Source organism: Salvia miltiorrhiza, chromosome 3 (assembly GCF_028751815.1).
Source record: "Salvia miltiorrhiza cultivar Shanhuang (shh) chromosome 3, IMPLAD_Smil_shh, whole genome shotgun sequence".
Classification (NCBI taxonomy): Eukaryota; Viridiplantae; Streptophyta; class Magnoliopsida; order Lamiales; family Lamiaceae; genus Salvia; species Salvia miltiorrhiza.
The window spans coordinates 44,372,909-44,442,983 of record NC_080389.1 but is presented as its reverse complement, the minus strand read 5'-3'; the positions used below and the strand labels follow the sequence as shown (position 1 = coordinate 44,442,983).

At 36.2% G+C, this 70,075-nt stretch overlaps 6 protein-coding genes and 4 long non-coding RNA genes across 15 annotated transcripts in view; 8 read left to right on the top strand and 2 right to left on the bottom strand.

Moving 5' to 3' along the window:
• The first annotated feature begins 7,807 nt into the window (after window positions 1–7,807).
• LOC131018857 (protein FAR1-RELATED SEQUENCE 5-like) lies at window positions 7,808–8,920 on the top strand. Its single transcript, XM_057947556.1, has 2 exons — window positions 7,808–7,853; window positions 8,139–8,920. The coding sequence occupies exons 1-2, from the start codon at window positions 7,808–7,810 to the stop codon at window positions 8,918–8,920; spliced, it is 828 nt and encodes a 275-aa protein (XP_057803539.1).
• Window positions 8,921–14,176: 5,256 nt separating this feature from the next.
• On the top strand, window positions 14,177–23,369 carry LOC131015963 (chaperone protein dnaJ GFA2, mitochondrial-like). 4 transcript variants are annotated; one of them, XR_009098804.1, is made up of 19 exons: window positions 14,177–14,381; window positions 14,503–14,564; window positions 14,657–14,734; window positions 14,856–14,938; window positions 15,022–15,105; window positions 15,201–15,239; window positions 15,770–15,865; window positions 17,469–17,513; window positions 17,590–17,677; window positions 18,022–18,086; window positions 18,836–18,910; window positions 19,463–19,535; window positions 20,894–20,985; window positions 21,096–21,167; window positions 21,683–21,739; window positions 21,998–22,046; window positions 22,213–22,279; window positions 22,875–23,054; window positions 23,193–23,369. XR_009098804.1 is itself a non-coding variant. In XM_057944480.1 (18 exons), coding segments are annotated over exons 1-18 (1,242 nt in total). In that variant the 5' UTR covers window positions 14,177–14,379; the 3' UTR covers window positions 22,990–23,369. The 4 variants fall into 4 exon arrangements, 2 of the variants coding, with proteins under 2 accessions (XP_057800463.1, XP_057800462.1); XR_009098803.1 differs by having other exon boundaries at window positions 14,183–14,381; window positions 14,471–14,564; XM_057944480.1 differs by having other exon boundaries at window positions 22,875–23,369.
• Window positions 23,370–25,845: 2,476 nt separating this feature from the next.
• On the top strand, window positions 25,846–29,475 carry LOC131015962 (FT-interacting protein 1). The gene has a single exon (XM_057944478.1). It carries the CDS (start codon window positions 26,242–26,244, stop codon window positions 29,287–29,289), a length of 3,048 nt encoding a protein of 1,015 aa, XP_057800461.1. The 5' UTR covers window positions 25,846–26,241; the 3' UTR covers window positions 29,290–29,475.
• Window positions 29,476–31,052: 1,577 nt separating this feature from the next.
• On the bottom strand, window positions 31,053–32,150 carry LOC131015961 (uncharacterized). Of its 2 annotated transcripts, none has more exons than XR_009098800.1 (2): window positions 31,680–32,150; window positions 31,053–31,584 (listed from the first exon to the last, which is right to left on the bottom strand). It is a non-coding gene; the product is annotated as an uncharacterized LOC131015961 (long non-coding RNA). The 2 variants fall into 2 exon arrangements; XR_009098801.1 differs by having other exon boundaries at window positions 31,053–31,560.
• Window positions 32,151–34,379: 2,229 nt separating this feature from the next.
• LOC131015960 (30S ribosomal protein 2, chloroplastic) lies at window positions 34,380–36,722 on the top strand. The gene is made up of 4 exons (XM_057944477.1): window positions 34,380–34,811; window positions 35,446–35,547; window positions 35,628–35,930; window positions 36,316–36,722. Exons 1-4 carry the CDS (start codon window positions 34,515–34,517, stop codon window positions 36,352–36,354), a joined length of 741 nt encoding a protein of 246 aa, XP_057800460.1. The 5' UTR covers window positions 34,380–34,514; the 3' UTR covers window positions 36,355–36,722.
• Window positions 36,723–39,016: 2,294 nt separating this feature from the next.
• On the top strand, window positions 39,017–40,664 carry LOC131015959 (uncharacterized). The gene is made up of 2 exons (XR_009098798.1): window positions 39,017–39,487; window positions 40,354–40,664. It is a non-coding gene; the product is annotated as an uncharacterized LOC131015959 (long non-coding RNA).
• Window positions 40,665–42,067: 1,403 nt separating this feature from the next.
• Window positions 42,068–43,994, bottom strand: LOC131015958 (uncharacterized). Its single transcript, XR_009098797.1, has 2 exons — window positions 42,552–43,994; window positions 42,068–42,385 (listed from the first exon to the last, which is right to left on the bottom strand). It is a non-coding gene; the product is annotated as an uncharacterized LOC131015958 (long non-coding RNA).
• A 617-nt stretch (window positions 43,995–44,611) lies between these two features.
• Window positions 44,612–49,421, top strand: LOC131015957 (sister chromatid cohesion 1 protein 3-like). Its single transcript, XM_057944476.1, has 13 exons — window positions 44,612–45,006; window positions 45,582–45,840; window positions 45,920–45,966; window positions 46,061–46,110; window positions 46,199–46,266; window positions 46,352–46,683; window positions 46,756–46,912; window positions 46,987–47,129; window positions 47,211–47,641; window positions 48,280–48,319; window positions 48,435–48,516; window positions 48,647–48,788; window positions 49,046–49,421. Exons 1-13 carry the CDS (start codon window positions 44,883–44,885, stop codon window positions 49,148–49,150), a joined length of 1,980 nt encoding a protein of 659 aa, XP_057800459.1. The 5' UTR covers window positions 44,612–44,882; the 3' UTR covers window positions 49,151–49,421.
• A 15,459-nt stretch (window positions 49,422–64,880) lies between these two features.
• LOC131015956 (S-adenosyl-L-methionine-dependent uroporphyrinogen III methyltransferase, chloroplastic) lies at window positions 64,881–68,407 on the top strand. 2 transcript variants are annotated; one of them, XM_057944475.1, is made up of 5 exons: window positions 64,881–65,695; window positions 66,370–66,447; window positions 66,561–66,630; window positions 67,600–67,877; window positions 68,010–68,407. In XM_057944475.1, the coding sequence occupies exons 1-5, from the start codon at window positions 65,168–65,170 to the stop codon at window positions 68,157–68,159; spliced, it is 1,104 nt and encodes a 367-aa protein (XP_057800458.1). In that variant the 5' UTR covers window positions 64,881–65,167; the 3' UTR covers window positions 68,160–68,407. The 2 variants fall into 2 exon arrangements, with proteins under 2 accessions (XP_057800458.1, XP_057800457.1); XM_057944474.1 differs by having other exon boundaries at window positions 64,924–65,695; window positions 66,367–66,447.
• A 711-nt stretch (window positions 68,408–69,118) lies between these two features.
• Window positions 69,119–70,075, top strand: part of LOC131015955 (uncharacterized) — a 3,476-nt gene continuing 2,519 nt past the window's right edge. Inside the window, exon 1 of the long non-coding RNA XR_009098795.1 lies at window positions 69,119–69,623. This is a non-coding gene — a long non-coding RNA (uncharacterized LOC131015955). The remainder of the gene's footprint in view (window positions 69,624–70,075) is intronic.

Sequence of the window (70,075 nt, the reverse complement as noted above, 5' to 3'; positions counted from 1 at the left end):
ATGAAATATAAATATGAACTGTGCTACCATTATTATGTTTTTGTGCTACCTTTCATGTTATAGTAATATATTAGAATGAAATATAAATATGAACGATAACTGTTTTTGTGCTACCATTATTATGTTTTTGTGCTATCTTTCATATTATAATATACTAGTATGTTTGTCCGTGCGATGCACGGCGAGTATCGAAATGAAACAACATGTTTAAATAAATAAATAAATATTAATATTAAAGAGAATAAAAAATAAGCAAATGCTAAATATATTTTAAAAATAAAATATAATAATCAACATCAATTACTCAATACAAACTCAAATTTGAAAAAATAAACACAAAAACTTGCGTACACCCGGGTCGTACCGGACCCGAATCCGACCCAACTGGACTATCCTACCCGAATGTCAAGTGTTAGTGTTATTTCGATATAGTGTTAGTGTCATTTATATGTAGTGTTAGTGTCATTTTACACCTAGTGTTAGTGTCATTTCAATATAGTGTTAGTGTTATTTTCGAAACAGTGTCATTTGTAAAAAAAATAGCGTTAGTGTTATTTTCGAAATAGTGTCATTTGTAAAACAAAATAGTGTTAGTGTCATTCCAAGATCGTGTTAGTGTTAGTGTCATTTCGTGTTAGTTTTAGTGTCATTTCAAGAAAAAATGGGTTAGGATAGTCCAACTGGGTCAGGGTTCGGGTCGGGTACAACCCGAGTGTACAGGAGACCACTTCAAAAATAAATTTTTAATTTTATATAAAGTGATGATAATTATAATTATTAAATAATTAAAAATTATTTGATAAATTTAGCATTACATATTATTATTATTATTATTATTATTATTATTATTATTATTATTATTATTATTATTATTATTATTATTATTATTATTATTATTATCAAATGAAAATAGATCATTTAAGAAAAATAAGTAAAATATAGAGATGAGAGAGAAATAAATAATTTAGTTTGAAACTTTAAATTTAAATATCTGTATTATCTTAAATCTATTTTTTTACCTATTATATATAAAATTAAAGCTAATTTCATGATCTTTAATTTGATATGCATATTGAATATTTTATCATTACTCAAATTATACAATTTTCGAAAAGAAAGAAAGAAAAATAATAAAAGATAATAAAAGAAAAAAAAAAGAAGTTTAATTTGGGAGAAAAAACTGCTCCTTCACCGCAAAGTTGGTAGAAGTGAGATACAAATTACTTTACTAACTGGAATTTTAATTTATGGTGGGAACCATAGTGATAGTGTAAATGAAAAAAAAAATTAAATACGACCCAATATCATACCCAATCGAAAAGCTTCTACACTTTGAACTCCTTACTTCAATGAATGAACATTTGTGAATTCCTCAAATTCTTAGCACTAAATATTTGTGAATTCCTCAAATTCTTAACACTAAATAACCATAATTTATGTTGGTTGGGGTGGCGTTTATATGTTCTTAAGTTCCAAGCAAGGCACTAGTGAATGGTTTGCAATGTACAGACTTTTGCTATCTTATCTTTACAATACTCTTATGTGTTGCCTTCACAATGTACAAACTTTTGCTATCTTATCTTCGCAATACTCTTATATGTTGCCTTCATCAAATAGAAGAATCATTAGTAGCAATTATATATTTTAACTTCTTATTTCATTCATAAATTTCCAATTGTTGTGTCTTTTGATCATACAAAGCATAGAGATTGAGAAATTGTATAACATGATATGAAATATGTTCTCCTTGCTATCTGTACAAATAAATGGTGAATATTGATATATAATTTCTCTTGTTGGAACTTAATGAAATATCATAATCCTTATTTTGATGATACCAAAATCAATAGACTTATTTGTAATAGACTAGAATTGTTCGAACTCGTCTGTTTGAGTTCTTTCTCTAGTGTAGATGTTGTTCTGAAGACTGAAGAACGAAGTACTGAAGACTGATGACTGAAGACATTGACTGCTGGAAAAGTCAAATACTGATATTTGACTTATCAGTCGAAGAATCAGTTTCGACTAATTACTTAATGCGCGCCACGTGGATTCAGCGGACTGATACTAAAGTCAAGTATCAGTTAAACATTCTTCCTCGGACTGAACCTCTAAAGTTTAAAGGAAGTCACGCACTCCAGAAGTACAACTGTATTAAATGCAGAGATCTCAGGATCGTCATTTCTCTGCAGAGACCCTTCCTTTTGGTGATTACTGTAAAGAAGAATGATAGAACATAGTTTGGAGAGAAAATGTAGTAGCATATTATTTAGTGTATCTTAAAATATAAGAACTCCTACATATATATAGAGAGATAACTAGGGTTAGGGCTACAAAACTAAAAAATGAAATATATCTACACAAACATTCTATAACACTCCCCCTCAAGCTAGAGCATATATATCAATCATATCCAACTTGGTGCAAAGCTCAGAGAAACGCTTCTCGCCCAATGGTTTAGTGAAGATATCAGCCACCTGGTTGGACGAAGAAGTAAATGGTGTAGCAATAGTCTTATTCAATACACACTCACGAATGAAATGACAATCAACTTCAATATGTTTAGTCGTTCATGAAACACTGGATTGTTTGCAATGTAGACAGTTGCTTGGTTATCACAATGCATAGGTAAAGGTTCATTGAAAATGAACCCCAATTCTCCAAGCAGATTCTTAACTCCAATCATCTCAGTAGCAGTGTGAGCCATAGCTCTGTACTCAGCCTCGACTGAAGATCGAGCAACAGTTTGCTGTTTATTACTCCTCCAGGTTACCAAGTTTCCACCCAAATAAGTGCAGTATCCAGAAGTAGACTTTCGGTCAGTCTTAGAACCAGCATAGTCAGCATCAGAATACCCTTCGATCTTCAAATGACCACTCTTCTTGAAAAACAATCCTTTCCCCGGAAATTTTTTGATATAGCGAAGAATTCGGATAGCAGCATCCCAATGAACTTGTTTAGGGTTGTCCAAGAAACGGCTAACCAGACCAACAACAAAGGAAATGTCATGCCGTGTTACTGTCAAGTATATAAGTTTTCCCACAAGTCGTCTGTACTAGCTTTGTCCTCCAAAAAGTTTTCACTTTCATCCCAGACATTCGGGTCAACATCCATAAGGGTATCAATTGGCTTTGTTCCAAGTAACCTAGTTTCTTTAAGTAGGTCTGTAGCATACTTCTGCTGAGATAGAGAAACCCCATACTTACTGTGAGCAATTTCAATTCCTAATAAATACTTAGGACGTCCCATATCCTTAATAACAAATTGTTCTTACAAGTATTTCTTTGTGTCATCGATCCTATGTATGTCACTGCCAGATATGAGGATGTCATCAACATATACAACAAGAATAACAATTCCAGACGATTGATGTCGGACAAAGACAGAGTGGTCAGACTTGCATTGCTTAAACCCAATATTGCCAAGAACATTGCTGAACTTGTCAAACCATGCCTTTGGACTTTGTTTAAGGCCATAAATGGCCTTCTTAAGACAACAAACCTTAGTAGTGTCCCCCCCTGAGCAACATACCCCGGAGGTTGCTCCATATAAACAGTCGGAGATAAATCACCATAGAGAAAGGCATTCTTCACATCAAGCTGATACATAGGCCAAGAAAGATTGACAGCCAAGGAAAACAAGATACGAATAGAATTCAAACGAGCAGTTGGAGTGAACGTCTAAAAGTAGTCAATACCATAAGTCTGTGTATACCCTTTTGCGACAAGACGTGCTTTGTACCGATCAATAGTACCATCAGCAAGAAACTTGATAGTGAACACTCAACGACAAGCGACAATAACCGCTAAAGAAGGGGCAAATATAAGAACCCTAGTGCCACGAGATAAAAGGGCACGCATCTCCTCATCCATAGCAGCCCGCCAAAGAGGATGTTTAAGTGCCTCTAAGTAAGAAGTGGGAATATCTGTAGACAAAAGGGAAAGAGCGAAGGCACGAAAAGGAAGACTCAAACGAGCGAAAGAAATAAAATTAGACATGGGGTGTTTAGTGGTGCAAGTACGTTTACCTTTGCGTAGGGCGATAGGTAAAGCATCAGTGTCGGTAGGTGGAGGATCTTCAGAAGCTACAGGAGAAGACGACGTCGGTGGTGGACATGGTGCTGGTTCGAGGACAGGTTCTGGGACGGTTGTAGGCCTGGGACGACGGGTATAGACCTGTATGGGTTTGGATTTGGTAGGACTGGAAGACACCGACGTCGGGACAGGCAAAAGAGTAGAGAGTAACATATTAGGAGACTGAGCACTAGGATGAGAGAAATAAGGTTGAGACTCAAAGAAAGTAACATCAGCACAAACATAATGACGCTTGGTAAGAGGGTCAAGATAGCGGTATCCCTTTTGTGTTCGAGAATAACCTAGAAAAACACACTTAATAGACCGTGGGGACAACTTATCCAACCCAGGAGTAAGATTATGAACAAAACAGACACACCCAAATATGCGAGGAGAAATAGGGTAAAGGGGTTTATCAGGATGAAGACACAAAAAATGAATATTCCCATGTAGCACAGTGGACGACATTCTATTAATAAGAAAACATGCAGTAAGAACGGCATCACCCCATAACCATTTAGGAACATGCATATGAGACATTAGGGTACGAGCAACATCTAAAATATGACGGTGTTTGCGTTCAGCAACTCCATTTTGTTGGGAAGTATGAGTGCATGAAGTTTGATTAATTATGCTATGAGAATTACAAAAAGATGTAATAGACTTTTGTGTAAACTCAAGAGCATTATCAGTGCGAAGAACACGCAAATCAATAGAATATTGTGTTTTTACTTCATGATAAAAAGAGTTTAGTACAGCAGGGACCTCTGTTCTCTGTTTGAGCAAATACAACCATGTCATGCGCGAATAATCGTCAACCAAGACTAGGAAATACCTGAAGCCCCCTCTAGACTCAACCCGACTCGGACCCCATACATCACAATGAACGAGTTCAAGCAAAAGAACTACGGTTATTGACTCGAGAAGGAAAGAATGTGCGATGGTGCTTGCCCAACTCACAAGACTCACATTGAAAATCAACAGACTCAAAAGAAACTAAACTCCGAAGACTAGCAGAAGACGGGTGACCAAGACGACAATGCCACTGATATGGAGACACAGTGGCTGAAAGAGCACGCGAAGATGCTGGAGTAACAGTAGCCAAGTAGTATACATCATCATGTTCATGTCCTCCACCAATCGTCCTCTTCGTCTGCAGGTCCTGAAAGATACAATAGGTAGGATAAAAAGTGGCAGAACAATTGTGAGATTTGGTTAGCTGACTAATAGATAATAAGCTAACAGGAAATTTAGAGGCGAACATGACATTTTCAAGAGTGAGTTGAGGAGTGGGTCGAGCAGCACCAGTTCCCGTTACCGGAGAATAGGTGCCATCGGCAACACGGACATGAGGTAAAGAAGAAGTAGAAAAAGATGTTAAAAGAGATTATGTACCGGTAATATGGACAGAGGCACCAGAATCTAACAACCAAGACTTACCATGAGACAATGCAAACGCACCTGCAATGGTAGAAGCAACCATAGGAGAGGCAACAGTAGTAGATTGTGCAACAGTAGTAGAGGTAGCAGTAGATGAAGAATTGATGGACTGGATCAGATTGTCATATTGAGCGCGTGGAACCGAAACCATGTCATCATAGGAGGAATAATTTGGCTCAGAAAAGACTGTATTAGCCCAATCAGGTTTGCCAAAAGTTTTCCAGCAGTTCTCAGAAGTATGGTTAGTTCTCAAAAGTATGGTTCGTACGATGGCAATGTTCACAACTGCGATCATTAGGCCTGCGACCTCATCCACGACCACTGCCACCCCGTCCACGTCCACGGCCACGTCCACCATTAAAAGTTTGACTAGGAGCAGCCGTGGCAGATGGGGGAAAATAACCAGCAAACTGAAAATTTTGACCGCGAGCAGCCATAGCAGAAGTATGAGAAGAACCATCATCAGCACGACCAGTTGCAACATGAAGCACACGAGATAAGGCATTAGATAACGTAGGAACATTATCACTAGACAACAAACTGTCACGAACGGGTCGAAGATCAGCTTCCAAACCAGATAGGAATTTGGCAACCATGAATTCTTCCCACTGAGTCGCCCGCTGCGTCGCACTACAAGAGAGTGGGTGATAAACAAGAATTTCATCAGCGAGTCCTTTGAGGGTGGAAAAGTACTCATTAATAGATTAGCCGGACTGAGTATGAGAGAAAAGCTTCTCATACAACTCGAACACACGAGAAACATTCTTTTCATTGGAATACATCTGTTTTAACGTATCTTACATGACCTTAGCAGTGTCAAGGAACATGATATTCTTACTGACGGAGTCGTCCAGACTATTCAACAACCATGTCATAACAGCACAATGCACTCCAAGCATCATACTTGGGATCCGTAGACGCAACAGGATCATTCAAAACATGTGTTTTTTTCTTCTGAGATCCGAGAAACAGCAAAAACGCACGAGACCAAAGCAAATTTAATGGTGGTTCCTAGGGCAGCAGATTTAGAGTTAGACATGTGGTAGAAAGGTTGTGAAAATCAAACCCTAGGTAGAAGTATCAATGGCTGGAGAACAACAGCAAGGAAGAAGCAGTGCAGCGGCGGCTCAGAAACTGGCAGTAGCAGTGGCGGCGCACAAATAAAAAATTAGGGTAATTTTTTTTTTTTTTAGGAAAATTGGTCCACCACATTTAGTCAATTAGTCGGGTAAACAATGACATTAATTAATAATTAAAACGAGAATATGGGAGAGTGAAAATCGGAACTTTCCAATTTACTATTTGTGTAAATTCCCCAAAAAAACCTTCCGCCTACTTAGTTGTTCAAACATTTTATTGGACGCGTTTTGTTTGTTTATTTGTTTTTTTTAAATATTTTTTTGAAATTTTATCTACCGTTAGATTAGGTAGATCTTAAGGATTATGATTATTCTCTATTCTTTATTTAGGGGTATTCTTTATGGATCACTCCCCTATATATATATATATATATATATATATATATATAGGGTTGGGCTAGGGTGAAAATACATCTTTTTGTAAAAACTAAAAACGGCTAAAATGTATGAATTCTATGTAGAACACGTATGAATTAGCTGTGTAACTGTATGAATTGCGAAATTCATACGTGTTCTACATAGAATTCAGTCGAACTCAGGACCTTTCGCAATTCATACAGTTACACAGCTAATTCATACGTGTTCTACATAGAATTCAGCCGTTTTTAGTTTTTACAAAAAGATGTGTTTTTATTATAGCCCCACTCTATATATATATATATATATATATATATATATATATATATATATATATATAGGCTATATATATATATATATATATATATATAGCCCCACTCTATATATATATATATAGCCCCACTCTATATATATATATATATATATATATATATATATATATATATAGCCCACTCTATATATATATATATATATATATATATATATATATAGGCAATGGTTCAATTGAGAAGGACATATATGGTGAGAAGTGAGAATCAATCATATATATCCATTGAATTATTATGATCTAACGGATAGAATCAATCTCCACATCTGCCGTTTTTTTTGTGAAGTAAGGTTAGATTAGTCTTTGCATATTTAATTATAACTAATTTCGTCCAGTAGTAATCTTTCTATATTTTAAAGATATTATTGAAGATTATATCTTGAATACAATTCAATGCAGACCTAAGGGATTCGTCATTATTCACGTCTGCCGTTTATGTTTTCCCATTTCTCAAGAAAAAACTAGTTATCATGACACAATCAAATTGTAACGAGCAGGAGTCGATGATTATCGAAGGTGCGTATAGATAATTAAAACATCCTCTTTCATTGTTTCGTACTTATTTTATATTGTATCATGATTTTGTTTGTTTGATGTTTGTAGTTGTTATTTACTCTTTTTTGTTAGGGAGTCGATAATGATACAGTAAATAACAGTTTCATATGTCAATATCAGTTTGTTTGGAAACAAATATTCTTTGCGTTTCATTGAACCTTTTTATTATTTTATTGAATATATCAAATTCTGTAATGAACCTCCATTACATGTATTATATCACGTTTTGTGAATCTATCATTTCAGATTTTTCAACGAACCCTCCTCCTGGTCTACACTTCCCTACATGCAACGCAACCTCACGACCATATGTTGGAAAAACTTTTGATACCGAATTAGATGGTATCGAGTTTAACAAGTTTTATGCTAAGGAGTGTGGGTTTGAAGTTCGATTGGGCACTACTTCGAAGTCCAAGGATGGCACTATCCGCATACGTTATGTGCTATGCAACAGACAAGGCATCTGGGAATATGCAGATGAACAACTATATGATCCTGCAACTGCAAAATCTAAAAAGAGAAAGACTACCTCTTGCCGAGCTGATTGCGATGCCAAAATGATTTTACAAATTACAACGGGTGGACGTTACTATATTCGTGTATTTATTGAAGGCCATACGCATTCAATGGTTCCTGGTCCATCTCGCCATTTGATGCCTAGCAACAGGAATGTTGGGGAATTTCCTCAAATGCTTATTGAATCTGGAATAAAGGCAAATATTGGACCGATGCGTACATTTCGCATGTATCGGGAAATTGTCGGTAACTACGATGAATTGGGATGTACTAGTGATGACTTCAAGAACTACGTTAGAGACTTGAAGGTGTACTCGAAAGATTCGGATGCACACATGTTGCTAGAGGCATTTTCCAACAAACAGGAGTTAGGAGGATTCAAATTTTTCATAGATCTAGACGAAGAAAAAAAGTTACAACGTCTGATCTGGACAGATGAACATGCAGTAAAGAACTACAAGCTATTTGGTGAGGCTGTTTCATTTGATGCTACTTACGGTATCAATAGGTAACTATTACATTCATGAAATTACTTACTTACGTTCAACACAGTATATAAGAAGTTCATAACATTGTTGCATAAATATTTTTGTTTGGCTGTTGTTCCCAATATACTTGCTACAATTATTTGAACGTCGATGACATTGTAATATAGACCTATGTTCCACCATTATCCATTGTCTTTGAATGGTGTAGATTTATTGAATGGTGTAGATTTGTTCTTACTTCTTAAGGTAAGGGGTTATTTTCTATTGAATTGAACCATATATATATATATATATATATATATATATATATATATATATATATATATCAACAATATGACTATACTATGATAATTTTGGAATCTTAATTGAATTAAAATATTTGAAATATAAAGCCCAAGTTCCCTCGAAAAAAGAAAAGAAATATAAAGCCCAAGTTATTACGTTAAAGAAATAATGAGCTCAAACTAAATTTAATTAAATCAATCTCTCATGTTTTAAAAATATCACTTAGTTTCAACAATCTAGGCAACATACAAAACTAATTAAAAAATATTAAAATGATGATAAAAAAGAATACAAAATGCAGTACAACTTTTTTGAAAGGCAAAATAGAGTACAACTTAAACAATCCTAATTTTAATTGTAAAGTAGTGGTGCTTCTCATCTTCTTTCTATATTTCTTTTTCAATTTCTTCATTCTCACTCTTGTAAAGCTGCGCCACTTCATCTTCTCTCTACTTCTTTTCAATGTTTTCATTCTCTGTGTCTCATTTCTCCATTAATACCTCCATCAACCCTAATTCACGTCACACACACACCACACCACAACACACTCACGCACACACACCTGTCAAATACACACAAACACTAACACACACTCTCGCACAAAACACACAGCACACTCACACTCACACTCACATATACTCTCACCATCTCGACTACTCTTGCGCCGCGTTGCGCCGACGCCGTTGCTGGAATCGGCGCCTCTCTCCCTCTCTGACCATCTCTCTCTCGTCACCTCGTCGGAATCCACCCTTCCTCGCCGTCTGTCTCTGTTCTCTAGATCCGGCGCCGCAGGCCGTCTTCCATCCATCTCCATCGCTCTCTTATCAGAACTAAGAAGAGAGAGAAAAATTATTCATTGTGAAAAAAATGTTGTCTGATCTAATCTGATATTTATAGGCATGAGATATCAACTAATTGGCTTCAGAAGTTGGATGTGCACACTGGATAAAGAAACGTGTGCACATTGGATAATAGTGAGATGGATATGCACATTGGATAAAGAAATGCTGCTGTTGGCGGGAAACCAACTTGTGCACAAATATATATTACACAGCAGACAGAAAATTTTCAAGATATCCACTGGTTTATAGAAAGATGCTGTTGGCGAAAATGCACAAACTGTGCATTAATATTCTTTAGATGTGTAAAGAAAAGGAAAATATTAAAATATTAAAAGCCAAAACTGCAGATTTTCTCTAAACCCAGCGGATAATCAAGCAATAACTTTTGGGCTAAAGGAAGCTGCAATTGTCGGAAAACACATTCCCCCACAAATCTTTGCTTTAATATTACTCCCTTCGTCCACAAAAAAGAGTCCTACTTACCCCCTTTTTTTTGTCCACCAAAAAGAGTCTCATTTCACTTTTTGTACAATTATACCCTTCATGGACTTCAATATTTATTTTATTTTGCCATTCATGCATCCTCCTCAATAACCCACTTAATTCCTTAATTAACTGCTAATTCTAATTTACTTAAATCTTCCCATTTTCAAGAAAATCTAACTCTCTCATTTTGGGTAAGAGGTGTCGCTGCTAGTTTTATTAAATCTTCCCATTTTTGAGAAACCCTAACTCTCTCTCATTTTGGGCAAGAGCTGCTACTGGAGAGACGACGCTGACGAGGACGACGCGTCGCTGAGAGAGGGCAAGTCCGGCGAGCAGAGCTCCAGCCTAACCACGCGACGGTGGAAACAGCTCCTCCTACATCTACAACAGTATAGATAGATGTATTTTACATACTTTTACACTGTTACACATTTTCCGTAAAAGTGTGTAATAATAGTTCAAAGGTGGCATTGGCGCTGGAAAATCAAGGTGAAGACGCGGCAGCGTAATGGTGTCGATGGTGAAGGAAAATATCGATGCAAAAATGAGAACGGTAGAAGCAAATAGGAGAGAGAAAGATAGTGGAGATTGAGGAAGCGATCGTAGCAGCGTTGGTTGTGGTGGAGGACAACAATGGCGCAAAATGAGGGGGGTGGTGACGACGCAGAAATGGGGAAAGGGAAGTGGAGGGGAATAATCGAGAGAGAGAAAGGGATCTTAAGCGACGACGACGTAGAGACGTGGCCGTGGATGCGACGACGATGACGATGCATAAATGAGATTTGGGGATGTTGGCAATTAGGGTACAGGTGGGAGGGGGGCGTTGGTTTGGGAGGATTTTTTCAGAACTTTTTTTTTATATTTATTTTTTGTTTTAACCATTAAGGATAAATGGTCTATCTATGTACATGAAGAAAGTCCATTATTTTCAATTTTTTATCTTCACAAATTACTTTCTTTTATTAACTTGAAAAGAATATATTAACCTCATGCGCTTGCTAGTTTAGCTATTACTTCTCATGATATGATTATTCAGAAATACTCCTTCCGTCCCACGAATCTTGACACATTTGGTTTTGGCACGAGAATTAATGAGTTATAGATTAGTGTTTTAAGTGTGTAGTTAATAAAGTATAAAAGTGATAAAGTAGGAGAGAGAAGGTAGTGAATGTAATAATTATTACTACCTTATTTGAAAATGTGTCAAGATTCGTAGGACGGCCCAAAAAGGAATACATGTCTGTTGGGAACTTAATGAAATATCATAATCCTAGTTTTGATGATACCAAAATCCTTAGGTTTTCCTTTGTAATAGACTAGAACTGTTCGAAAGACTGAAGACCGGAGGACTGAATATGTCGACTGATGTAACGAATTAAGGCAGAGTCAAATACTGATATTTGACTGATCAGTCCAAGAATCAGTTATGACTGATCACTTAATGCAGGCCACGTGGATTCAGGGGACTGATACTAAAGTCAAGTATCAGTTAACATTCTTCCTCGGACTGAACCTCCAAAGCTTAAAGGAAGCCACGCACTCCCAGAGTACAGCCAAATTAAATGTAGAGATTTCAAGGATCGGCATTTCTCTGCAGAGCCTTCCTTTTTGGTGATTACCTTTTTCAGAGACGCCGTATCCCCTGTACCAAGTAGTCGTTCTCACCAAACAAGGAACCTCGAAGATTGAAGCCTCAGCAAAGTTCAAATCTATCTCCAATGGATGAATTCTTGAAGACCTTCTCCCCCAACGGATCTATTCAAGATCTCTCCTATAAATGGAGCTCGAGGATCACTTCAATCTTCACTGATTCAAATACATAAGCTGAAATGCTGCCGAATTCGTTACTCAGCAATCCAAAGCCATCCAAAGTTTGAATCGAAGAAGAGAATCTCAAAGCCAAAAATCAGTCTCTACTGATTATATACATTCTCTTAGAACTTATGAAAATATTGTATATCCAAAGCCTAGGTATAACTGATTACAGAGAGCCTGCTCTTTGTAATCTAGTTGGCAAGTTTTCGAACATCATTTCAACTGACCGAAACGAGTGTTTGAGCCGATAGGAGTTCAGACCAGTGCTCTGACTCCGTGAGATCTTAGTCTTTGCGGAAAGACATAGTTTTGTCTCAGTGAAGCTAAGAGTGAGAAATCCGTGTGTTGGTACCGAAGATTGGATTTTGGTTGTTTAGGTTTGTTGTGCACCCGTAAGCACAAGCCCAGTGAAGTTTGTCAGTGTGATCAACTGACCGTGGATGTAGGAATTGGATTCCGAACCACGTAAAACTCCCTTTGTTGTTTATCGCTTTCAGTATTTATTTTCTTATCTGTGCACAAACCTTTCGTTAAGTGAAACTGATTAACTGCAAAGTGAAACATAAATCTTGACAACGTGATTAATCACTAAGGCTATTTCAAAGTAAAGTTTTCCGTTGCCAGTGTTATTAGTCTAACTGATAAATCTTCGGATAGTCAGTAAGATTCATAACACTCATCTGTTTTACAAACCTGACTGAAGCCTAACGCATATCAGTTAAAGTCTCGGACTTAACTGATAACTCCTTACTGAAGAGATATTCAGTATCAGTCAGCAATCGAAGTTTTTCTAAAACTCTTTTAACTGTTAAAGGTTGTGTTGGTTTGTTTTCAAGTGTTTTGAAATTAAAATAGCCTATAGGTGTATTCCCCTCCATACAGCTATTCGAGACCTTTCGGGACCCAACAATGTCAAGATTCGTGAGACAGAGGGAGTACAATTTTCCTTCATAACTTCGGGATATTATAGAATGTGACGTAAATTAATACTATATAACCTTTTTTTCCTAAAAAAAAACTCTTTTACTTTTATATTCAACCTTTTACGTAGTGTTTTCAACAACATTATATCGTAAGTCCAAGCACCAACACTATATGATAAGAACCCATCCAACATTATAACAAAATATTTCATAGTTATTCCACATAACATGAATACTAGTAATATTTATTTTATGGAATTTACTTTGCAATACATGATTTAACGTGATAGTATTATAGAATTTCAAATATTATAAAGAATATAATATACGTAAGTATATAATTTAAAAGTCTGAAATTACTAGAGCCTTCCCAAACCCCTCCTCCCTTTTTCCTAGGGGTGAGCATTCGGGCGGTTCGAGTTGAAACCAAACCGTACTAAAAAAACAAAAACCTAAACCGCCCTAAAAAATTCAAACCAAACCAAACTGTTTCACTTGCCATAACCGAATCAAACCGACAGTAAATTTTTGGTTCGATTCAGTTCGGTTTTGCTTAAACCGTTTCACTTTTTTATTTTTTAAACTAAGCTATTTTCCACAAAATGGAACAATTTTGCTCTAAATAAAAAGGGGGATTAACTTCAATAATATTAAATAAAAAGGGAGAAACAAAAACCCCAGCTCTAAAATGCTAAATATTGAATTTGAATCTAAAATAAAACTCTAATGTTTAATAATTTAATAATTAAATATTTTTAAAATATATAATATATTATAATAATTATTAATTCGGGTGGGTTCGATTTAAAAACCAAACCGTTTTTTTCAAATCGAACCCAAACCAAAAATTAGCAGTTTGAAATTTTTCAAACCGAATCACACCGTTTTATCTATAAAATCGAACCAAATCGGGCGATTTGATTTGATTTAGCGGTTCCGATTCGACTTTGCTCAGCCCTACTTCTCCCCTAAGATTAGTGACGATTAGGGTTTATCGAGGGTTTTTGTGAGTTTACCAAAGACCTCTCTTTTCGGTTTCTACATTTGCAGTATCAATCAATGGCGCGGTTCCAAGGCCTCCGCCTCGCCCGCCGCTCCCTCTCCTGCATTCTTCTCCGCTACTCGCCTTCATATGTACTCTCTCTATATACGTACATTTATGTTTACATAGCTGCTTTAGTGATATAGAGACTTCTTATCTGTTTTATTATAAATGGTTGCAGTTGTGTGATTCGCTATTGAATGACGCATGCAGGAGTTTCAGCACCTCGCTGTCCAGTCAATCCCGGGTTATTTCAAATGCCAAATTAGGAAATGGTACCTCAATTTTATGCGAGGAAATGCTTCTTTTGTTTTTTCTCCTCCTTAAATTAAGTAAATCAGATGCTCTTTGTTTCTATGAAATACAGTGGGCAGCGAGAATTATTGGCTGAAGCTACGATTTTCCAATAATAACTTGGGTGCAGCGAGGTCAATTCACAGCACTGGTAAGCGATATATGTTTTGTCTAGTTTTTTCTCGTTCTCCTTATCATTGTCGATTCTTTATACTGAGTTACATTCTTTTTTCCCTTCGCTTATTTTTGATCTATTGAACTTTTCTGGCCAGCTCAATTATCTAGAGATTATTACGATTTACTCGGTGTTAGTAAATGTGCAACTGCTCCAGAAATCAAGAAAGCTTATTATGGGGTATGCGATGGTTTTGTCACGTTTATCCTAAAAAATCGTCTGTCAAAATGTTCCCAACCTATATGATTTCTTTGATCATGCAGCTCGCAAAGAAGTTACATCCAGATACAAATAAGGATGATCCAGAAGCTGAAAAGAAATTTCAAGAAATTCAGAAAGCATATGAGGTATGTGACTAAGTCAAGTGTTTGTCACGATAAAATGTCCTGATAATATACTTTTGCCTGTTTTTAATTCTGTTATGCGATCCCACTCTTCATAGGTCTTGAAAGATGAAGTGAAGCGGCAGCAATATGACCAGGTGTACATCTCTGCTGAATATAGTTGCTTATACATTGAAATATAGTTCCAAGAGTGTGAATTTTGTATTTTCAGATCATGTATATGCATGCCATACCATGGTGTAAAAGGAATTTCAGTTGAAATTTGACAGTGTCGCACTTATAAAAGATACTTAGATACACAAGATTATCTTAACATCCAGTGATTCATCCTTCATGCTTATCGATGATCTCTGAAAAGGCAAGCAAAGTACTCATAAATAAGTAATTGCATTTTTTTTTTTCATTTAAAACATTTTACTTCACCTGTAGGTAATATATTCCTATAGCTTTCTAAACTTGGTGGAGAAATGCATAAACTGAAAGAAGTTCAATGTGCCTACTGCCTAGTGATATTGTTGGAGCCTGGAAGAAGAATAGTGTAGGCTTTGACTACTTATGCACATTTTAAGGAAGTTGATTTTGCTTGTTTTATTTTCTTTTGGTTCCATGAAGCATTATGATGTTAGTATTTTCTCAATCTAAATATTCTGTTGAAACTTGTCAACAGCTTGGGCATGAAGCTTTTGAACACGCTGGTAGTGGTGAAGGTCCTGGGTTTGATCCATTTGGAGATGCTTTCCAGGACATATTTAAAAATGCTGATGTAAGTCTGTTGAGCTTATATCTGTAGTCTCTGCAGGTGCTGCTATATACAACAACAGAATATTTAAAAGTTGTTCAGTAAATACCCTTCTAATTAATAACTAATGAAAAGGGGTGTGTGCGTTAAATCTGATATATTGCTGCCAGTAAAATTAAGGAAATGAAATTGTAAGAAATGGCTCAGTTTTTGCCGTTGATGTCATGTAAAAATGTTAAGGTAGCTTGTTTGGAAATGGTAGTAGCTATTCCAAGGTGCTATGGTGGGAAAGGAAGAGGCTTTCTAATTGGAGATGTATTGTCAGTGGAGCCTCTATACAATTTATTCTTCATTATCTTTATCATTTAGTTTGGCTATTACATGAAGTGTCTGATCATTAAGTTAAGAGCTTGTTTGCTACATTTGATTGGAGAGTGATGGATATGCATGCTTACATAGTATTTTGTTTGTATTTTTAGATATGCTTACTAACATACTCCCTCCGTCCACAAAAATTGTAGTCTTATTACTACTTCTGTCCGTCCACAGAAATTGTAGTCTTTCCTTTTTTGGAAATAACCTCTTATATTTTAAACCACATTCACACTCAATATTTACAAAACATCCAATCATTTAATACATCAATTTTGGTGGGTCTGATGGGACCTCTTCTACTCTTTATATACATCTCCCAACTATTTATTAAAACCCGGGCCCTCCAAACCACAATACAATTTTTGTGGACGGAGGGGGTAGTATTTATTTGCTTAAGAGATTAAAGTCAATGAAAGTGGAAGGGCTTGACATCCATTTCAAGCTTGATTCCGTGTCATGCCTCCAAGGTGATTTGTAAAAAACAAAAAACAAATACAAATGGTATGAGCTTATTGTTAGACTAAATTACTCTTCATCAATTTACATGCATGCACCTCAATTAACATGGTGGGTTAGCATAAATAATTTAAACTGAAAGAATAATTTAGAGAATAGGAATTTCATGAAGAGTACTAATGCGCTGAACCAAAAAACGTGGATTAAGTATCTCTATTGGTAAGGGTTTTTTTTAGCAAACCTAATATTAAAACCTTATCCAAGATGGTAGAAGACATTATAGGCAAACATATCAATTCCTGTCCCATCAAGCTTCATAAACAACCCCAGTTATGTACTTCAAATTATTTTTTGCATGTGTTTCTGCCTGTGTTCTAAGAGGAATTGTTATGAGAAAATTGAGAATGTCTGTATTATTATATGGAAAATATAGTGGAAACATTATGTTCGTTTGGTTAGATTTTGGGAGAACAAATTGAAAATGGGGTTGGAGAATAATATTGAACAATGCCCGAGTTTACACCAAATTTGGATTTAGTAGTATGGTGATGGCTAGCTATGGTGGGCATTGGGCTATATAAGCGTAATATCTAGATGTGTTTTAGAATTATGGGCACATATCGAACTGGTAAGTAGCTGTCTTAGCCTGTTGGCTCACTGAACTAACACATTATTGTTGGCTTAGGGCTGTGTATTATTGTCATCTGCTCAGTACTGTTTATCCCTTCTGGATATTTCAAGATATCTAATTTACTGCATGTTTAACTAATTGTGGCATTCCCTGTTTGGATATCAGATTTTCAACATCTTCAATAGGGACATGGGTGGCGAGGATGTGAAGGTTAGGAGTTGCAGTGATTGCTTACGTTTTAAATGGATTTCAATTAGTTCTCACAATTTCTGTACATTGACTACAGGCTTCTCTTGAACTTTCCTTTATGGAAGCCATCCAGGGTTGCACCAAAACAATGTCAATCGTGATGGATTTGGCTTGCAATACTTGTGGTATTGTGATACATGTTTCCTCAAATCAAAATTCAAAATCAATAAATTCTTACTGTGCGCATTAACTTATTGCTCCCTCCTTCCTACTTCAAATGACCCAATTTCTATTTTGGGCTGTCCCACTTTAAATGACCCAATTTTTTGGGTTGTCCCACCACCACTTTACACCCTTGTCACGCATTTCTTAATCTCCTTGCTCAATTTTTTGGGGTCATTTGAAGCGGGACAGTGGGAGTATCTTGTTTGGACTTTATATATGTTGGTTGGTTTAATCTTACACTCATGGAATGTGCAATTTACTCTGATATTTCTTCTGGTATTTTCTAATTGTTGTTCATTTTTAGGTGGAACTGGTGTTCCTCCAGGGACCAGGCCTCAAACTTGTAAACGTTGTAGAGGTTCCGGCATGGTGAGTAGCTTTATATCACCACTAGGAGTTTTCTGACCCGTTCCCTAACCTTCTGCACTTGTCTAGGTTGCGTGCAACTTTGTTTGAGGTCCTTGTGTGGCTGATAAATAGCATGATTCCTTGCTGTATTGATGGAAAAAGTCCCACAAGAAAACCTAGAAAAGAGGAAGAGTCACTAAGACAAGCCCATAAGCATGTTAAACATCGTAGACTATAGAGAAGTCCTCTTTTCTTAAGCCTCTAACGAAAGTAAAAAAACCTGTACATGCTGGAAAAGCTTGATAAGCATTTTGAAGTCCGGCCAATGATTAGTAAGGTACAAAGATATATTAGCATCATAGATATGCTATCTATTTGAGACCTGAGGTAAAACGCGAATAGAATTACAAAAGAACCAGTCTAAAATGAAAAATAATCTCATTATGACTTTTTGGATATCATGAAGGTATTCTCATTCTCATCCAACTGGTGAGAGCATAGAAGAAATGATAGGTTCTATAAAAGACATAAAAATTATAAAAACAGAAGCGGAGATATACGTTAGGAAGACCGATAAATGGGTTGTAGAGACATACAATTATTTTTATATGTTATGGTATAATTACTTAAAACGAAATATCCTATCTTATTCTTTTATTGACTCTGGGTTGAGAATTGCTAAAATAGAATTGGAACGTGATATAATAAATACTTTTGATGAAGAGTATACTTTTAATATAATAAACCTATATATTGGTTTTCCTTAACAGGTTGTATCCCAAGCTGCTCATATGACACTACAATCTACTTGTCCGAACTGTGGAGGAACTGGAAAAATTGTATCGGTATGCAGTTTATACATTCCAATATATGCTACTGTTTGCTAGAACATCTTTATGTGGACAGTGAATAGACAAACCAGTAGATGATTGTCAAGTTAGCTATCACAATCTGATTGCTAATTGAATGGGTAATGTGTCTGTTTAGAGTGATAGGGAGTAAGTGGTTGTTCAGCATGGAACCTCCTCCTAGGAATCAGACTCGTCTTTGTTGAAGAAAGCTGGTTATTATGTTACCAAAGCATATTGGGGTAAAAAAAAAAAACTTTGGGCTCGTAATCAAACTTTATTAGCCACATTATGTGCATCTTTTAGCATGCGAAAGTTTTGAACATGCATTTATTTCTGGAAACTGATGGTTGGATATTGGAAACTCATGCATTACATTAATTGTTGATGAAGCATCAAGCATGTTCTGGTAGCTTTGCTCAGAAGAGGAAATGCTTGAAAATAAATTAATTTCTTAAAGAAAGTCCTTGCATTAGTTTGTGGCTTGTAAATATGCATATGCAACTATAGTAGTTGCACTATAAAATGTGCTTTTTCTTGTTGGCACAGAACTTATGCAAGTCTTGCAAGGGTAGGCGGGTAGTCAGAGGCACAAAAGCTGTGAAGTTCAATGTCATGGCAGGTCAGTTGATAAAACATTTTCTCTTTTTGCATGTTCTCTTCGTTCGATTACATAGTTTGCATAAGGTTTCTTATAACAATTTCAGTAGTTCCCGGAAACATTGACATTAATTTGACGACCTCAATGTCGAAAGAATTTTTTTAAGAGAATGAAAATACGCTTTAGCTGCAGGCAAGTTATGTGTTACCTTCGTAACTAATTTCACTGTATCCACTTACTCTGCCCTTATCAATAATCTATGTTTGGTCTCTTGGAGGATCCCTTAACTAAACCATTTCCTTGAAATCGAGCAAGACTTGGATGCGTTGTTTCTTTGAGGTTATATATATATATATATATATATATATATATATATATATAGGGGTTGGTTATTGTAAGAATTGAATTTATCGTGAGAACATTGCAAGGGATGTATAGAATTACTGCATTCGCAGAAAAATTTACTACACTTGAAAAAAATGAAAATTTCGTTTCATCCAGGATTCGAATTCAGGTGCTGCATTCATCCATCAAGATGATGCAACCATCGTAGATCTTCATGATCAAAGCATTCATCCATCAAGATGATGCATCTATCATAGATCTTCATGATCAAAGAGCCGAGAATGTTCTCGTCCTCATTTGAACCTCCTATATATATATATATGTTATTATAAGAACTACATTTATCATGAGTCCGAGAGAACACTGCAATAGACCTATAAAGTTATTGCATTCGCAATGAAATTTATTGTATTTGAAAATAATAAAATTTTCGCTCCCTCCGAGATTAGAACCCAGATTGCATTAATCCATCAATATGGTGCATCCACCGTGAATTTTAATGATTAAAGGGCTGAAAATAGTTCTATCTTCTCACAATAATTTATGGTTCTTATTTGAACCCTTGCACACACACACACATATATATGTGTGTGTGTGAAAGGGTAGGGTTAGACTACAAACTTCAATTATAGTATAAATTACAAATTGTGAACACATGATGAATTCACTGTGAAAAGTGATGAATTCAAAACAATGAAATTTTTGCTCCCCATGGGATTCGATCCTAGGACCACAAATTCATTCAGCAAAGTGATAAATCCACTGTAGATCTTCACAATTTAAGGGCTGAATTTGGTTCCTTGTTTATATTTTAAAATGAGTTTATTTTATCCATTGCCTATATGTACGTGTGTGTATATTATGAATTGAACTCTCAGGGGTCCTGAGGAGGAACTGGTGGTGGATGCTGGAATAGTGTTTAAAGGAATGATATGAAATTGATTTCGGAATTTAATGGTTCTGAATATTTGAAATCTTTATCATTTTTGTGTAACATCTACTATGGAGTAAAGTATCTTGATCTGCATATGCAGGGGTGGACCATGATGAGACTATTAAGATACCGAGAAGCGGGGGAGTGGATCCCGACGGAAATAAGCCTGGTGATCTTTATGTTAAGATAAAGGTTGCGTAATTAGATTCATATATATCTCTATAATGGGCGTTTTTGTTTCGAGTGTAGCTTAAATTTTGACTGATAGTTACGCTCTCTTGTCATGCTGGATGTATTTACAGGTCAGAGAAGACCCCGTATTCCGTAGAGAAGGGGCTGATATCCATGTTGATGCAATATTGAGCTTCACTCAGGTATTACTCATGGAATTAGAGTCTGACATCACCTAATAAACAAGCTGATAATGAATTTTAGATTGGCCAATGAGGGGACACAAGAACAGTTCTTGTTTGTTGGTGTGAGAGACATGAGGTGGAGCATAAGTAGGTGCTAAAACAAAAATATAGGGTTTGTGATCATTACTTCTAGAAGATCTATTTTTTATTTTTAAGCAAAGCAATGGGCTGCAATCATTTCATTCTAAGTCAGGGAGCTAGTAAAAACAGAACTTACTTATTCTTATCACTACTTCCAGCAATCATTTCATGCTTGTTTCCCCTTCCTATCTGACGAGCATGTTGACTCCTTTAAGGTCACATGCCCTAACCGGATAAATAGGCCACTGTTTAAAATCACATATTAATATTGTTTAAACTGGGTTGGTAGATGATTGACTGTAATAGAAAATACTATTCGAGTAAAGTTGGTTGTTTGAATGTCTCTTTATTCATGAGTGAGTCTCCTTGATCCTGTTTCCTCCTATTTTCAGGCAATTTTGGGAGGAACAATTCGGGTGCCAACTCTAACTGGAGACCTTGTTGTTAAGGTATGCTTAAATTGACTTCTTTATTAAGTAAACAAGTATGAAAAAGGAACATAGTGGTAGCAACTTGGTTCCATCATTGATTTGTTCGTGTGCCTGTCTTCTCCTGATGTATCTGGGTTGGATGGATGGTCTGGTGGGGTTCAGTAGTTTCTGGTGACTCTGGTCCCAAACGCCTTTTGATATGAAAGCTTTGCTATAATCTTCTGCATTGTCATTCATCTACAATTGACTCTCTGTTTGTTTGGTTATGATCTGTAGGTACGCCCTGGCACACAACCTGGACAGAAGGTTGTTTTGAGGAAAAAAGGTAAAATTTTATCTGAAAGTGTTTCTTGGTTTACATAACAAGTTTTCAGCATTTTTGTTATGATCTATACCAATTATTAGTACTTGCGCGCCTTTGTCCACTTGCAGAATGTTTACGTTGTTGAACGCCTAAATATGCAATAACAAGTCTCAAATGTTGTGTGCAGGGATCAAAGTAAGAAACTCGTTTTCTCTTGGAGATGAATATGTCCACTTCAAAGTTAGCATTCCAACGTAAGTACCTAACCTTAGACTAGGTTCAATACTACTACTTGTCCTCTTCTCGTAATTTCTCAATTGGATTGTTTCGTGGGTACTTTATACTTAGGGGCGTGCATTCGGTTATATGGTTTGGTTTTTGCTAAAACCAAACCAAATCATATTTTTATTCGGTTTGAAAAAAAAAAAATTAACCGAAATTTTTATAATTAAAACCGAACCGAACCGAAAAATCGAATTAATCCGAAAAAAAACCGAAAATTTCGAAAAAAAACTATTAAAATTAAAAAAATATTAGAAGTTAGATATTATAAAATTATAATTAAAATATTATATTATATATATACATATATATATATATATATACATATAAATATAATTCGGTTTTTCGGTTTTGTTCGGTTTAAAAAATCCGAAAAAACCGAACCATATTTTAAAATTTCGGTTTGGATCGATTCGGTTATTCGGTTTCGGATTTTTTGCTCACCCCTATATATACTAGAACTACAACATCTAGTGTGTGAGAATTATGCAAGAACATTGATGTTGAGTGTCCCCAAAAGCTTATGCTCTCGACATTACAACCAACGCCTTTTTATTCTTGCATCAGAAACTTGACCCAGAGGCAACGTGAATTGGTGGAGGAGCTTGCTAAGGAAGAGCGAGGGAAAGATGTTATAGAAATGGAAGATGATAAAGAAGAGGCAGCAGTTGCAAGTGCTTGAGTTCTATCTTGTATTTGTAGCAAACAAAAAAGAGAAGAAACTACAGAGCCTCTTCAGTTCTGGAGGTGATTTTTTATTATTTTTTTTAATTGAAAATCTTAATTATATCTAAGGTAACAATCTTTCTTCAATATCAGTATTTTCTGGTTTGGATTAACTCAGCCATTTTGTAAATATTCATTACAATATTCATTACTTTGCAGGGAGAATTTTGTATGTATAGTCTTGTTCACTATAGTCTTTAGAGGCTGATGTAACCTCCTAAAATCCATTCAGTCAATTTCCAGTGTCTCGATAAATGACATTATGACTTTGGACTTTCAGGATATGTCAATATATTATGGTTGAATACTTGAATAATATGTGATTGTTTTGTGTGATATTGAAGCTCATATTCCCTAATTGCTCCGTGGCTACGCCCTCAACGATATGTTATTATATTGTACAGTTGATCTAGTATAATAAATAGATGCTTATTATATTGCAAAGGCCTTTATTTTTTAGGATTAGTTTTTGTGTATTAATTCATTAGCTTATTAAAATGACTTGGAATTTTTGGGATATTTTAGTATATTTGATAATGCCTATTATCTTAATTCATTTCGCTTGAAGATCAAAATATTTAATTATACATTTTATCAATTTTGAAAAGTAAACGTTCTCAAAAAGTTAATCAATTGTTTGAGAAAATAGGAATATTGCTTCTTTGATAGAAGGGATATTATTATTTTTAGATGAAAAATTGCTCTTTTTATTAAAAAAAAAATTATCGCCCTTTATATGTTCACTCACGAAACTTTGATGAATTGATTTTATTTTCAAGTTTAGATATATGACCTTACCGGTGATCTACGTGGACTTCGTTTCCAAATTAAAGCAATGATGTGATTTCTTTAAAAAAATTATGTCAATTTCTAACGACTTCGTTTCGTTTAACTTCATGAATATTTTTGTTGCCAATGTGATTATTTGATGTCTGAAAAGTGAGTTCGGTATATATTTGAAAATGGAATCAAATTATTAGGTACTCTCTTCGAATCTCCGAAAATTATGGTATTTTTTTATTTGGAAATGACTCTACAAATTTTTTCATTCACTATTTATAAAAAAATATGAGACGCAATCTCCACTTAAAATACAATTACACCTTTTTTTTTAAAATTCGTATCATCTCTTTTGAACCATAATTTTTAGGGACAAATGGAGCACTATCTGTGAATGTAAAAAACAGAAAGCAAAATATCATAGAATTTAGAGTCAAATATTTAAAATGGCAATTCTTAAATAAAAATAACAATAAAAATTAAATACTCTTGAACATAATCTATATAATATATGATTAATTGTCTATAAATACACGAATTATACCCAAATTTTAGTTTTTAATCAATTATATTTTTTTGGTAAAAAAAAATTTAATTTTTTTGTAATTTGACCCGAGCCCAAAGTTCTTTGACTAATACTTCCTCCGTCCACTAATTCAAGGCCTACTTTCCTTTTTGGTCCGTCCACCAACTTAAGGCCTATCTATTTTTAGTAAGTTTTTATTCATATTTTAATTGGTGGGTCTCAATAATCAATACACTTTTTATCCACTCAACTAATAAATAATATACTTTGTGGGTCCCTTTCTCCACTCAATCAATAAACAATACATTTTGTGGATCCCTTTCTCCACCCAACTAATAAAAATACACTTTTTCTTAAAACTCGTGTTTTTTCATGTAGGCCTTGAATTAGTGGACGGAGGTAGTAACTTGATTGCCTGGAGTTCGATGGAAAATCTGAAAGTACTGTTGGAAAGCTTTTGATGTTATCTTTCTAATGATACTTTTATTGTTGAGATTTGATTACCGAAATTGATCAAAAAAGGGCATAAAGGTTGATGTCATGAAACTCTATCATTAGAAAGTTAACGTTAAGAGTTTTCCAACGGTACCTTCAGATTGCCCATTAGACTCCAAACATTCAAGTTGTTTAAGAGCTTATAAGTCTTTTAAAACAGCTTATAAGCTGTTTAAGAGCTTATAAACTCCTTCAAAGTGTTTGGCAAAATAAATTTCTAAAGAGCTTATAAGCTCTAAAAATAAGCTCTAAGAGCTTATAACCTTCCAAAAAATAAGTTCATATAGCCCAGTTTATTTTTTCATTATATTATAAGCAACTTTCATTTACAAAAATAACTCAAACTATTTTTTTTTTCATCATATATCATTTTAATTTCATTTTTCTCCGATTTTCACTTTCTAACAATGATTTTCTCTCACTAACTAAAAATCTTATGTTTAGCTTATAAGCTCAATTAACCAGAGGGCTTAGCCCACTGGCCACCGGGTCCTCACTTAAGTGAAGTGACCCGGGTTCGATCCCTCTTGGGAGCGAATTGGAGATGGGAGATATAAGGTGGATCTTGGTGAATGGAGAGATAAGGTGGTTCTTGGAGTGGATGGGAAACTAATTACTAATATCTAACATGACTTTGCCCGATCAAAAAAAAAAAAAAAAAAAAAAAAAAAAGCTTATAAGCTCAATTATCCAAACACTTTGACAACTTATAAGCTCTTAAAATATCTTATAAGCTCCAAGAGATTATAAGCTCTTTAAAATTAATTTAGCCAAACACCCTCTCAGTCACGACAAAAATTTCAGACATCAAATTCTTAATTCGGAGCCAACGAGAGGTACCTTCTTACAACCTGTCTAAGAAAGAAAAATTAGTTCGTAAAAGGGGTGCGTTCATCTCGATAAACAGAAAGAGATTAAGAAAAGAACAAAGGCATCTTTGGGCAACTTCATAAGCTTATAAAGTTCAAAATCACTTTGTTCTCTTTTTATTTCAAAATCGAGTTTACATCTCCCAGTTCAAATTACCTTATCACTCCTATTGCTTTTACCTACTTAGGCATTGCTGCATTCAGAAGAATGGAATGTCTCTCAAAAAAGTGACAGACAAACAAATAAGAGTTAATTCACTTTTATCACTAAATATTTCTTTCCCTCTTTTTAGAACTCCAACACAAAGGGCCTTGATACCTTACCTCCAAAATTGTTTGCTACATCAACTAAATGTGCAGCTTCTTGATCAAATCATTCTTTCCTTGAAACCCTGATGAAGCTGCAACAGTAGCTTGTGTAGTATCATATATGATGATAAACTTAATAGTTTTCTTGTGCATTAAATTAGTGGGATTTCTTGAGAGCACCAACTTGTTGGTAACTTGAGAGAGGAGCTAAGGTAGCAGAAAAAGGAGCATGAAGTTGGTGGTGGAAGTTATAGATGCTCATGATCTCATGCCCAAAGACGGCCTTGGATCAGCCAGTCCATACGTCGAAGTCGATTTCCAAAACCAGCTGAGTCGAACCAAAACCATCCCCAAAAACCTCAACCCCATTTGGAACCAGAAGCTCTTGTTTGATCTCGACAGCCACCACCTCCATTCTAGCATTGAGGTCTCCGTGTACCACGAGAGGCGGCCTGTCCCCGGCAGGAGCTTTCTTGGGAGGGTTAGGATCTCTTGCTCGAATCTTGTCTCCAAAGGCGACCAAGTTTATCAGTCTTTCCAGCTTGAGAGCAAGTCTTTCCTTTCATTTGTTAAAGGTGAGATTGGCCTCAAAATCTATACTTCGTCATCAGAATCTCATCATCCTAATAATTCTACTCCTAAAATCAGCAGCCTTCCTACTACTACTACTACTACTCAAGCCCCCATTGTTGATGATTCTATCACGTTGATACAAGTCAAAGGCAACACTAAAACTCATACAAATCAAGCAGAAACCGCCTCCGCTACCAGAATTCCGATTCAAGAAGCTCATACTAGTGTGATTGAAGAGTGTGGTGGAGTTAGATCAGAAACCACTCGCCACATTCACAAGCATCAGCAATCAACCCCTTCATCGGTGACTAGAACAGACCGCGTGCATCATCTCACAATGCAGCAGCAACAGCAAACCGGACCTAAGTTGCGGAGGAGAGCAGAGCACGAGCCCAACGTACGATCTCAGGGAGACGACGACTTTGAGGTGAAGGAAGCGAGCCTCCACCTGGGCGAGCAGTGGCCTAACAACGGCGGGAGAGCGTGGATGAGCGGTGAGAGAATGGCGGCCACGTTAGACCTCGTGGAGCAGATGTATTACCTCTACGTCCGAGTAGTGAAGGCCAAGGATCTGGCGGTCAGCGCCATCACGGCTAGCTGCGACCCTTACGTGGAGGTGAAGCTCGGCAACTACAAAGGCAGAACACGGCACGTGGAGAGGAAGACGAGCCCCGAATGGAACCAGGTTTTCGCCTTCTCGAAAGAGCGAATCCAGTCGTCCATTCTGGAGGTGTTGGTGAAGGACAAGGAGATGGTGGGGAGGGACGAGTGTCTGGGCAGAGTAGTGTTTGATCTGAATGAGATCCCGACGAGAGTCCCGCCCGACAGCCCTCTGGCGCCGCAGTGGTACAGAATGGAGGGGAAGGCGAGAGGCGAAGTGATGGTGGCGGTGTGGATGGGAAGTCAAGCAGATGAGGCATTCACAGAGGCATGGCATGCGGATGCTGCCTCCGTGCATGGAGAGGGCGTCTATAACATAAGGTCCAAGGTGTACGTGTCGCCTAAGATGTGGTACCTGAGAGTGAACGTCATCGAAGCTCAAGACGTGGTCCCGGGCGAGCGGAGCCGCCTCCCGGAGGTGGCGGTGAAGGTGCAAGTGGGGAGTCAGGTGCTGAGAACAGGGGTTTGCCCCAACAGGACAGCCAATCCGATTTGGAACGAGGATCTCCTGTTCGTGGCTGCGGAGCCGTTTGAAGAGCATCTCGTGTTGACTGTTGAGGATCAGATTCATGAGTCCAAGGATGATGTTCTGGGAAGCATAACCCTGCCTCTGGATTCGGTGGAGAAGCGGCTGGATCACCGGCCTGTGCATTCACGGTGGTTCAATCTTGATCGCAGGAGAGTCCACAAATTCTCAAGCAGAATACATTTACGAGTGTGTTTGGAAGGAGGGTACCACGTGCTGGACGAGTCCACCATGTACATAAGCGACCAACGCCCCACCGCGAAGCAGCTGTGGAAGCCCCCCGTGGGCGTGCTGGAGGTGGGGATCGTCAGCGCGCAGGGGCTGCTGCCCATGAAGATGAAGGAAGGCAGGGGAAGCACAGACGCTTATTGCGTGGCCAAGTACGGCCAGAAATGGGTGAGGACGAGGACCATACTCGACACTTTTAGCCCCAAGTGGAACGAGCAGTACACTTGGGAAGTCTACGATCCCTGCACTGTCATCACGCTCGGCGTCTTCGACAACTCCCACTTGGGCGGCGGCGGCGGCGGAGTTCGCGACACGAGGATAGGGAAGGTGAGGATACGGGTGTCGACGTTGGAAGCCCACCGCGTGTACACGCACTCGTATCCGCTGCTGCTGCTGCATCCGTCTGGTGTGAAGAAGATGGGGGAGATCTCACTGGCGGTGAGATTCACCTCTCTCTCGCTCGCCCACACCATCTACATCTACGCTCAACCCTTACTCCCCAAGATGCACTACCTCCACCCCTTCACGGTCAACCAGGTTGAAAACTTGAGGTACCAGGCGATGAACATCGTGGCGGCGCGGCTGGGGCGAGCGGAGCCGCCGCTGAGGAAGGAGGTGGTGGAGTACATGCTGGATGTGGACTCGCACATGTGGAGCATGCGGCGGAGCAAGGCCAACTTCTTTAGGATGACGGCGCTCCTCTCCGGCGCGATGTCGATGAACCGGTGGTTCGAGGATGTGTGCAACTGGAAGAATCCGGTGACGTCGGTGCTGGTGCACGTGCTGTTCCTGATACTGATATGGTACCCGGAGCTGATCCTGCCGACGGCGTTCCTCTACGCGTTCGTGATCGGGGTGTGGAACTACAGGGTGCGGGCGAGGCAGCCGGCGCACATGGACGCGCGGCTGTCGTGGGCGGAGGCGGTGCAGCCGGACGAGCTGGACGAGGAGTTCGACACGTTCCCGACGTCGAGGCAGGGGGAGGTGGTGCGGATGAGGTACGACAGGCTGAGGAGCGTGGCGGGGAGGATTCAGACGGTGGTGGGGGACGTGGCGACGCAGGGGGAGAGGTTTCACTCGCTGCTCAGCTGGAGGGATCCCAGGGCCACCAGCCTCTTCCTGGTGTTCTGCCTCGGCGCGGCGGTGCTGCTCTACGTCACGCCGCTGCGCCTGCTGCTGCTGGCGGCGGGGCTGCATGTCATGAGGCACCCCAGGTTTAGGAGCAAGCTGCCCTCCATTCCGAGTAACTTTTTCAGGAGATTGACTGCCAGGACGGACAGTATGCTCTGATCATCCACTTAATTTCTCCTATCTTTTCTTTTGCTTGTGTAATTTGTTGATTTCTGTTATGGTGTAAATAGGCGTTGTAATAAATTAAGGGAAATGTGTCTTGTTATTTGCTAGTTCATTGTTGTTTTGATGAATAAGGATTAATGGTGGCAAAAAGTTCATGCATGTTTCATGTTTCCTCTTCAAGTGTTTATCAAATCTAAAAGCTGTGGATGAAAAAACCAATTCTGATTCAAGTTTCAAAAAATACCCATTTTCAAATTGAGAAGATTAAAAATACTATCCATTTATGACAAATCAATGATAAATTAACTCTAGTTACCTAATTTATATACGAGTGATGGACAAAAATATCATTACAAAATTAAATTAAATATCATTTACGTACTTTAATTTAAGTAATTTTATTAACTAAGATTTATTTATCTATTTAGGGGCATTTACTTTAAGTGATAAGATAGATTGATAATAAAAGTAATGACTGATTTTACACATTCCTAAAGACAAAAAAAAAATATCCACTATAACAGATGGAAAATATCCACTATAAAAGATGGGCTTGAAATGACAAAATTGTTTGTACTTAAATTGCAAACTTTGTTCCATATGCTCGATAAATGTAAGTCGAGCATGCACTAGTGCTCGACATGTTCGACTATTGCGAATCGAGTATGTCCAGCATTAGTGTATTTGCGAGTCAAGCATTTTTAGAAAATGCTCTAATGCTCGACGTACTCGATCATTACGAGTCGATGAGTTAATTGAGCATCAATGATCGAGCATCAATGCAAAATACACTAATACTCGGCATAAGGGTAAAAAAGAAATCCTAAATGAGTAAAATTGCATCCCAATAAGTGTCACTTTTTCCATTTTTGTCCATCTCATAAGAAAATATCACTTTCATTTTGGGACATATTATCACTTTTTGTAAAAAGTAGTGAGTTTTTTTCTCCACTCTGCATATTAATTACCAAACATTTGTTAAAATTGTGTCATCTCTGAGTGATACTCTCTTACAGGACAAAAGGAGTGTATTTTCTTAAAGGTGAGTATTTTTAAAGTTTTGTCATTTAGAATAGGTATATATCATTTTGCCTCTTGATATAACATAGAATTGAGTATTTGAAGTATAAGATGGTCAAACAAGTTTAAATTAATCAATCCAACAAAGTAAATAATAAATTTTCATGAATTATTTTTATATATTTGCCATATCACTCAAAGTATACGTTCATGTATAATTATTTTTATCATTTTTTTTATTAATTACTCCCTCCGTCCGCCAAGATTATGGCAATTTGCTTGGGCACGAGATTTAATAAAATTGGTGATGATTTTGATGTAGTGGAGAAAGGGTCCCACCACTTTATGAGATGAGTGGTTGAGATTGAATTTTGATTGGTTTTTTTGTAAATAAATAGTGTTAGTAAGGATAAAATATTAAAGAGGATGGTGGGCCATTGCCATAAAAGGAAAGTGACATAATCTTGGCGGATGCCCGATATAGTAATTGTGACATAATTTTGGCGGACGGAGAGAGTATAATTTATTATTAGGATAGTAAATCCAAAGTTATGGTATATCATTTTTTCAAAATTTTCAATTTTTGGAATAATAGATAAGTATAATTTATAATTCATAATATTATAATAAATTTACTTTTATAAAAAATATTGTTAAAGTGATAGATATAAGTGTTAATAGGCTCATAATGGGAGAGGATGAAACACAAAAAATTGTAAGACATTAGATCTTATCTCGAAAACAGTAAAAAGGCTAAAATTAGAAGGGTTAATTGCCTATAAATCCATAACGTTTCCACGGAATTGGTTTTTGCTCCTAATTTGGAAAATCTGCTTTTAAATACATAACCTTTTGTTTTTGTCTCGTTTTTGTCCGATGAACGATTTTTTTCTTATCCCGGCGCCGGAAACGACACGATGGCAGCCGGAAATTGACACCTAAGCATATTATGACATGTGGAAAAAAAATCCACATCATTATCATCTTCTCCAAACCCCCAATCTCAAACCCTAATTTCCCTCCCCAAACCCGCCGCCGCCTCCCCCCTGCCACCACCACAGGCGCCGCCCTTCCGCCGCCACCTCCCCTCCCCCAACACGCCGCCGCCTCCCCATCAGCAGAGAACAGGAAGAGCAGCGCCGCTGCCCCTGCCCCCTTCCCAACCCGCCGCCTCAATTCGCCATCCGACTCCTTCGTCCCACCAAATGAAATCGGCACACCTCCATTCACCACCACCATCACGTACTGCAACAACCACGATTGAAATTCCTAAACTAACAAAATTAAGTTTCCAGAAATTCACGATTGAAATTCGACGACAAATCGAATCAAATCAAAACATAGCAGAGGGAACCAGGTCTTACAGATTCGAGTTTGCCGATGATTTTGGCAGCGGTTTTTTCTCATTTCTCATTTCTTCCTCCAGATGCCAGCGGGGAGGCGATACACGGCGAGGACGAGGAGGTGCACCATTCTCTGATTCAGTCCTCAAAAATCGACTATGGATTAGGGCTTGATTTTTCTTCAAATCCAAAACTCAAATCCATACCCTCCTCCGTTGTTGGGTGGGCCTCTGCAATTTCGCGTTTCTAAGGACCACGGCCTCTGTATTGCCCGATGGGCTCGGGGCCGGTGGGGAAAAATGGAAGGATCCGGTGAAGGTGGGTAATGGAGAGGCCGGTGGAGGTAGGGATTGGCAAGGGGGTGGGGTGAAGTGGAGGGGTGCCGCGTGCGCAATCGGTGGCGGCGGCGGCAGAGGGCGGATGGTGGGGGAAGGAGAGGGAACGGCGGGCGCCGGCGTATGATGGTGGCAAGGGGCAGCGCCGGGTTGGGGAAATGGGGGGAGGGGGAAGAAGACATGGGTGGGATTTGGGAGGGGTTATTCCATGTCAGATTTTTTTTCTTTTTTATTTTAAATTTTATTTTATTCCACATGTCATAATATGCTTAGGTGTCAATTTTCGGCTGCCACGACATCAATTCCGGCTGCCACCGTGTCGTTTCCGGCGCCGGGATAAGAAAAAACCGATCATCGGACAAAAACGAGACAAAAACGAAAAGGTTATGTATTCAAAAGCAGATTTTTCAAATTAGGAGCAAAAACCAATTCTGTGGAAACGTTATGGATTTACAGGCAATTAACCCAAATTAGAATAACCACTTTGAAAAAAAATTATTGATACAAAAAATTGCTAGAATTAACATTTTTTATGGGTTAATTGCCCATAAAATACTGAACTTTCGTTCAATTCTGATTTTGCAAATAAAATTTGAACTGTAGCGTGATAATTACTAAACTTTAGATTTTATCTGATTTTGCTACTTATCCAAATTTCGGTCAAATATCAGGCTAATATGACGTGCCAATATTTGACATAACGTATCTATTGTTAATTTTTTATTAATAATAAAAAATTAATTTTTTATTAATAATAAAAAAAGAACACAAAACAAATAACCCAAATTATCAATAACTTAATATATCAAATCAAATAATAGTATTTTTTTAAATTCTCAAGTTTAAATCATTTTTTTTCTAGTTCACTATTACACAATTGATTCCTCCAATATATAAAATAGAAGTCATTCAAATAATATACATATGCATAGTTTTTTTAAAAATTTAATCTTTAGATACTGAAAATTTAATAAACTTTATTACTTAGCTAAATAATTTTTTATATATATTAAGTTATTGAATTTATTCATTTAATTAATTCAACTAAAAAGTACTATTATTTGTTTTTATATATTAAATTATTGACAATTTGAGTTATTTGTTTTGTGTTCTTTTTTTACTGATAAGAAATTAATAAAAATATTATTTTGCCAACTAATTGTCACGCAAGAATAAATACGCCACGTCAAATTTGGCATGTCATATTATATACTCCCTCCGTCCACGAAATGAGTACCCATATTTCCTTTTTCGTCCGTCCACGAAATGAGTACCCATTTCCCTTTTTGGCAAGTGTACCCCACACATCTCTTTAATTAATACACTAAAAAAGTGGGACCCTTAAACTATTTACACTACACCCCATACATTTCTTAAAACCCGTGCCGTCCACAAATGGGTACTCATTTCGTGGACGGAGGGAGTATTAGCCTAGTATTTGGCCGGAATCTGGATTAGTAGCAAAATCAGATAAAATTAAAAGTTTAGTAATTTTCACGCCACAGTTCAAAGTTTGTGTGCAAAACTAGAATTGGATGAAAGTTCAGTATTTTATGAGCAATTAAGCCTATTTTTATTTACATGATTATTATTAATTTTTTATTAAGCAAAATGGTAACATCTATATTATATATAAAAAGGGAGTTCAACGGTAATAATTTACCGCCACAATTTAAAGTTTAGTTATTAAAGAGAGATTTCAGCTATAATTTAGGAGATTAGTTATTAAAGAGAGATTTTAGATATTTACGTTCATTTGCAGTTTTCTAATTTATTTTCTTCATTTTTTTCTCTTTCTTTCTATATATATAGTTTTTTTCAAACATCTTATAATTTGGCTAATAATAAAATATACAATATTTATATATATATATATATATATATATATATATATATATATGTATATATCAAATTAAAGATCGTGACAAAAGCTTTAATTTGATATATCATAGTATAAAAATAGATTTAAGATGAAAAAGTTATCAAAGTAAATTGAAAAATTTTAAATTTACATATCATTACTCTTGGTATAAATTGAAAATTTACATTTTTAAATTCAAGATTTTATTGAGTAATTGATGTGAATGATTATATTTTATTTTAAAATATATTTTGTATTTGTTTATGTTTTAATATTTTTTATTTAAATTTATTGTTTAACTTCAATGTATGTCGTGTATCGCACGAATGAGCGTATACTAGTTCAATTAAAATGAGAGAATATGACTCACTATTCACTAGTAGGAATGTGTAATTTATAATGTCAAATTCATGTTATTTGGAAAAAGGAATATAGTTATAGTGTTTAAATATAGCAAATGAAAAATAGTAAAACTAAGATGAATTCGTAGGAAATAAAATTAAAAATCAAAAGAAGACTATAAGTGAAAATGCAGTTGGTGCTTGGTATTTGGAAAACGGATAAAAGTGTGGGATAAATCCGCGAAACTGCTCTTATCTATACATTTCTCTCCCAACCCTTAAACCTCCATCCATATTCAACAAATCTCTTGAAGAAGAGATGGCCACTGTTTCTTCATCTTCCTTTGTAATTTCTCCAAATTTCCTTCAAGAATCCACTAAACCCTTCAAAACTAATCTCTTAAAGCTCAATTTCCAGCCGCACAAGCCACAGTCTCTCCCTCTAAAATTTACTCACAGAAGACTCAATGCAGTGGCGGAGGACACTTCTGTCGCCACGGCGGACCCCTCATCTGTGGCGGCCAGAAGATTGTACGTCGGAAACATCCCCAGAACTGTCAAGAACGATGAGCTCCAGAAAATCGTCGAAGAACACGGTGCCGTCGAGAAGGCCGAGGTTTTTCGTTGTTTCCGACTGTCAAATTTTTGGTTATTAAATAATTTTCAGGAATGCGAGTTTCTTTTTCTTATCGCTTTCCGTGTTTGGCATTTTCACTTTGTAAATTGTAAATCGAGTTAACGGTAATGTATTTTGGAAGAGGTTTTAGGTCGCGCTGTTTTGTTGCTCTTGAGGAAGAATTTTGATCAATTGGTGATAATAGAATTTAGGGAATTGATGTCTCAGTGCATTAATGCATAGTACAACTTATATGCAGTAACAAGTTAGAAGCTTTTGTATGAAGTGAATTGTTTCTGAAAGTTGAGTAAATTTGCTACTTTCTTTGATGTCATTTAGGTTGTTGTTCTGTTTTATTTAAATCTCTGGAAATTCGATTGTGGCTAAGTTATGCCTTCACCCGAACTGAGGCCGAGCTCTTTGCTTCTTGTGAAAATATAAGGGTGTGATGCAGTCTCCAAATCATTAAATCGTTATTTTCTCAAGCAATGTGCACAAACTGTGCAGTAACAAACCCAAATGCGCCACTTATAAGGCTAAACACGCAAAGATGTTATGATTTGTGGCTTTGTCAAGCTGGTGATGCTTCGCTTTGAATAACTTGGACGTAAAAGTCTGTGGTGTGTGTTTGTAGGTTATGTATGACAAATACTCTGGGAGAAGCAGGCGATTTGCATTTGTGACGATGAAGACTGTTGAGGATGCTGCTGCTGCTGCTGAGAAATTAAACGGCACAGTAAGTTTAAGAGCTTGTAAGATCCATAAGATGAGTGTTTGTTGGTTATTCATGTGCTCTAATTTGTCTTTTGCTAATAGCAAATTGGAGGGCGTGAAGTAAAAGTAAATATAACCGAGAAACCACTGCAAACATTGGAATCATCATCACTTCTGCAAGCCGAGGATTCTCAGTTTGTTGACAGTCAATACAAGGTTTATGTGGGGAATCTTGCAAAGACAGTAACTTCGGACTCGCTAAAAGCCTTCTTTGCGGAGAAGGGAAATGCTCTCAGTGCAAAAGTATCTAGAGTTCCCGGGACTTCAAAATCCAGTGGCTATGGCTTTGTTACATTTGCTTCAGAAGAAGATGTGGATGCTGCCATATCATCTCTTAATAACGCGGTACCTTTTTCTATCAATCTTGTCTAAGAGGAAACCTCGTAGTTCATTTCCCACTGATGCAACAGCTTTGTCAGTTTCACATAACTGATAATCCTGTATGAGACGTGACATCACCAGCTCGGAGGCTGGGAAAATTGAGATGAATGAAATGCCAAACTAATTTCTTCAAAAAGCTATATTCTTACACATTCATCAAATTTAAAGCTTGAGATGTTGTCTCCTACCTCCTTGATAACATTTGGTATAAAATCTTGCTGAATGTTAGAAACTTAGAAACACTATCTTATTTAGTGCACACTTCTGTTTACTGTTTCACTATAGTCTGAATTGTTTCTTGCAGTAGTTATATTGGTATGTAATCATCTTGCTTCCTTTTTAATTGCAGGTGTTTGAAGGACAGAAAATCCGGGTTAATAAGGCGTAGCATTGTTCGTTTGCGCTAGGAGGAGTGAATTGTACTGCTTGGGGCATCTTCCTAAAGGAACAGGACCTGGTATGAAATTAAACTTATGATCAATAGGAAGTGAATGGTAACACCGTACCTGCTTCTTTCATCGTCTACTTATGCGATGTGTTGCAATCCTCGTGCTCCGACTCCGTGGTGATTCATGTTCGGTAGAGGTTCAAGTTTCTGAACATGCTTTTGAGCTGCCTAAGTTTATGTTATTTGTTTTGCAATGGAGAATTTTTGGTACATGAGTTTTGTATGTAGTTCAATTCCCCTTCGATTCTCTGTTTTCCATTAGTTTGCATTCTCAAAGATCTTGCCATATGGAAAATGGTTCATTATTACTCGCGATATAGTACATTTGTTCGCATCTTCTGGGAAGTGGGGTTACAATCAGAATCCTCCAAAATATTTACAAATTTTCATTAAACAATATTTACAAACACTTTACCTCATTCATGTTTCTGCCCTAGGATCAAGATATAATCCCACTTTTCTAAGAAGAAAAAAAATACTTTTAAGAGCGCAACCTTAAAAAGATAGATGAAAAAAAAAGGTTTATAAATCCATTAACTTTGAAAAATGTGGATAAATATACAAACTTTATTATTATTGTACTCCGTCCGTATATTCAATTTATTTTTGATAAGTTTTTCATTCAACAAAGTAGGACCATTACTCTATTTATAACACATTCAACTACTTTATTAAAACTTGTGTTATTTAGAAATAGATTATTTTTTTTATAAGGACAGATGGAGTTATTTTTTTACAATTTGAATTTTCATACAAATTGAATCTGATGACTTTGATGTTTCATCACTTGGAGCAAAATTAGGTTATTTTGCTTGTGAAAAATATTTAAAAACTCAAAACTAATTTTGTAAATCCACCTCACCTTCTCTCCCCTCTCGCAGAATTCCTCGCTCTCTGCGTCAACGTTCCTTCCGCACCCCTTCGTGCCTCCTTCTCTTCGGTCAGCTCGACTCGGACAATCATATACCCGAACAAAGTGAGAGATAATAGTTAAAAGGGTGATGTTGAAGAATGGGTGACATGAAATGACGTTGTAGCATCAGTTTTAAAATACGCCCCACATACCTTAATTTCTCCAGTGCATTCTTTAGAGTGGTGCGCGTAACACATGTCAGAATCAATTTGGGTGAAAATTTAAATTATGGACAAATCACATTAATTTTAAATTTTGTATATTTATTCACATTTTTCAAAATTATGTAAAAAGCAAAATATATTTAAAGTTCATATGTTTTTCTTTTTTTTCTCTCCTTCATCATATTACCCTCCCTTTCTCTCTCGCGATGTCTATCTAAATTCCTCATCTTTCTCTTTCTTCTTTCATTATTGAAAAACTTTTCTTCTTCTAATTCTTCACCTCAACTCCTTCCTTATCCTCGCGGGGACCATTAATGCCTGTCGCATCTCGTCGTCCTCATTACGCTGCCACCTCACGTCATCTGTGTGTATCCATTCATCGCCACTACAAATCCCTTCTTTATTCGCTCTTAACTAAAATTACTCATAGATGGTGTTTGGTTGAGCTTATAGGAGCAGGTGCAACGGAGCTCCCTGGGTAGACTTGAGTCGCGCGCCAACGAACCACTCTCTATTGGCGAGCTTGGGGCTCGAATGGCGGTGTGATTTTAAGAGGCGGGCACTAAGAGTAAATGTGGGGCGTAGCACGCACCGATTTTTCAAAAAAGTTGGCATATAAATATATCAACTTTGGTTCAATTTTGGTTTTTAACATGAACTTTTAAAAATGTCAAAAAATACACCAATTTATTGATAATAATAATTTTAACACGAATTCTATTTTCAGTCAAATTAAAGCTTACTTAACATGCCGAAATATTGATGTGGACAAATTGTATTGTAGTAATTTTAATAGGAATTTGAATGGTCAAATTATAAGACATTTATTTTGATTCGTCTCGAATTGTATTTATGAAAGTAAATAGAATTCGTGTTAAAATTACTACAATCAATGAGTTGGTGTATTTTTTGACACTTTTTAAAGTTTATGTTAAAAATCAAAATTGATCTATAGTTGATGTATTTATATGCTAATAACCCTTTAAAAAAAATGGAATTCGATCATTTGGCTTTTTTTTTTGTTAAATGGTGTTGCTTAAACGACATTTCCCCTTTTTTCTTATCTAATTTCTCCTATAAAAACCTGCTAAGATCTAAGTACTTCTTTTTCTAATTTCAGTATCATTCTAGGTCTAGCTCTCGAGAAAAATGGAATATGACTTCAACCATTGAAATAATTATTTTATCTTTAATTTTTTCTATCTAACTCATAATTTATTTTTTAACTTATAAGCTTGATCTTGAAATTGTAAATATTCGTTTTTTTTCCATGCTGTCAATTCAATTCAATGGTATCAACTTTGGGGGAAAAGTATTAGTAGCCTAAAATATAAAATTAATTTTCAAAAAAGCCACAACTATAAAACTATAGCAAAAGTAGCCATTTTGTAGTGAAAAGACAAGTATATCCTCAGTAGGGCCCACAAACAATATAACAATAATATATTAAAAATAAAATAAAAAACATAATTGATAATTGCAAGAAATGGACAATTTTATTATCCTCTCTCCTCCCTCTCTCTCTCTCGATTTATTCTCTCCTCTCTCTTCCATCTCTCTCTCTCTATCTCTCTCTCACGTATTCATTGAATACATCTCATTCAATACTTCACCAAACCTTAGGGTTTCTCCTCCACCAAACCACCCGCTCCTCCACCAAACAGCCGCCCTCCCTCATTGAACACTTCTCACCAGACACCTGCAGCGGCACTATGAGGGATCCGCTCATCCACCGGTGTCTTCCCTACTGAGAGAGAGCGAGAGTCGCCGCGCCCAGCCTGGTTCCACCGCCGACGTCGCCTGAGATAGAGGTTGAGAGTGCAGCCTTATTCCACCGTCTGCGTTGCCATCGCCCCGCCTGAAACCTAAGCACGTCGCCGCCGCCTCGCTCGTCTGCCATCGGAGTTTCACGTCGTCGCCTAAAGCCTTAAGCACGTCTGCCACCGCTTCACGCCGCCTCGCTTGTCTTCCACAAGAGTTTCACGCTTTAGTCCAGGTAATTCATTTTTTCTTCCTCGAATCGAACAGCTCAAAGGACTGGAGGCGGAGACCATTTTCCTGAATTCTTGGCAAAATAAATAGACGCCTGATTCATAAATTAAAAAAAATGATATATTTCTTTAAAAGATTCAATTTTTTAGGGCTTTTTATTGTTTTTGTTATACTATAGGTTGTTGGTCGGTAATACAATCTTGCAATTGTACTAAATTCATTATTATTTTAATTTTCAGATAAATCGATGCATTCTCATGTTAATTGGCAAGATTTTTTTTATTTTCTTTTTTTAGTTTAAAATGTGGGAGAGTGGCACACCTGCATTTGCATGCGTCTGTCTCTTCTTTCTCAACTTTTGCTAATTGTAAGTACTATAAAAAGGAGTCTAAAAAACAATGATGAGTGTTTCAGTATTTGTTCTAAAAGAAAGTTATGGATTGAATACTTTTGTTCATCATGGCTGAGAGCGCCCCTGCATGATTTCTCACTAGATGCTCTAATAATTTGAGAGGTTATAATCATCAAAAACTGCAAAAAGGGCGTTGTTGTGTTGTGTTGTTTTCGAAAGCTTATGCGTAAAAGCTTTAAACTTTAAGTATATTTTTTATGAATTGAGAAAATTTGATATATCACTAATTATAACTTGTGAGAAAGAAATCTATAAAAAGATCACTTTGTTCCCTAAGTTCCCTAGTCTGCTTACTTCGCACTCACAATAGGGTTTTATAAATACCATCATCGTCAAACAAGTTTTCTTTTCTTCCCATACATCATTCCATCACAATCAGCCGCGCATTCATTCATATTTTTTTTCTTTTTCCATTCCTTTTAGTGAAACTAGTCTGCAATATCTATATTTTTGTGTAGAAAATGAGTGACACCCAATCCGATCCTCAATTCAATACGAAGAGGAGGTGGAAGAGACGTCCGAAGAGAGTTTGGAGGAAGAGGAGGTCGAAGTGCAGCCGGAGAGGCGGAGGGGAAGACGACGAGGCCCACGAAATATCGTCGTCAATGAGTATGAAGAACCACCTGTTAGATTTATTGCTGAAAATTTTTGGATTTTTATATATAAAACATATTGTTAGATTTATTTTATGAAATTTGTTGATAAAAGATTGAACTATTGTTCTTGTTTTATTTGTGGTATATAGGAAAATTAATGATGATTTAATTTATGCATGTAAATGGGTATCTAATGCAAATATAAGGTACTGCTCAATTTATATTTTAAATTAGGTTTATCCCAATTGTGCTTCATGTGTTTTGTTGTAGTGGAAATGGTGAAAAGGGATTATCTAGTTGGATAAAATAAATGAGAAAAATATATTATTAATCTATTTTTTTAAAACAGAAACTTCATTAGCAATTCAAATTCTTTTAGTTTGTTTTTGATTGATGAATCTTTTTCCAAGTTGTTTTTCTAATTGTTATTAATAAATAATAACAGCTTTCGTGTACTGTTTCGTGTTTATGTTTATAGGTTTCGTGTACTGTTTCGTGTATCTATTTACAGGTATTGTGTACTATTTTGTGCACTTGGGATAACCAGGTTTCGTGTACTATGTCGTGTATTGAAGAACATGTTCAAGTGTGCACGAGATATTGTACACGACTATTATCTTTTGAACACAACACTGGACACGAAATCAAATAACATACTTTTAAATGATTTGGCGTCAATATGGATGTTAACATTTTCATTTTCATTGAGAATTATGCTTCAAATCTCAAAATAAACTTACTTAACACGATTTTATTGAATTCTCTATTAAATTAGTGAAACTTAAAACTTACAACTTTGTAAGAGAATGTACGAAAATATTAATGAAGTAACTTAAGATTTATACTAATAATAAGTCATATTGTTGTTTTAACGACATTCTTAGTAAAGATTATGAAAACTACTCAATTGGCTCAATGCATCAATTTATAATGATCGATCAATTCACAAATCGATCTAAAATCAGTCATCCTATACGGTGCACGAGATTAGGGTACACGAATCCTTAGGGTACACGAACCACTGCACAAACCACTGCACTGCACGAATGATTCGTGTACCCTAATCTCGTGCACCGTACAAGATGCTTGATTTTAGATCAATTTTTGAATTGATCGATCATTATAAATTGGTGCAATGTGCCAATTGAGTAGTTTTCATAATCTTTACTGAGATTGTCTTTAAAACAACAATATGACTTATTATTTGTATAAATCTTAAGTTACTTCATTAATATTTATGTACATTCTCTTACAAAGTTGTAAGTTTCACTAATTTAATAGAGAATTCAATAAAATCGTGTTAAGTAAAGTTTATTTTGAGATTTGAAGCATAATTCTCAATGAAAATGAAAATGTTAACATTCATATCGATGCCAAATCATTTAAAAGTATGTTATTTGATTTCGTGTCTAGTGCCGTGTTCAAAAGATCATAGTAGTGTACAATATCTCGTGCACACTTGAACATGTTCTTCAATACACGACATAGTACACGAAACCTGGTTATCCCAAGTGCACAAAATAGTACACAATACCTGCAAATAGATACACGAAACAGTACACGAAACCTATAAACATAAACACGAAACAGTACACAAAAGCTGTTATTATTTATTAATATCAAGTACACGAAGTCATACACAAAACCTATTTCTTCAGTACATGAATAGTACACGAAATCTATAAATTAGAACACAAAGACGTACACGAAACCTGACATCGTCCATAGTTATCAAGTGCACGAAATTGTACACAAAACCTGGTTCTTCAGTACACAAATAGTACACGATTATATAAATAAGACAAATAATAAGATTATGAAATTAGAGAGAAGGCTCCTACCGCGCCGGAGAGAAAGAGAGGACCGAGAGAAGGGTTCTCGGCGGAGATGTAGTCTGAATCCAAGCCAAGAGATCAGGAGCCACACAACATATGCACAAAAAAGTAGACGAAGTGATCAAATCTATTTTTCACCATTGTGATTCTGCTAAAATTAAATCTATTTATGAGCACAGCAACAAAACATACGATTGAGAGAAATGGACAACACTCATATTTTACCTTTGGCATTCTTTTTAGAAGGGGGGATTCCATGCCTGCTATCAGTATCCGAACTGCTACTTGTCGACTTGGTGCCTTTTCTGGGTTTTGATGGTTTACCAGAGCTGGGCGAGCTGGCGCAGGCAGTATTAAGATAATTTTATCTATTGAAATAATATGTCAAATAGTATGTTTTCTTAATAAGTGTTGAGACGAATCTGTACTATTTTGATGAGAAATAACCACCGGTCATAGGCTATGAGCCTATGATTCTAAACATCATTGCAACGAATGTGTGATTTTGAATGTGTATGTACCAAAACATATTTTGACGGTATTTGTGAACTAATATAAATATATCTCAATCCTCTTATTTGATTAATTGCGAAAACAATGGCAAGACAGATTGAACTTCTATTAATTAACACTCTATCTGGAATAATGAAGTAAGAAGATCTTGATTTATCCCCATACAAACCTTTTCATTACATTTTAAAAGCTTCTGCTCAAAAAAAAAAATATTACTACATTTTAAAAGCATAAGAAAAGCGGTCTGCTTTTAAAAACAAAGCAGGTGCCATGAAATGATCTAGTAGTAAACTAGTAATTAACAATGTTGGAGATATAACACACTTTAATTTTCTTTTCCCAAATAAAAGTAAAAATCAACTTCGCTGCAGTAAAATCATTGGTTGAAATGCTTATAAGTCTATATAAATAAATCCCAATGAGATGAAATGATTAATTATTTAAGAATGAATATGTTTAGAGGCGCAGCTCTATGCTTCCTCATCTTATTATTCATTACCGGCGCCTTTGCAGGGAATAAACCTCCTAAATTCAACTGCACAATAAAAGCTGGATCCTCACCCAAATAACAAAAAATTCCACAAGTTAATAAACAATCAAAATGATCGAGATCAATTCATTTGCCAATCTCAAAAGAGAAAGACCGAGAGAATGAGAGAAAGAGAGAACCGAGAGAAGGTTTCTCGGCGGAGATGTCGTCCGAATCCAAGGTGGTGCTGAAGTGGAACAAATCGGCGGTGTATAGTATTGGGAGAGTGAAAGCTACGAGCCCGGAGTGGGCTTCTCCTTCGTCCCTGCCCGCGGAGCGCTTCTGTGGAAGCGCCGGAGTCGTGCGACTGTCTGCCGGGGAGCGCTTCTGTGGAAGAGGGTCTCCACCGATTCATGCAGACTGTCTGCGGGGCTTCAGGCGGTCGTCGTCTCCCAACCCCATGAGCGAGAGAAGGGTGGTCCTGGCCGCGCCGGAGAGAGAAGCGCCGGAGTCGCGCCGGAGAGAGAGAGAGAGAGAGAGAGGAGCGGAGAGAGAAGATAAATAAGTTACATATTAATTGTGATGTCAGCAGCAATTTGAGGAACAAAATAAATTTGAAAGCAAGAAAAAATCGAGAGAGAGAGGAGAGGAGAGAGAGGGATTTGTGGGCCCCACTGAGGATATACTTGTCTTTTCACTACAAAATGACTACTTTTACTATAGTTTTATAGTTGTGGCTTTTTTTAAAATTGTTTTTATATTTTAGGCTACTAATATATATTAACACATCAACTTTCAGTAAGATAAAGTTTGTCACTTGTCAGCATGTATTAATAAAACTTGACATACAACATCAAAACTTTTGGATGAAAAAAAGTGATAGGACTGTTTTTGGTTGGAAATGCTAAGTTGTATAGATAAGATTTTTCAAAAGAAGGTTTTGACAAATGATTTCAAAACGATCGTGTACAATTTTTTTTTGGGGGGAAGGGGAAAGAAAGGATTATTAAACGGACGGAATTTGAGAATGATTTTGAAATTCATTCCTTTTATTTTGGAATATTTTGTTTTCGACATTTATTCAAACTTCAAGTTGGAAAGTTTCCTAAATATTATGTTACCAAGAATATCAAATCTATCTCAATTTATTCATTCAATTTTTTGGGGGAACTTGGAATCTAATTTCAAATCATTAACGCGACATTATAGAGTAACCAAAAAAGCAAATTTCTTTCAATTTTAATTTTTCCAATTTCCTTTTGCGTTGAAGCCAACTTAGAAATCTGTGACGTTGATATTTCGCCCACGTACAACTGTCAACGTACGTGGGAAGCTGCTCATTACTTATTTAGTGGCAGTTTCGTAAATCTGGAGAACTACAGGCCCAATTAAATAAATTATCAAATTCACATTTCTTTTATTTTCGCGCCTTTCGGTTCCCGCTCCGTTCTGAAACCCTTTCTCCCCTCTCTCTCTCTCTCTCTCTCTCTCTCTCACTTCACTCGCATACACCATTACTGCACGCACACACACATTAAGGTTTACAGAGGAAAAGAGACGAATCGAAGAAGGAAATGTTCTACTCGCATACGTTTTTGGCAAGGAAGGGCCCGTTGGGGACTGTTTGGTGTGCCGCCCATTTGCAGCACAAGCTCAAAAAGTCTCACTACGTCAAGACAAACGTCTCTACCACCGTCGGTACGTTATCGATTCCTGCATTCTTTTATTTTTTGGGTATAAGTATTCGCTTGCGGTTTTCTGTTTGATTTGGGTTTTCGATTCATTGTTGTGCTCGAGGAGTTGATAATCAAGAAACGGTCACATAGCGTTCTTGATTTCAATTCGATGTCAAAGAAGTGGAAACTTCAATTTTAAGAATTTTGTCGATTTGTAGGTCTACACTTTATGATAAAGATTGAATCTTTTTATTATCAAATCGACTTTGGAAATGCTTTTTGATTAATGCGTAATTGTTATCTTAATGTGGTTGGATCTGATGTTTATAAATTATCAGACGATGGATATTGTAAAGATTTCTCCTTTACATTTTTTACGTAGGGTTTCACTAATAATTAACTTATTTCTTTTTGTGCTTTTACATATTCTTAATAAGAACTTATATGTTGCTTCTTCGTCTTCTGTTTTTAATTACTGTGATGCTACTCTTTCTACATCTGTTCTTATTTTCAATGAATATGTATTTCAATCTTTTATGATGTTTCAGATGTTTTTTTTTCTAAAAGTTAAATGCTGTTGCTGAACTTCAAATGCAGAAAAAATCATGAATCCTGAAGTGCCGATTGCCCTGAGAATGTCAGGTCATCTTCTGCTTGGGGTTGTGCGGATATATTCGAAACAAGTTGACTATTTTTTTGAAGACTGCAATGAAATAAGGATCACAATTAACCGTGTCTTTACAACTGTTACTGTCAATCTTCCCAGTGATGCCACTCAAGCTCCCTTTCATTCCGTTACTTTGCCCGAAAAATTTGATCTTGACACCATTAAATTGGATGATTACAATGTAGACTGGTATGTGATTGAGGAAATTATTTAGAATTTTTCAGTGTGATCCATAAATACTAATTGATTCATGGATTTGCATTTTCAGGCGTGAAGATTCTCATCTGAAGAGCCAGGATGAGATAACTTTAATAGGTTTAGCACGTGAAGCTTAACTTTGGCTGTGCTGTTTCTTATCATCTAATTCATTTTCTTGACCCTAATTCACATTGTGTTTTCTATGCTGTAGAGCAAATTCCTACCGGAAAGGATCCATATATCGTCATTAGTTTTGATGAGGTGTGATCATCCTTCTCCTCCTTTAATCAGGAATTCGATAGATTCAATTATTTCATGCTCTACTAAATACCTTTTCTCCAATTTGCAGCAAGATTTGAGGACCTCATCATTGATGGAAGATACTTTAGGATCAGGTTCCACACCAATGGAGGAAGAGTAAGGCTTTTATAGCTTTGAAACTTTGACTCCATTTTATCTCTTGTTCAAAAAAGTTATGAGTTTAACTCCTTTGTTATTACAGTGATGTTCCTCGTGTTGAGTTGGATGCATCCGCTGCTGGTTTTGAGAGTCCATATCCTAGTAATAAGTTAGGAGCTGATGGAAGTAAAACCCCGCAAGATGTACCAAGTGTAGAAGTCATGCGTGATGCTCAACATGGTTTTGATTTTAACAATTCACCAATACTGCCTGATCGTGCTGATCCTGACAAATTTTTGGAGGACCAAATCAACAGAGATAAGGAGGTGCAAACTCCAGTTAAAGAATTAGTGTTGCCTGATGCACATTTTTCTTCATCTCATAACCATGAAGAGCAACACTCACCTCCGCACTTGGATTCTGAAATGCCTTCTGGTGGGTGCAAGATGTGCTTATCTGATTGACTTAACAATGGATCCATCACTAACATGATTCTTGTTTTTGCAGCCCATCGTTCCCCCGAAATGGAACTCCAACCAACTCCTGAGATGGAAATTCAACCAACTCCTGAGATGGAAATTCAACCAACTCCTCTTGTGGCAAAGGCAAAAGTTCGAAGGAAAAGAAGGCAACCTTATGATATGACAACTGTTCTGAGCAATGAGTATGATTACCATATGACTCATGCTGCCAGTTTGAAATGTATGTTTTCCCTCACTGATGTTAGGAAATATTCAGGTACATTAGTAATACACTAGAAGATACCAGTCGTATTCTCCGCAAGAGAAGGAATTGTCCTTTATCTTCTCTTTCAATCTGGAAGCGAAACAACAGGAGGCGGTTAGGGAATGAAGGTTTATTTGTTGAACCCTATGTAACTGGTAAGTCATAGTTCCATATGTTTATTACTTTAATTTCAGTCTGGCCTGTTTCTCACCTTAATCACGCCTATTCTTCTGCAGGGTCTTCTGCTGAGCTGCAGGGTATATACAGGGAAGACTCTTGTGCTAAACATCATCTAGTTACTATCCAGGAAACATTCCAAGAGACAAATGCTGACCAACCCTCTACTTCTAGGCATAACAGTGATATTGAGATTGAAGTCCTTCGCAATAATGATCGTGCTTCACCAGAGAGATGTATGCCATCTTTTTCTACTCCTGTGCCTTCTCCAAGTGGAAGAAGTCATTTCACTCCTGAAAAATCCAATGCGGCTTCATTATCTGAACGTCTGGAAATGACTGATGGGGATAGAACATTACCAACATCCGATGTGGGAGCATCTGGGAATCTTGATTCGGGAATGAGAACCCCAGATACATTCTATGAAAATGATATGCAGTTCGACAACACAGTCCTTTCTGATATACCTGAGCTGGTGCCTTCTGGCGGAGTACGTCCTCTATGCTTGCTTATATTATATTTTTGGAAATTTGGTCCTAACTTTCTCATACTTTTATCATATTCTTTCTTTCTTTCTTCCTTTTCTTCTTTTCCGGGCTCTAAACTATTTGTTCACAATGGAATGTATCACTGTTTAATTTTAAACCCTTATATGGATGTCAACTAGGGACTAGCATAGTTCTCTTTTATTGGCCAGTCTGAATTTCTTTTGAATGAATCAAGAAAAAGGGTTAAATCTCAAACTTATGATGCTAAAATGCCAATGTTACTAGGAACTTAATGTTAATTAGGAAGGTCTGTGAGTGTGACTATCACTATTGGGTATTAGTTAAAAGAATACATGACATCTTACAAATCATTTACTTTTTCAAGTGTAACTTTCATTGATTTTGTTTGCTATACAACATTCAATCACACAATGGTGGAGTTAATTTCATCAGCAAAAGCATGTCTTAAAATTTTAGGCAATGGGGTTTTCCTCCATTGAGGACCAAAGTAGCTTTTAATTTTGAACAGTATTCTTCCCTGGAGATATTTTGTTACATTCAAGTTTCTGGATGACTTAGAGTTCTAGGCATCTACTTCATTGATATTGCATTTGACAAGCTTCCTCCTCTTTTCCGGCAGGATCTTGGGTTTCTAGAGCAAGATGATGATTCTCCAGCTGGTAGGTTTATGGATTCATGTGTTTTCTGATGTCACGTCTTGATATTTTTTGTTATGTTGTATGCATACTTGAAGCTAAGACAGGATAATGAGATTTGTTACCTGTATGTGAATAGGATTGCAAGGAACACCGCAAGTTGGTGTTTTCCCAGGGAATCAAAGCAGCACAGAGCTTAATGCATTGTCTTCACGAACAAGGTAGATACATCGTCTCCTCTGCCCCCAAATGCACCTTAAGTTTATAGACCAAGCTTTGGCATTTAGAGATTTAAACTAATAGGGCGATGGATTCTGTAATGCTGAAATTGCATTTGATTGGTGAATGCAGGGCTGTGGCTCAGTACTTGAAAAAGCAGTCAGTAACCCCGATCTCAGGCACCTTAGAAGAATCATCTGAAGATCTCAGTTTGGAAAAGATTCTGAATGACAAACCAAGAAAAATATGTGCGCGGATGTTTTATGAGACATTGGTATGTGTTGAATTCTATGCAAACCCCCTGTCTGCATTGCTTTTAGAATAGGAAGTTTATAGATATTATCATCAAAATGATAGTAAGGGAGCAGCCTCCGCACAAAGGTCATATCATTAGCGAAGAGCTCATACTGATTGATAGATCTGCATTTAGTAATAACCTTTATTTGGTATTTGGATTTCTCGTCGGATATTTGATACTTGCTCCTTGATTTCAGTCGCGTTTGTTAAGATATATAGATAACAATGGTGCAGGTTTTGAAGAATTATGGGCTTGTAGATGTTCATCAAGAGAAACCGTACGATGATATCGTTCTAAAGGTGACTCCCAAGCTGTCGAAGGAGCAATTCTCAGTCTAACAAGGCACATCAGTTTTTCATGTAAATATAGGTAAGAGATGATGTTTGTTTAAGAAAAGTTATTTAATTTGTGGCATCATGTTCAATGAAATGCTTGTGGCTCTTATCTTGAATAATCTGCCTTGAAATGCTGGTGGATTTGTACACCAATAATGTCACCCCATGAAGGATTTGTAGAGTAGGGAATTTTTTAAGTTTATACTTACATTTCATTTCGATTATTGTTTCATACCTTTTCTATAGGAGTAAAAATAGTTTAGCTTCTCTATTACATTGTTTACTTTACATATTGGCCTTGTTTATTTGAGAATATTACTTTTAGCAAAATGATTCCAAATTTTAATAGATTCTTTATTTTGTGTTTCGAAATGCTAAGAAAAATTGTTAGATTCTAAATATGTATTAATTAATTAAATATAATTAATTGATAGATGTAATAATTAAATTGTATTCACTATGTCCTCAAAAATTGTGGTCTTATTATCATATCGGTATGTTCTTGAAAAATTGTGTTATTTCTTTATTTGGAAATGACCTTACAAATAACCCCACTTACTATTTATAAAAGGCGTGAAATCTAATTTTCATTCAAAACACAATTACACGTTTTTTCTTAAAATTTATGTCATCTCCTTTGAACCATAATTTTTAAGGATAGAGGAAATAATTAACATGAATAAATAATTTTTTAATAACAATAATATACTATATAATTAAGGTTAACATCATACGGACTTACAATTTTAAAATGAAATTAACATTTTGGAAAAACACATTCGTAAGTGCTTATGGCATTAGCATCAGTCGGGCTCATTGCTTGGATTATTATTATTATTGTTGTTGTTGTTGTTGTTTAACTCTCGTTAGTGTTATTTTTTTTGTTTTAGGCATTTATTTTTATTCTAATACTTCATATATTGTTATTGAGATAATTAATTTTATAAATTACATTAAAATCAAAGTTCGATTTGTTCATGTTCATAAGTTCCTAATAATGTTTGTTGGTTCCCAAAATTGGAAAATGAGGAATTTACGGGATTTCCTAAACTTGAAGAATTCGGATTAATCTGATTCATTGATTTTGGTGAGATCGATGGCTCTGATTTGATCTCTATTATCTATATAGGGAAGTGGTCTCCATTGAAGCTGACCATATATATATATATATATATAGGGAATGACTAGAATAAAAACACTCTTAAGTGTATAAAATATAAATGATTTTCAGCCCTTAGATCATCAAGATCTACGGTTGATTCGTAACCCTTTTGGATGAAGAATTCGTGGTCCTAGGTTCGAATCCCAAAGGTAGCAAAAATTTATTTTTCACAATTCGTAACCATGTTGGATGAATTCGTAACCATGTTGGATAAAATTCGTACATTAAAAAACGTTTATATTTATATTTTAAGAAGTGTTTTTACTGTAGCCCTCCCATATATATATATATATATATATATATATATATATATATATATATGGAAAAGTTCCCTTGAGAAAGCTATATATTGTTAGAATTGAGAATAAATTTGGTCCATTAGATTTTTATCTATCAACGAACATGATTAAATCTATTGAGATAAGCCGTTTTATAGATGTAAGGGCATAAGTGTATTTCCTTAGAATTCGTAACGTATGAGATCCCTCAGTTTTTGGTAAGTGTTTGACTTTTTTATGTGTATTTTTGAAATAGTTTGAAGAATACCCAATATTAACAAATTAGATTGTATTATATTCATTCTTTAACGTTTTCAAGGCCACATGTTTTTCCATATCGCATATTAGTGTGTTTGGCTTAGGGGATAAAGCTTAGAGCACTCCCAGCAGATCACCTAAATGCATCACTAACTCTAAATTTAAGCTAAAACAATTGAAAATGAGATAAAAAATGCATTCAGCAGATCCCCTAAATTGGATGGGGCCCACAAAATTTTTTACACCCACCTAAATTCAATCTTAAATTTACACCCACCCTAAATTTATTTTAAGCTTATAATTAGTAGGGTCCACACATAATTATTATTTTTATGTAGAAAATAGGAGATCTGGTGTATGCATTTATAAAATCGAGATCCTAAAATTAAATAGGGAAGCTTTAGGGAGGAATATAGTAGCATAATTTTGGGATTTCTGCTGGGAGTGCTCTGAGTGCATGTTTTAGTTTACCCATTAGTTAACCCAAAATATTTTTTAGTTGTTAAAATATTAAAGGACTGCATTTCGTATATATTAGGGTTACTTATATAAAATCTGTGTAAATTAAATAATAATATCTCAATAACCATCCACTCCCATTATTAAATACAGAATGAAATTTTGAATAAATAAAATACAAAATTAGATTTTTTTTGGCATTTATTTTAATAACAGTATTTTAACAAATTAAATAGAATATTGTGCTCATCATTATATTCATGTGTTCAAACAATTTTTGGATACGTTCATTAATCAAAATTTCCCATTTTATCGACATATACACTAATAAATCTTCTATATTCAATGATAGATATGTTTTATGGAGATTTTTTTTTTTTTTTTCTGAAAATTAGAAACATTGAACATGTCAATAGTATTTGATGAACATAACAATAATTTTATTGAACGTTTGGGGATCAAATCCTGAAGTGCGAAATTTTAAACAAGGAGTACATCTTTTCAACAAATACATTCGTTCATAAAAAATTACTGACATGTTCATCACAATTATTGATATGCTCATTAAAATTTGAACACGCAATTTATTCTTAATTCTGGACCGTTTAATAGATCATGATCAATGGATAAGATTATTTCTCACTTCTTTAAAAATTTATCCTTCTCAATAGAACTTTTTCCTTCGACTATCCCATTTTCCCTTATTCTCTTATATTCATTCTTAACGTTTTCGAGGCCACATGTTTTTCCATTATTTAAATCGCATATTAGTGTGTTTGGCTTAGGGGATAAGCTTAGTGCATGCTTTAGTTTACCCATTAGTTGCCAAAATATTTTTTAATATATTCACTAGTAAAATCACGGTGGACTTTGATTAAGTCCTCGTTCGACCATCGTCTATATGGTAAGCGAGCAAAAATCAGGATTTGATTATGATTCTATAATCAGATTGAAATAAAATTGACTGTTCTATCCCTAATTCATATAAAAGTAGGATTCTGTATTAATTTGAATTAATCAATTCTTGGCTCGGTTAAAATCAGAGCCGTAGGATCAAAGTAGATGAACGCACTGGATTTCTTTTTATTTCTAAGTCTAAGAGGATTTTCTAGTAGAGTGCAACCCAATATATATATATATATATATATTATAATAATGAGTCTCATGAGTTGGATAAATTTCCAAGAACCATCCCTATTTTATCATTTTCTGTTTGGATTTTTGCTTAAACGTCTCACACATGATTGAGGGATGAATTGCCTCTGCTTTTCAGTGCCAATGCGCTTCGTGCATACTGCCAAAAAAGAAAAATAAAAAGAATTAAAAATAATGAAAAGGATGACTATTGGAATTTTAGGTCCTCCACTAAGTCAATATGCGTGTGCACCACTGCATTAATATACTGTTTATTCATCTTGCTCAGCAAGGTTTCATTTCTTTCCCTGCCTATAAATAGAGCAAAACATTTGCAATTAGTACTCACTCTCATTTCTACATAAGTTGCCTTCAAATGTTACTTTCAATAAATAATTTCTGTTTAGGGTTTCTCAAATGCTTTGGACTTTTTTCTTCTTCTTCTTCTTCATCTGAAAATGAAATTCCAGAAAATGCAACAAAACCATCAACAAGTGCACCAATTATAGTTCCTCACTTCCCAATAAAATCTCAACCGTTGAAATTGTAGGATTGGCGCAACTTAACAGGATCTCATCAAGTTAACAATAGCTAGGTTTATTAGCATATTGTAATTTTCTTGATTTTTTATGGTAACTCTATAATTATCGATATCCCTTCTTCTTTTATGATTTTATGGTAGTTATTGTACATCATCGAAATTTAATCTCTAAGAATCACAATATGACAAACCTTGAGCATGCGCAAGAGAAAAGAAACTACGAACTAAAATTTGGGCATATTCAAGAGAGACAGTCGCAATAGCAAAGTGCCGAGGACAGGGGTGAGAGTGGACACCAATATAACGAGTTCAAAACTATAACGGTGTTGATATTCTATTTATTCTTTATTCGTTAATTCATTAAAGGTTCAAATGTAATCAATTAGAATATAAAGTCGTGGAAGATCACGTTTACATTCTAAATTTATGACATACGTACTTAATATATATACTCGTTCAGTCCACAAAAAATAGTTCAATTTTGACATTTTAAAATGTTCACAAAAATTAGTTCATTTTCATTTTTAGAAATTATCTATCACATAATAAACCATATTCTTCACTTATAATACAATTAATTATTATTATAAACACTACCTTTTAAATAAGATCATTTCTCTACTTATAATACAATCATTATTTTTATTAAAATTCAGTAGGTTCACCTATATCCATTGAACCTAATCCCTTCTAATAAGCTCACGCATTTTCATTATTTATGATTCATGGCCGCTCAAACACTACAAAAAAACATATCGGACACCGACGGAAAATAATCCGTTGGTAATCACCGACGGAACAACGACGGAATTTCGACGAAGATATTTTCAAAATTTTACCGACGGAATAGCGACGGAATAGCGACGGAAAATAATCCGTCGTTAAATATTATTTATTATATTTCGTTTATTTTTTATCATTTTTTTTAAATTTACCGACGAAAATAGCGACGAAATTATTAGCGACGGAAAATAATCAGTCGTTAAATATTATTTATTATTTTTCGTTTATTTTTTATCATTTTTTTTTAAATTTACCGACGAAAATAGCGACGAAATTATTAGCGACGGAAAATAATCCGTCGTTAAATATTATTTATTATTTTTCGTTTATTTTTTATCATTTTTTAAATTTACCGACGGAATTATTAGCGACGGAATATTGTCCGTCGCTAAATATGATTTTTTTTTAAAATATATATATTTTTATTATTTTTCGTAAAAAATAGCGACGGAAAATATTCCGTCGCTAAATATAATTTATTTATTTTTTTTAATTTTTAATTTTTTTTGTTATTTTTATTTTTTAAAAAATATTATTAATTTTTTTAATTAATATTCTAATTTATTCTTATTTTTAAATTATTGAGAATATTTTAAATTTATTGTTATTTTCAACAATAATATATATATATTTTTAACTAACTATAATATTAATATTTTATTTTATTTTAAATTCGATCGTATATTTAGCGTCATTCTTTCGTCGGCACCACAAGTCTTAGATATGACTTCAGCATATTCTAAGGTCATGAATAAATGATATTGTATATTAAAATAGAGTTTAAATGAATTATTAGGTGATAGTTATATTAATAATACGCGTGTTCTGTACTGGTGACCACTCGAAAAGAACTTCAAGATTTCAGTCCGTCGCTATTTAGCGACGGAACTTCCGTCGCTATTGACTGACGACGCCTTCGTCGTCGTTTTTCCGCCGACGATCGCGCCGTTGTTATTTCCGTCGGTAACTTAGCGACGGACTTAAATTCCGTCGGTATTCGGTTTAGCGACCGATTTTACGGCGACAGACGGCCTCCGTCGGCCTTCCGTCGGTGATTGAAAATAGCGACGGAAAATTGGGGATTAGCGACGGTTCTTGTAGTGAAAAGAGAGTAGAGAGCCCAATAAATCTGAAAATACATTGAGCAAAAGTTGGCATTGTTGTCTTTTCAGAAACATTATTTTTATCAAAAGGCGTGTATATAAAGATGCCAAAAGGAGCTTCAACATTATTATAAGATATTGTAATTTAATAATATTTCTTCCTTTTGTATTAGTGAGAGATTAAGATACGAATACGAGTAACAATTTCTTCGTATATCAACTCAAAGAAGAAAAATTAATAAGATATTGACCAGAAATTAAGGTTGACCCAGGCTTTTATTCCAAAAAGGAAAAAGAAAAGGTTGACCGAGGCTGACCCCAAAAAGGGCTAAGCTTTGATTTTTATCTGGAAGTTTAAGCTTCGGTTGAATCCTAGCTGGCATTGCCTTAACCGCCTTCTTTGCCATCTTTAATTCTTTAAACATGTATTTATGAATTTTTAAAATTATATAATATATTTATATTGTATTTAATTTACCTTTATATGTTTATAAGATTGTAATTTTCTATTATATCTTTTCCCTTTTCTTTTGATATAAGTGTTTGCTTTGAGGTATATGAAAGATATAAGTTCAATTTATAATCTTATATCTTGTTTACTTTGATGTAATAAAAAATCCGAACATGTGATATAAAATTTGGGTAGTACTTTTTTTCTGGATAAAATATAATTTTATACATAAGGGAGGATGTTATATCACTTTATAAAGAATGGACAAATATATTATCATTTATTTGTATAAAAAATATAATCTACATTTATATCTCATTATATTATTATTTTATTTAGAGGGATACAAACCAAACACATCCATATAATATTAAGAATTTGTGTTAAGATATTATCTCTGTTCGACTAAAAACATCTTACTTTTCTATTTGAATTGTCTCACTTAAAATATTTTGTTTCATTTTGAAATACTTAATAATAATTAGGGGTGGTAATTTGGTTCCGGTTATTCGGTTATAACCGTAATTGATAAACATGCATTTTTACCTCTTGGTGTGTCATTTTTGATGTTTAGTTATGAGGATTTTGTGTGTTTGATGGTTTTTTTGAGCTTATATTGGTTTATGGTCAAGAACTTGTCACTTTCTTGTTATTTGAATGAATTTTCAGAAATAATGAAGCAGAATTTGGAAGAATTGGCTGAAATACAAGTTGTAGTTTGTCTCGAGAGGAATTCGTGAGCTCAAACGGATCATAAATTGGAGTTCGGACGAGGGAGAACGAGCCAAAATAAAATTTCTGCGCAAAGCTGTCAGGACCTCGTCGAGAATTCGGCGCCTCATGCGGGCTGGGCGCGCGGCCGCGCCTCGGGCCGCGTGACAACACAGATTTTGCGCTATTTTTCTATTATTTCAGCTATTTTTCGATCCTACACGGTTTTGACCTATATTTTGAGACCTAAGGCATATAAATACTCCCCAAGAACTCATTCTCCAGACTTTTTTTTTTATCAACTTTTATCATATTCTACTTTTCCTGAGAGCTGTGAGAGACGGAGAACGGAGCCAGAACAAGAACTGAAGATTCTCGATTCTACTACGGTTTTATTGTTGAATGTTTTACAGTTTTATTGTGATATTGATTTTTAGTCATATGTCTATGTGTGGCTAAAATCCCTCTTTCCCAGGGTTTAGGGAGTAGACATGATTTGAATTTCTGATTGTTTGATTCATTTAACTGAGATTGTTATTCCTTTTTATGTTCTTGTTATAATTGTTTGCTTGATTGCTTGATCACCAATTTAGCATAATCATAGGTTTTAATTTGAGATCGGGAGATGATGCTTATTACCTGAACTAAGAACATAAAACACATTTATTTTAATTCTAAAGGGAATTGATAATTGTGAGGGCATTAATCAACGGTTTGTATGCCACGGGAGTGGGTATGAGCTAGCTTAGAGATTGCCTTAGGAATCGTCTTATTAATTGAATTGAACATGTTAGTTAGGAGAATCTGTTGAAACCTTTGCCTTGGGAAATCTTCTCTTATCTGTTTCTCTGTTTCACAGCTTGATTTATTTGGTTTCCTGTTATTTATTTATTTTTCTAGTTTTAAAAACATAATTCTTAATTTCGTTTGTCCAGATAGAGTAGAATAATTTAGGATATGAATTGGTTAATTCAGTCTCTGTGGAATACAATCTTGCTTGCTACTGTACACAATTGCACCCGTACACTTGTGGCGTGTCAAATAAAATATCGAACAATAATCGAACCAAAATTTTGGTTAATTGGTTAACCGATAATTGAAATTAGCCGGTTTGATTCGATTACCGATTATTAAGATTTATATATACCGGTTATTCGGTTTAACCGGTAACCGAACGGTTAAACTGAATAACCGATTAATTAATCGGTTAAATAATAATTAATACATGTATTTATTATATTCTAATGTTTTATAATATTTTATTTAAAAATTTTAATTTTCCTTTCCTAAGTCTTTATTTTTAGTACAAGTACATATAATATGATATTCCAACTTCACCATTTCATTTGCCATATGATGATATCGCAGTAATATATTTAATTTGTTTCTTGAAACGAAGGCATAAAATTGAACCTTTCACGTCTCTGTTTTAGCCGGATCAGAAAAGAGATGAAAAATAGCTCATAAAAAGAAAAGAACAGAAAATAAAAGGAAATATCAAATCATATTTAAGTGATCACTTAATTATCTTTTATAAAATTTATGTTGACTAATTTATATTAATTTGTTCATATATGTATGCATTCATTTGAGCTATATATATATATATATATATATATATATGCATTTATTATGTTTGATCAATGATAAAAGTGATAGTAAAAAATAAATTTTAATGCGACCGTCGACGAGATTATAACACCAGTTACAAGAAGAATACTCCCTCCGTCCGCCAAAAGTATTCCACTTTGGCCGGGCACGGAGTTTAATAAAATGTGTGATGATGTTGATGTAGTGGAGAAAGGGCCCCACCACTTTATGAGATGTGTGGTTGAGATTGAATTTGGGGTGTGTTAGGTCATGAGGGTCTCGAATAGGTGTATGAGGGGGGGGGAGAATACACATATGGGCTATTTTTAACAAATCCTCAATCAGAGGGATCTCAGTCAGAGATCAAAACGAAACTTTACATGCAAACAAATACGCCTGTTTTATTGAAATCAGTTTTGACCAAACATGGTTGACGACTGATACTGAAAGCTCTTCAGTAAAGAGTTATCAGTTAAGTTGCTGGAACTTAACTGATGCAAGTAAGGGTTTCAGTCGAGTTTGCTAAAACAGAGATGATAACACTCTTCCTGACTATCGGAAGATAGATCAGTCAGACTGATATCATACGCAGCGGAAATTAAACTTAGTTTCGCAATAGCCTCGGTGGAGCACGTTGTTGGTTAAAAGGTTTCTCTTTGCAGTTAATCAGTATTCAGTTTATCAATTGAAATAACACAAGTAAGAATGTAAAACTGAAAACTGTAAACAACACAGAGACTTTTACGTGGTTCGAAAAAACCCTTTCCTACATCCACGGTTGGTTGATCAGACCAACAATCCACTCCGCAAGTGCTTAACAAGTGCACTGCAAACCAAACCGTGTGCTTGCCGGGTGCACACAACCGTACCACTGAAGAAAACCCTTCTTCAGGACCCACGCTTCACTCGCGTCGGATTTATCTGCTCAGCACAACCCGTGCTAAGACTTCTCACTCAGAGTCAGAGTACCTTCCTGAACTCCGAAACACTCAAACACTCTTATGGGGGGAGGTTTGATCGAGTGCCAACTATACTTACAAAGAACAAGTTCTTTGAAGCAAGTTTGACCTTTGACTTCTGGGTAAACAGAGGTTTGCCTAAGGTCTAAGAGAATGTATGTAATCAGCAGTGACTGATTTTGGCTTTGGAATTCTCTTCTTCGATTCAAGCTTTGGGGAGATTAAGCTTTAGGCTGAGTAGCAATTTTGGCAGAGCTTCAGTTTATGTCGTAGAATCGGTGAAGGTTGAAGTAATCCTCGAGCGCTATTTGTAGGAGAACTCTTGAATAGATCCGTTGGCGTAGATCGTCCTCAAGATTTCTTCCGTTGGAGAGCAATTCGAATTTGAGCTGAGGCTTTAATCTTCGAGGTTCCTTGTCTGGGTGGAAACGACTCTCTTTGATGGACAGGAGATGTGACGTCTCTGAAAAGTAACCACCAGATAGAAATGACCTCTGCAGAGATAAGATCCTGAGATCTCTGCATTTAATGCGGCTGTACTTTGTGAGTACGTGGCTTCCTCTGAACGTTGGAAGATCAGTCCGAGGAGGAATATTCAACTGATATTTGACTTTAGTATCAGTCCATTGCACGCATTAAGTAATCAGTCTTCAACTGATACTTCAGTTGGTATCTGCAGTCTTCAGTCTTCAGTCTTCAGTCTTCGACACCGCAAGCTAAACTAGAAACGAACTCTAACACTTGAGTTCAAAAACGATTCTAGTCTATTACAGTTAAGACCTATGAATTTTGGTATCATCAAAACAAGGGTTAGGATATTCCACAAGGTTCCCAACAGGGTGGGTTTTTTGTAAATAAAGAGTGTTTGTAAGGATAAAATATAAAGGTGGATGGTGGGACCATGGCTTAAAAAGGAAAGTGGAATACTTTTTGCGGACGCCAAATATAGTAATTGTGGAATACTTTTGGCGGACGGAGGGAGTATTATTTTTGTAATATCTATGATTTTTTTTGAAAATAAACCGATTAATTCGGTTAACCGAATCGAAGTTCGATTTTTGATTACCTATTTCATGGTTAATCGGTTCCGATTAATCGAAAAATCGATTCGGTTATAATCGGACTGAACCGATTTCCACCCCTAATAATAATACACCCTCATTACTTCCTCCCTAATAAATATATTCTAGCCATCTTCGATAATCAAATTCAAGCTATCACTAAGAGCATTCCGATTTTGGGTAACTGATTCGGTTTTGGGCTGTCATACCAAGCTCACCGAAAAATTAAAATACTGCAGATATCCAACATAATCTCCACGTCAAGTGTTGTCGGGCGATTCGAGAGCTGAACGTTGCAAACTTATAAAGCCTCGAGAACCGGAGGAGAGCACCTCCTTCCACCGCCCTTAGCAGGGAGGGCTTCACCGGCGAGTGCTTGGGCGGGTGGGGTTTGGGAGAATGCGGGCGTGGCGGAAAAGAGAAAGGAAACGGTGCCAGCGGCTGCGCGTAACCGCACATTCCATAGATACAAAAGCTAGGGATTCGGCATCTGTGATAGCATCTTCCGCAATTGAAAAGGTTTACATTTGTATCAACGCATATTCCACCGTAGCATTGCCACGTGAAACGGCACCTGATCCCACACAACTCGCAGTTGTTCGCGTATGAGCTCACATCCGTACAACGGTTCTGGCGGCAACGCCGCCGTATCCTCGTGGAGTCCACATTGCAGATCCATGGCCACCACTGGCAGCCCCAAAGTAGGGGGTTCTTGATTCTTGTTAGCCATGGTGTTGGGAACCTTGTGGAATATCCTAATCCTTGTTTTGATGATACCAAAATTCATAGGTCTTAATTGTAATAGACTAGAATAGTTTTTGAACTCAAGTGTTAGAGTTCGTTTCTAGTTTAGTCTGCGGTTCTGAAGACTGAAGACTGAAGGACGAAGGACTGAAGACTGGAGATACCAACTGAAGTATCAGTTGAAGAATCAGTTTGGAACTGATTACTTAATGCGTGCCACAGACTGATACTAAAGTCAAGTATCAGTTGATCATTCTTCCTCGGACTGATCTTCCAACGTTCAAAGGAAGCCACGTACTCACAAGAGTACAGCTGCATTAAATGCAGAGATCTCAGGATCTTATCTCTGCAGAGGTCATTCCTATTTGGTGGTTACTTTATCAGAGACGTCACATCGCCTGTCCCTCAAGAGAGCCGTTTCCACCAGACAAGGAACGTCGAAGATTGAAGCCTCACCCTAAATTCGAATTGCTCTCCAACGGAAGAAATCTTGAGGACGCTCTACGCCAACAGATCTATTCAAGAGTTCTCCTACAAATAGCGCTCGAGGATCAACTTCAATCTTCACCGATTCAACGACATAAGCTGAAGCTCTGCCGAAATTGCTACTCAGCCTAAAGCTTAACCTCTCCAAAGCTTAAATCGAAGAAGAGAATTCCAAAGCCAAAATCAGTCACTGCTGATTACATACATTCTCTTAGACCTTAGGCAAACCACTGTTTACCCAGAAGCCAAGGTCAAACTTGCTACAAAGAACTTGTTCTTTGCAGTATAGTTGGCACTCGTTCAAACCTTTCTTTCCAAAAGAAAGATTTGAGTGTTTTGAGTGATTCGGAGGTCAGAAGGGTTTTCTGTCTCTGAGAGTCTTAGTGCGGGTTGTGCTAAGCAAGAGAAATCCGACGCGAGTGAAGCGTGGGTACTGAAGAAGGGTTTTCTTCAGTGGTACGGTTGTGTGCACCCGGCAAGCACACAGTTTGGTTTGCAGTGCACCTGTTAAGCACTTGCGGAGTGGATTGTTGGTCTAATCAACCGACCGTGGATGTAGGAAAGGGTTTTTCCGAACCACGTAAAAGTCTCTGTGTTGTTTAATGCTTTCAGTTTTACATTCCTACTTGTGTTGTTTCAATTGATAAACTGAATACTGATTAACGGCAAAGAGAAACCTAAGACCAACAACGTGCTCTACCGAGGCTATTGCGAAACTAAGTTTAATTTCCGCTGCGTATGATATCAGTCTGACTGATCTATCTTTTGATAGTCAGGAAGAGTGTTATCATCTTTGTTTTAGCAAACTCGACTGAAGCCCATAAGTGCATCAGTTAAGTTACCGAAGCTTAACTGATAACTCCTTACTGAAGAGCGTTCAGTATCAGTCGTCAACCCTGTTTGGTCAAAACTATTTTCAGTCTACAGGTGTCTTTGTTTGCGTGCAAAGTTTCGTTTAGATCTCTATCTTGAGATCCATTTGATTGAGGATTTTGTGAAAATAGCCCATATGTGTATTCCCCCCCCATACACCTATTCGAGACCCCCCGGGACCTAACACATGGCTCGTAGGTGGTGGTGGAGTTTATGTCGCTTTCCTTAATGCTAGTTTGTACTAGGTTTTGACCTTCTACAATTGAAGCATATAGAAGAAGAGACACGAGATAACATATGATTAGTTGTTGTTGGGTCCCGAAGGGTCACTGAACTGGTGTATTGGGGGAGGGAAAATACACCAGTAGGTTATTTTTCAAAAATCTTTTGAATGACTGAAGGAGTATCGACTGATACTGAAAGGTTTAGACTGAAAGACAACAGTCAAAGATTGCTTAAGTTAAAATAGGGGTGTTGACTGATACTGAAATGACTTCAGTATTTTGATTTCAGTTAGGCACAAAGCTTTAACTGACAATCCACGTAAGGCTTCAGTCTAGTATTTTTGAAATCAGATAAGTGTTATGAATCTTAATGATTATCCAATGATTGATTAGTTAGACTAATAACACCAGCAGTGGAAAATAAACTTAAGAAATAGCCTTTGAGAAAAGCACTTTGTCAAATTTTAAGTTTCACTTTGCGATTTACCAGTTTCAGTGTAATAAAGAATCTGTGCACAATTAAGGAAGGTAAATACTGAAAGCGATAAACAACACAAGATTTTTACTTGGTTCGAAACAAGTTCCTACGTCCACGGTCAGTTGATCACACTGACAATCACTCTGGGCTTGTGCTTATGGGTGCACCGCAAACCTTCAACTGAAACTAGGTTTCAGTGCCAATACTCTGGATTGAATTTCTCGTCTCCTTCTCAGCTCGTAGTTGCAAAGACTACACACATCTTGCTTGCGGGGGCTAAGAGCTCTTTGAGTTCAGACCACTTTCACGAACTCTCTCTCTCTCTCTCAAACTCTCTTTTCGCTTGATTGAAAAGGGGTTCGAAATGCCAACTAGATTATAGAGAACAGACTCTCTGTAATCATGGACTTAGGCTATGGATATTACAATGGATTTGCTTAAGGATATAAGAGAATTTGTGTAATCAGTAAACTAATTTGGACTTTGGTTATTCTCTTCTTCGATTCAAACTTTGAAAGCAGTGAATAGGTTGAGTCGCAATTTCGGCAGAGGTTCAACTTGAGTGTTTGAATCGATGAAGATTGAAGATGTTTCCCGGGCTCTATTTATAGGCAAAGTCTTGAATAGATCTATTGGCAAGATAGTCTTCAAGAATTCGGCCGTTGTGAGAAAGATTTGAATTTTGGCTGAGGCTTCAATCTTCGAGGCTCGTGATTTGGTGAGGAGTGGCGCCTCTAGGTGTAGGAGCATGGTGCTTCTGAAAAGTTATCACAAAAAATGAATGCTCTGCTCAGGAAAGGACGATCTTCAATATCTCTGCATTTAATGCGATTGTACTTGATGTGTACGTGGCTTCATTTTAACTTATGGTCTTCAGTCCGAGGAAGAATGTCAACTGATACTTGACTTATGTACCAGTCCGCTAATTCCACGTGGCCAACATTAGTTATTCAGTCATAACTGAATCTTCAGTGGAGTCTTCATCCATTAAATACTTCAGTATTTGATTTCAGCCTTTTCAGTTGCGATCTTCAGTCTTCAAACTTTAGTCCGCCGGTCTTCAGTCTTCAGATCTTCAGTCTAACTAGATAACTGAACTCTAACACCTGAGTTCGAAAGGTTTTAGTCTACTAAAGGAAAATCTAAGAGTTTTGGTATCATCAAAATTAGGGCTAAGACATTTCATTAATTTCCCAACAATTGCACCGAAGAAGAGGCACGAGATAGCATCGGGACCTTCAGGTGAACCTAGCGACTTCATAAGTTTGCAATGTTCGTCTCTGGAATCGCCCGATAGCACTTGACACAACGAAGATTATGATGGATATCTGCAACATTTTAATTTTCTGGCGAGCTTGACGAAGAAGAAAAGGTAGAAGGGCTTAATTGCACCGAAATTGGCAGTGGGAGGGCTTAATTGCACCACCAATGAAATAATAATAAACAAAATTAAATACTTAATGGAGTTAAACGAAAGTTATGGGGGAGGGCTCAATTGCACAGAAAATGGGACATCAGGGGCTTGATTGATCTAATGTCTAGTATAGAGGGCTGGACGTGATATGGGTGTCTATGTTAGGTGTGTATTTGATACTTAACTATTTATATTAATGCAACCAAAATTGTCATTTAACAGGGTTGCTACATATATTACTCTTCATCATTTCACTTATTTGTATTTTTAATCCGATACTTAACATTAAATATTTAGATGTAAAAATTAAAAAAATGATATTTAACAAAAATATTGCATCTTTATATCTCTAAGAGTTACATACTCCCTCCGTCCACGATCAATGTTCCTTTTTTGCCATTTTAGTACGTCCACAAAAGTTATTCCCTCTCCATTTTTAAACACTACCACACAACACAATTAACTAATGTGGGACCCAAACTCCACTCTTTCACCACACATTTTTAAACATTGCCCCACAATAACACCTTTAATATAAGGTCCAAACTCCACTCACAATATAATTTACTAATGTGGGACCCAAACTTCACTTCTCTATCATACATTTTTAAACACTATTCCATAATAACACTTTTAATGTGGGACCTAAATTTCACTCACAACACACTCACCTAATATTTCTTAAAACCCGCACCAAAAAAGTTGGGGAACATTGATCGTAGACGGAGGGAGTATTTAATTATTATATAAGTCGATGTTGAAAATTCACTTATTTATAGTGAATTTGTTTAATATAAATATAATATTGTGAAGAGAAATATATTAATTAATTTTTTTAAATAAATTTTTGAGTTCGAGTAGCCTGAAATCCAAATATTTGGAGTTAAGATTAAAAATTTTAACCTAAATTTTTTTCAACCCAATTAACTTGTACGCGAATAATTTTATAAAATTAGCCCAAAATTCGATAAATTGGCTCTATCTTTAATTAAATAAGTGCCAGATTCTTCAATGGGGCCGGGTAGTCCATAAATTTCATGAATAAACAAAATTTTAATTTTTGAGGGTCTCCTAAAATTGTCTATGTCCAGTTTTGAAAAGCTAAGCATAGTTGCCTTCTCATCGCCTCCAAAAGCTTCAAAAAGCGTCTCCCCGACAATCCAACTCAGAATTGCCCTCTTCCCCTCATCACGTCCCCCTACACAAATGTATATAAACCCACATTCTTTCTCTCCAAAACCAATCTTTCTTTCTCTACAAACCTACACATTCAATTAAAATCCAAACTTGGTTGCCATTCCAAATACCCCAATGGCCCTATTAGGCAGACTCTCATCTTCAACACCACCATTTCAATCAGCTAATCCCAACTCATCTGTCCAAAAACAGGTTTTCACCATCAATTGCTCGTCCAATTCGCAAAAGGCGTCACCTTTCACTGAAAAGCATTCAATCGAGAGGTACCAGCGGGACAGCTGGGTGTACAAGAGCAAGTTGCCGCAGCCCTCGTGTTCCTGCCAGCTCCCGTCTGATCAAGAGTTCGTTAGGGATTATGACATAGCTATGCAGCTCCCGGAGCTGAAGAAACTGCTTGAGGTTTTGAGAGAGAAGAGGAGAAATGAAAACGGGTGTGAGAGAAAGGGGCCTGGGAATGTGTTCTTGGTGGGAACAGGGCCTGGTGATCCTGAGCTCTTGACAATTAAGGCGTTGAGAGTGATCGAGAGTGCTGATCTGCTGTTGTATGATAGACTGGTGTCCAATGATGTTTTGAATTTGGTTGGCCCCAATGCTAATCTTCTGTATGTTGGGAAGACTGCTGGGTACCATAGCAGAACTCAGGTTCCTTTCTTTGTTTCTTAATTCAGTCCTATTTTGAGCTTGTGATTTGTTATTGTGAATTTTGATCTGCAGAAACTGATGTAGGTTTATTTGGGTATGGAGTGGGTTGCGTTAATTGGTAGTTTTGTCAGATATGTGAATTCGATGATTGTTTGGCCTCTGTAGTGATGGAAATGAAATGGGCTATTTTAGTTGCATTTTTTAAATCTCTAGCCGAGTGTAAATGGGTGATAAACTGGCACAGAGATTAATTGTATCCGTCATTGTGAATTGGTGTAGTTTGTGAAAATAGTGAATTTATAAAGGATAGAGATTAACTATGAGCTGACTGGTCCTGCTGTGACTGTATATTGTGCAATGATTGAAGAATTAATGTTCGGACAATGCTGCATGTTCGTTTTTATTATCCTACCAAAGGTCCTATTAATGTTTAAGTTAATGGTGAAGTTCTTGTAGTTGTTGATGTTTAAGATGAAAAAAACTTACTTGGGCATGTGTTGATTTACTGTAGTTTTGGTCGTGAAAAACATTTTTACCCATTGGTTTTGTTTCTGTAGCTCTCATGAAAAACATAGATGCTATATTTCTGTTGCATCTTCTTTTACACTTGGAAATGCATTGTTGTCTTGTTGCCGAAACAAAAAACAAATACTTATTGTTAAGCGTTTCAGCAGGAGGAGATTCATGAGTTGCTCTTAAGTTTTGCTGAAGCTGGGGCAACTGTTGTAAGGCTTAAAGGTGGAGATCCATTAGTAAGTACCATCAAATTTATAACTACAGAGAATATTCATGGAAGAATTCCATTTGCCATTCACCGTGAAGTTGTTGAAAGTTAGGTGCTAATTACTACAAGTTTTGGTTGCAGGTATTTGGAAGGGGTGGAGAGGAGATGGACTTTCTACAACAACAAGGGATTGAGGTGAAAGTCATTCCAGGTATGGTGATTTTGGAATAATATTTCGTTCTTGTGCGCATCTTCATGTCTGTTTTGTGTTTTTTATATTTTTCAATAAAGAGTGCCAAAGTCATCCTTCATTAAGTTTGCACTTCAATCTTGATTGGTGACTTCATACTTTCGGAAAGTTCCTGAAGGCAGAAACCTAGGTTGTCTCAGCCTTAACATAATAATGTGTAGGTTTTGCAATATACAAAAGGTTTCTTTAATGCCTAAGTCATTGTTTGACCTAGGTAGTTTACTTATTATAGCGTTAACCAAAAGTTCCCAAGATCAGAACTCATTAGAAATTCCTTATGCTCGGTGGGGATGTTCCGAAATTTTACTCGTTCTCTTCTCTCAAATTATCACCTTATTTCAACAACTTAGCTTAATTGGGGAGATTGTGTGGATTATAAGGGCCAATGATCAATTCCATTAAGGCCGGCAAGTGTGTTGCTCTGAAGCATTAATGCTGATGGTATGCCGTGTCTGGGATTGTAAACACTCCTTCAAAAGAAGAGTGATAGTCTAACTTTATAAACAATGAACATTATCTATGACTTACACGTAAAATTTGCACAAATGCTTATATGGTTATATGTACACGAATTTGGTGTGATCATTACTATAATAACAGTGAATGTAAATTTTAAAGAATTATATAGACTAGACTCATTTTGTAACAATTAAGGCTTTGTGTATGTGTAACTATTTTAGAGATGATAGTAAATATGAAGTATAAAGTGACTCCGGAATAAAACTGGTCACTGCAATTCATACTTGCAATTTGCAGGTTTTCCCTACCAATCTAAACTTGTTTTCTCCCAAAATTTATATGGTAAAACAAGCTCCAACTATGGAACTGGCTCCGTGCTTTTGTAATCTGTCTTGTCGTCCACCCTAAATTTGTAAAATATGACATAACGATGTATTATAACCTGATATACGAGTTAATGTCAATTGACAGGCATAACAGCTGCTTCCGGAATAGCAGCTGAATTAGGAATTCCATTGACACACCGCGGTGTTGCAAATAGTGTTCGATTTCTGACAGGCCACTCAAGAAAGGGAGGAACGGATCCTCTCTTTGTCGCAGAGAATGCTGCCGATCCTGATTCTACACTTGTTGTCTATATGGGGCTGTCGACTCTCCCTTCCCTGGCCTCCAAACTAATGTATCATGGTTTGCCAGACGACACACCTGCTGCAGCAATCGAGCGAGGAACTACTCCTCAACAGCGCATAGTAAGCCAATCTCGACCAACTTGTAATTTTGATTGATGCTTTACTACTCCCAATTCTGATCATGTCAACTACCTCACAACACCTTAAATTCTGTAGTTATCATCCAATCCTAACTTCATTTACAACCATTAGGTGTTTGCTGAACTTAAGGACCTTGCTGATGAGATCGCGAAGAACCAGCTGGTATCGCCTTCTTTAATCATGATTGGGAAAGTTGTTGCTCTTTCACCATTATGGCCGTATGCCATAATAGAAACTTCCACTCTGGTCGAATCTAGATAGCCGCGGGGGCGGAGCAACGAACCTTGTCCTTTACTGCTAGCTTCCTTGCTTGCGAGCTCGATCTGCGTCCCTGCATCATGCATCATTTTTGCGAGTTGATTGCGGAAATAGATTAAATTATTAGTTTAAATAATGATTATAATTGCCACCAGAGTTGGTTGTAATTTGAGAGAGTGTAGGGTTGTCTCTGTTTTTGAAACTAACATCAGAGAATGTTAATGTTATTTATGTTTTTTCTTTTTCTGTAACACCCCGTACTTTTCCCTATGTTGAGAAATAGTGTCTTAACACTAATGAGAGTACTGAGATGTCGAAATACAATATTTTTTTTTTTATGAGCAGATAAGACAGATTGTCTTTTAAATAGAGATACGAGTGAATAAACCGATGATGGAATTAGAGTGATGAGATTTGAGAAATGAGTTGAGATAGAGATGTTGATTGAACTGAGCTGAGATTTTATTTTTTTTTCCAACTACCGGGAATAGAGTTACCGGATACCGATTATTAGAGTTTGACTGTCCTATTAAGAAAATAGGAATAATGAGTTGGAAATAGAGTCGAGGAAGAAAGAGTGAGAAACCTTGATAATTAAAGTCGGTCTGAGAGACGTCTAGTTGTTTGTATTTGCCGACTGCTTTGATGTGATGTTATGTGAGTTTACGTGACTGATTGATTATGTGATTTCTGTGACGTGTGTCATTATGACCAAGTTATTATGATTTTTATTTGAGACTTTAGCACTTGGAATTTTGATTAAGTTTCCAAAGCAAGTGCTGTTTATTTTTACCGAGAAATCGAATGATGCCGGTTTATGGAAATTTTTCCTAGCATAATATTTTTTAAATTATTTTTCATACGAAGAGGAATATTATAATTGAGTGAGTGCACTAATATTAGTGCTATAATTATTTTATTTGATCACATGAATAATTATGCTATGGTATTTTATTATGAGTAATATTTCCATAATTATTGTGATTAATATTTAATCACCCTTCTCACCCTTTATTTTAATTTCTCTACCATATGACTAAATTCCACAAATTGCCAAGTGTAGAGATTGAGAGTGTGTTTATTGAGAGAGTAGAGATTGAGAGTGTAGAGATTAGAGAGAGAAGTGTAAAGATTAGAGTGAGAGAGAGATCAAGGCATTAATTGCCAAATATTTCATAAGATCTCAAAATCTTCCAAAGATTAGCAAGATCAATTCATATCTCACCAAATATTTTCTCTCTCTCTCACTCACCATTTTCGGCCTTCTCTCTCTCTCCCTCACCTCTCACTTTCCTCCATTTTCCTCCATTGAAGAAGACCTTCGGAGCTTCCAAAAATATTACCAAACACCTCAATCCACTCTAAAATCTTCCATAAACACATTCTAGCCACTTATAATCAAGAGAATCCTTGAAGAAGAACTCCAAAGTTAGAGTGAGAAAGTGTGAACTTTGGTAAGAAACTTGGGTAAGTGACCATGTTTTTCCATAAATCTTGCTTGAAGGATGTTGTGTGTGTATTCTTGAAAGATTGAAGCAAGAAAATCACCCCCTCCCTATTTCTTAAATTTTCGAAAAAGTGGGTCTTCACCCCTTCAAAACATTTTCTTTTTCTTTTCTTGATTTGGGGTGAAAAATGAGATTTACATGAGGTATGTTGATGTTTGATGTGTGTTGTGAAGTATGTGACTTGAGATGTGAAAATCCGATGGAATTTAGTTTACCCAAAAATGGGAACTTTTGAGTCAATGAGTTAAATGATGAATTGATGATGTAGATGAGTCCATGAGATGTATATGATGATGATTGATGGAGTAATTTGGGTATATGATGTCAATTGATGTTTTGGATGAGAGTTAGTTTAATAAAATTAGGGATATGTGTATACATGCCCTTATTTGTGAATTGATGGATTATATG

Excerpts from the sequence above, each read along its gene's own strand:
- LOC131018857 (XM_057947556.1), top strand. The coding sequence starts at position 7,808 with ATGACACAATCAAATTGTAACGAGCAGGAGTCGATGATTATCGAAG. Across the intron at positions 7,854-8,138 it reads GGAGTCGATGATTATCGAAG|ATTTTTCAACGAACCCTCCT; the intron begins GTGCGTATAGAT and ends CTATCATTTCAG.
- LOC131015963 (XM_057944479.1), top strand. The coding sequence starts at position 14,307 with ATGGCGCGGTTCCAAGGCCTCCGCCTCGCCCGCCGCTCCCTCTCCTGC. Across the intron at positions 15,106-15,200 it reads AAATTCAGAAAGCATATGAG|GTCTTGAAAGATGAAGTGAA; the intron begins GTATGTGACTAA and ends CACTCTTCATAG. Across the intron at positions 18,087-18,835 it reads GTTGTAGAGGTTCCGGCATG|GTTGTATCCCAAGCTGCTCA; the intron begins GTGAGTAGCTTT and ends TTTCCTTAACAG.
- LOC131015962 (XM_057944478.1), top strand. The coding sequence starts at position 26,242 with ATGAAGTTGGTGGTGGAAGTTATAGATGCTCATGATCTCATGCCCAAA.
- LOC131015960 (XM_057944477.1), top strand. The coding sequence starts at position 34,515 with ATGGCCACTGTTTCTTCATCTTCCTTTGTAATTTCTCCAAATTTCCTT. Across the intron at positions 34,812-35,445 it reads GTGCCGTCGAGAAGGCCGAG|GTTATGTATGACAAATACTC; the intron begins GTTTTTCGTTGT and ends GTGTGTTTGTAG. Across the intron at positions 35,931-36,315 it reads TATCATCTCTTAATAACGCG|GTGTTTGAAGGACAGAAAAT; the intron begins GTACCTTTTTCT and ends TTTTAATTGCAG.
- LOC131015957 (XM_057944476.1), top strand. The coding sequence starts at position 44,883 with ATGTTCTACTCGCATACGTTTTTGGCAAGGAAGGGCCCGTTGGGGACT. Across the intron at positions 45,007-45,581 it reads AAACGTCTCTACCACCGTCG|AAAAAATCATGAATCCTGAA; the intron begins GTACGTTATCGA and ends CTTCAAATGCAG. Across the intron at positions 46,684-46,755 it reads GGATTCTGAAATGCCTTCTG|CCCATCGTTCCCCCGAAATG; the intron begins GTGGGTGCAAGA and ends TTGTTTTTGCAG.
- LOC131015956 (XM_057944474.1), top strand. The coding sequence starts at position 65,168 with ATGGCCCTATTAGGCAGACTCTCATCTTCAACACCACCATTTCAATCA. Across the intron at positions 65,696-66,366 it reads GGTACCATAGCAGAACTCAG|CAGGAGGAGATTCATGAGTT; the intron begins GTTCCTTTCTTT and ends TAAGCGTTTCAG. Across the intron at positions 66,448-66,560 it reads TTAAAGGTGGAGATCCATTA|GTATTTGGAAGGGGTGGAGA; the intron begins GTAAGTACCATC and ends TTTTGGTTGCAG.